Source organism: Urocitellus parryii, chromosome 9 (genome assembly GCF_045843805.1).
Source record: "Urocitellus parryii isolate mUroPar1 chromosome 9, mUroPar1.hap1, whole genome shotgun sequence".
Lineage (NCBI taxonomy): Eukaryota > Metazoa > Chordata > Mammalia > Rodentia > Sciuridae > Urocitellus > Urocitellus parryii.
The window spans coordinates 84,541,552-84,610,181 of record NC_135539.1 but is presented as its reverse complement, the minus strand read 5'-3'; the positions used below and the strand labels follow the sequence as shown (position 1 = coordinate 84,610,181).

Genomic DNA, 68,630 nt, shown 5'->3' with positions numbered 1-68,630 from the left:
GTTTCTTTTTTCTTTTTTTTTTTTTTTTTGGTGTCACATGTGATGATGTCAGGATCATTGTTGTCCCACCTGGGGGTAGAGTGCCACTGAGAGCAAGTGGGCAGAGGCTAGGGAGGTTGCACAGGAGAGGTTCCTGCAGCACAGGGTCATCTAGTCTGAGATCCCGGCAGTGCGGGTATTCCTTATGTCTTAGATGGACTAAGCTCGCTCAAGGTGCCAAGCCAGTGAATAGCAGAGCCAGCCTAGATATGTTGGGTGAGGCGCACGGCTCTGCCTGCCAGGGCCCAGCTCAGCAGAGGCAGAGGTCTGAGCAATTTGGTGGGAGGTCAGGAGACCAGAAGGCTGATAAGGAAGTGTTTATGAGATTTCAGAGGAAAATGCAGACTCTATTGGGAATTGGACTAGAGGCCATTCATGTTACATTCTGGCAAAGAACTTGGCTACATTTTGCCCAAGTCCTGAGACTTTGTGTGATACTAAACTTAAAAGTGATGGGCTAATTAATCTGGTGGAGGAAATTCCAAAGCTGCACAGCATTCAGGCAGTGGCATGGATATCACCATCAGCTCTTAGACACTTGTACTTAGAATCAGGAACACAAAGTGGAGTGGAGGGATTTTATAAACTTGCAGTTTGGTCAGAAAAGTGTATGTAAAACTAGAGTCAATGAAGATATGATTGTTAAGGAGATTATAGCTACCAAAGAAATTCTAAGAACTTTTCACAGATACAATAGGAAATATGAATGAGGGTATCTCAGGAATTTGCAAGACCATACCCGCAGCAAGCTGAAAGATCTAGTGGAGAAAAATTCCTTTGAGAAGAAATCTTTGGGAAACTCTGCTTACACAGTAGGATCTACGAAGTTGTTTCATCATGATTTCCGTGTGCACAGCTCTTGTGCAAGCTGGGTGTAGTGGAGCCATCCAGAGGCAGGGCCAGCAGAAATACCAGGTGTCTATCCATATGTGACCTGTGCAAGTACACATCTATCATCTTTGGGTGTATAGTTGGTATACATCTATCTTTGGGTGTATAGTTGTATTTATCACTGGAGAGAAGCAGAGTAAACTCTCAAGCAAGAAAACAGATCAGGGGGGATGGAGGGAATGTAGGGGGGATTTATCTCCTCAACCTATCCTGTTTGTATATGTGCCCTTTTAATAATATGCAGTTTATTGTAAAAATATGTATACAGAAATAATTGGAACATACAAAGACATTTCCCTAGGTTCTTTCTACAAGGATTCTAAGCATGGAAAGCATTGGAAGATGAAGGCATTAATCAAGAGAATAATAAACAAAAGGATATTAACTTAGAATCAAGCTAAGTAGGAAACACAAGGTTTTCAGTATTGCAGTTGATATTAAGAGGATCAGGATTATGTATAAATGGAAGCTGGAGCTCAGAATCTACCCGTGGTATTGTTAGACCAGGACGCAAGAAAAGACCACTGACTCCAATTAAAATCAAATTAAAGCAAGCTTATTATTTCGACCGGCCGGGCTGCCTTTCCCTCCCAAAACGGCGGGAACAAGACAGCCCCGAGGCTTCTTTGTGGCCCAGTTTTATAGCCCAAAAAGTTACACAAAGGGGGGGTTACAGATAACAACACTCTGAGGAGCATAACACAAGTTTACATTTTTGCTGGCCCCGGCATCAGAATTTATGGAGATCTTAGAGACTCAGAGAGGGTCATTGTCTGGCCAGGGAAGGCCAGAATTTATGAGGCGTCACTAAGGTTTAGGAAAGGGTTGTTATCTGGTCAGGGAAAACCGGACCTGGGTGAGTTCAGGGCACGGGCAGGCATTCCAATCAGCTTTACAACATCAACTAATGGCCAGGCCATACAGACATCCTGATATTTTTACAGAAAACAGAAATGAATCCTTCATAACTTGTGACAAGCTGGCTTCTAATCTAATGAGATAACTAGGCTAGGTATATCAGTATAATACCAAAATATGCCAACATTTTTGACCATGTTTAATTTCAAATATCTGAGAACTAGGCTGAAGTGCGCGCGAGCGTGTGTGTGTGTGTGTGTGTGTGTGTGTGTGTGTGTGTGTGTGTTTAAGGCACTGAAAAATGAAACATAAGCCAAGAAGACTCACTGGCACAGTGCTGGACATTGGCATCAGTGTGGAGCTTAGTCCTGTAGGTACTGCGCTGCTCTGGCACAGTATTTTTTTTTTTAAGATATTCCTACTGTTAGTAGTTTAAAAGTTGTTTGTCCAAGAGAATTGTCAGGGAACGTGCATCCAAGAACTATTTCCTAGGGCCTCCCTTCATTCAGCCCTCAGCTTTGTGGGGTGGGGAGTGAGCTATGCAGATTAGGGAACCTGCAGGCCACCCTGTGGTGGTGGGGTGTCAGGAAACAGTTCTGCTTGCCACCTGGGGGGTGAGCAGAGCAGCTCCTGAAGGTCACAGTGACATCCCGAGATCTGGACGGCCCCACCAAAATAGCCTTGGGCTCTGGAAATTTTTACAGAAAATAAATGTCCCTGGAGGCAAGAGAAAGCAGTCACCAGGAAGCAGTTACAAACCGTAGGTTCCACAGGTGTCCCAAGGAAAGGGAAGTCCAGCCAGGTTCACGGCAGAGTTCAGAGGTAGAGACACCAGGAGACAGTTCATAAAGCAGAGAGGAAAGAAGGAGGTTCCTCTGTGAAAGCGACCTGAACTACACAGATCAGGTGCTGAATTAGCACCTGCTGCAGGCAATAGCTACGGAAAAGTGCAGGATTTATTCCACAGCCCTCTTCTAAGAAGTTCAGAAGAGTTGTTTAATATTTCTCACTAATCCTTACCACTTTCACCATATTCTTAAGGGGGTACATTAATACCCCTCTATTTTCATATATAGATTTTTTAAATGGGAGTTGAAACAAAAGATGGTGGTCTCTACAATGGTCCATGGTGTAGGTGTGACTCTTGTGTCCTAGTCTAGTTTAAGGAGGGAATGTCTCTCCATTCTAAATAAATCAGACTTACAGGAAAACCACATTGTGGCCAAATGAAGGGGGCAGAAGGGCCTGCAGAGCAGGAAGGTTACTGGCAAAGCAGGCCGTGTGGCAGACACTGGTAAAGAACAAAGCAAAAACGAACACAGCACTCATGTTTACCCCATGATCGTAGGAGAATGACTTGCTCTTTTATCATCTTTGTCCTCTGTTTAATATGTCCAACAGGGTGGGAAGAATTAGTCATTATGTTTGAAACCAGTCCAGTAGATTGCAAATAAAATAAAACTAATTGTGATGATACAAATGTACAAAAATGGCAACTGGGAGTGACATGGCAGGCTTCCTATCTGAGCCCAGGGTCACAAGCCCTGCAGTTGACTTCAGAAGGTACATCTTCAAGGTCTTAACAACCTTGGCTCTCTGGACCTACTCAGGACGTTACACTGTTGCCTTCTTCAATGAAGTGGTTCATTGTCCATTTTCCTAGCCCAGGCTGTGTTCTGTAACTTTGGGGACGATTAGGCAGGGCTCTAGTCTTGTCCAGTGATTAAAGTTACAGAAATCTGACAACTCAAGCCAGCTGAAACTCAGAGTACACACACCCTGACATCCAGGCAGAGTTCAAGATTCCAACTACCTGGCAGTAGATGCCAATAAATGTTAATTTATTGCTGAATCATCACCGTTATGTTCATTCATTGAACAGCACATCTAAGTGCATGAAAGCGAAGGCAGAGGCCCAGATTAGTGGACAAAGAGCTAGTTTCCAGGCTCACAAGCCACTCACAAGGCACTTCATGCTTCTTTGTGTTTGTAGTCATCTGATCACAGCACTGAAGCCACGGGGGACCTGCAGAACCCGAGGGTCAGAACACTACGGGGCATCTGTCCTCTTCAGGTTCTCCATTGGGTGTCTTGCCCAGATCCCCGATCTCCTACAAGCCTCTGCTTGACGCTGTCATTCTCCGCAAGGCTGCCCTGTCCAGGCTCTTGGCTCTCTTGGGTATGGCCACTTGTCTTAATCACTCTACCTCCCTGGCCCGTTCCTGACCCATTTTTCTTGTACTCCTTTCCATTTTTATACAGCAGTTGCCAAATTCTAGTGAAGTATGTAATGCAGTTTCTTGTCTATTTTCCATCTTTTTGCCAGCTCCATGAAGACAGGGCACTTTATTTTATCCACCTTTACATCTCAAGTACCCAGAGAGTGCCTGGCAGGGAAAGAATGTGAGTACCATAGTGCGCTGATTCTTCCAGCCTGCTTTCTTCTGTCTCTGTTACAAACCAAGGGGTGCACTGATTACCTGAACGTCATTCACAGTGAATCATAACAAGAACACTGGTGACAACAGGATGTTCTCCCATAATAACTGAGTTTGCTCAAAGGAAATTATGTTTTTAGATATAAGTACCCGGGAATCTGGAAAGTTACCATTCCAACTTCTAATTCTGACAATCCTGTGGAATACTTCACATTTTTGTTGCAAGAATGAAACTGATCTTTGGACTCAGAAGATATGCCTACAGCAAGTAGAAAAGGGGAGAAAGTACGGGTGTGCTCTGGAAGTTTTTATTCTGATGGATTCTGCACAAATAAGAACTTATATTAAAATAATGGCTATCACTTATTGGCACTACACAAGTGTCATGCTTTGACACACTCGCTCGAGAATCCTCAGAACAAGGCACTGACATGCCTGTTCTCTACCACATAACAGTGGAGATAACTCAAGAACGGAGACCAGGTTTCATGCAGCAGTCAGGACAAAGTCAAGATGGGAACCCGGGTCTGCTGGCAGCCACCTGCTGTCAGTCAGCCTTGCAGTCACTTTGATTGCTCATCAGCATCCCACGGGTCATCCTAAGTTACAGCACACAGGGAAAAGGGCACACACTGGCACTCCGCCCTCATCTCCCAAATGCAGTCCAAGGTCGGCAGGCAGCTGGTGTTTACAGGGTCTCAGGCTATACGTCAAAATGTTCTTTGTCTTATAAAGTTAGGTGCAGAACCTGATATGGTCAATCCCAGTGTTACGGTTTAGGTGTGAGGTTTTCCCCCAGAGCTCATGTGTGAGAAAGTGCAAGAAAGCTTAGAGGTGAAACTATTCGGTTGTGAGAGCCCTAACCTAATCAATTCATTAGTCCGCTTTTGAGTTAATTAACTGGGTGGTGATTGTAGGCAGGGAGGGTGTGGCTGGAGGAGGTAGGTCACTGGGGTGTGCCTTTGGGTATATATTTTGTTCTTTGTGAGAACTCTCTCCCCTTCTTGGTGCCTCGTCCTGATTGGCTTTCTTCCACCATACTCCTCTGTCATGATGTTCTATCTCACCTTGTAACAGGGGTTCGCTTGATGCTTCGACCATATCCCTTGTGGCTCTGAAACTTACGTGTTTCCTTCTCCCATGGCGTGATGTACTCATGCAGGATGTCATGCAGGATGTGCAGCACTCTGTAGCAAGGGCAGTTATGCCAACATGTATCACCTCCACCTCTCACCTCATTTCTGCCCACTACATCCCCCTTCAGGTTATGGAGGCTGAAAGTTTAAAACTCTGAGATCTTCTTGGTACAAGTTCAGAAGCAACTTTTCCTCCTCTGGATAGTTGTGGTGGTCCCTCTGAGGTAGATGGGCCACAAAAGTGAGGCTCTTTCCTGCTCTTAGCCATGGAGGGTCCTTGAAGGCAAGAAACTGAAGTCCAAGCAGGTGGGGAAGAGGGAAAGTCAGTCAGATCCTCACCCCAGGTGAAGGTTTGATTCCTTTTCATAGACTCGATTCCCTCAGTGACAGCCTGCTGGAACGTTCCAGCCTTGTCTGGCCACCAGCATTACAGGGCATCGAGGGAGGGGTCCAGTACCCACATTTGAATAAGAACTTCATAGGCAGAGTTCATTCATTTTCCTGGAGTCCTCCCTTCAGCCAAGGAAAACTCCATTTTTTTTTTTTTTTTTAGTCTCAGACTTCTTTACATACTTTAAAAATTATGGAAGATCTCAAAGGGTTTCTGAGTATGTGGATTTCTATGCTAAAAAATTAAAACTGAGAAATGTTTCAAATACTTGTAGTTAGACTTTAAAAATAATAATCAAGCCATTACATGGTAACATTTAATGCATTTTAATTAAAAAATAATTGTTTTCCTAAGCTAAAGCTCATAGGAAAATCGATGGGCACTGTTCCTATTTTCCTGATTGTCTCTCTCATCCCACTTGGTAGATGCATATGCATTTTGTGATGTTTCTGCATTCTTGTTGCAATATGTCATCTAGGTTGGACTTCGGTGCAGAGTTGTGATCTCACCCAGATGGATAGCTGGAAAAGTCAGAGAAGTTCTTAAACTTTTTACTTGGAGGTAAGGGTAGACTTCAGTGCATTTGTGTGGCATACTGTAGAGGAATTCTGGAAACCTTCCATCCCATTTCCTCTAATGTGTATCTTGCATAATCATAAAACAACATCACAGTCAGAAAGTCAGCACTAAGTCCAGTGATTTCATTAAGATCTCACTGTAACCATGTGCATTCATTTGTGTGTGTGTGTGTGTGTGTGTGGTTCTGTGCTGATTTTCACATGCACAGATCCACGTGAACACCACTAGGAAGTATGGAGAGCTCCATCACAGGCACCTGTCATCTGCCCTCTTGGACCCACAGCCACCTCCCTTCTTCTGCCTTAGAAAAGACTGTGGTTGTCAGCCACCCCATGAGGTGTGCACTATTTATTATTCTTGTTTTACAGATGAGAAAACTGAATCGCCAAGCCATAAACCAATAAGTGGCTTAAAGAGAGACTGAAAAAACGGAGAAGGCAAAAAAAAATTCTCATTGTGTAATTAAGTGTTATCTTATAGTCTCTCCTGTCATGGGTAGGGCAGGACCCACACTTAGGAAATTCTGGCTTGCCACAAGACAACTTAAATTTTTGGAGTTTTTAATCACTAGACTCCTCTACTCTTTTAGCTTTATCTCCTGCCACAGTAATCGCGCAGCCTCTAGCATCGTGTTTCCGAAGCCTCCAGCACCGGAACCTGCCGCTGTAAAATACCCGTGGTCCATTCGCCTCTGAGCAGGTGGACTACACTGGCTGGTCGTCGTAAAACACCAACTTCCGGGGCTGACTACGCCCGCTGCAGGGCGCGCTGCGCTGCCACCTGTAATCTGCAGATTTCAACGCTAGCAGTCTGAAGAGTCTGAGCACGCACAGGCCTAAGTTTCGAACCGCGCACCTGTAGTAGGCAACCTGTTCTGGGAAGCCTTGCTATCTCCGGCACACTGGAGGATGTCTTCTCCGCTCGCCCTACCTCTTTAGAGAGGGGTCTCCACCAGCGGAACCCACCCTTAGCTTAAACTTTCCCGACAACTAAGTGGCTCTGGGCTGGCTCCGCCTCTCAGGCCACGTGGGCGCCGCGCACCTCGGCACCCGAGCGCCCTTGGCAGGGGCGCATAAGGGCGGGCGAGGGTCCTTTGCACTAATGCACTTGGAGTGCTCGGAGCCGGCCAGGGTAGGAGGCGGGCTGGGGGAGGGGAGCGTGTGGAACTGGAGAGGAAGCGCGGGCTCGGTCGCCCGGACAGGTATAGGGTGGGGCTCATGGCTTGGGGGAGTGGATCCAGGGAAACTTGGAAAGGAGGGGCAGACCGAGCGCCGAGTGCTGAGCGCCGAGCCAGGTTCCGGAGAGAACCTGGAGCGGAGGGGCGGGCCCAGGTGGAGAGGCAAGCCCTGGAGGGCGGTCTGGAGGGGTGGAGTGATCCAGGGGCGGGGACGGGTCTCCGCCCTGGGAATAGACCTGGAGAGGATTTGTGGCCCTGGGAGGCGGGGCGGCCCGGGGCGACGGAGGAAGCTGGGCGGGGAGCTAGGCTGAGGAGCGCGCGACTGGGCGTCCGCAGGCCCAGAGCCACCTTGGGACGACCGTGCCCGCGTCCATGGGGGCCGCTGCAGCAGCAGAGACTGCCAAGCCTAAACTGGGCTAGGAAGGGCCTTCGGGTAGTGGGCGTGACCTCCGCATTCCTGGGGCCGTGCTCCGCTCCCCATACGCCCATCCTGAGCGCAGACCGCGACGCCGCTGGAAGATGGGCTCCCCAGGCCGCCCGGGAGACTGAGCTAAGCCCACTGTGCCGCGTAGTCGCCGCCCCCTTGCGGCCGCGCATGGCACTTACGGGTGCCCAGGGGGCGACCCTTAAGCCGGAATCCCCGGCCCAGGTCGCCCCCGCCATCGCCGCGACCTCGTCGTCAGCCTCCTCGGGCGGCGCGTGCCCTGCGGGCGCCGGGCTGTGGGCCGCGCTCTACGATTACGAGGCGCGCGGCGAGGACGAGCTGAACCTGCGGCGCGGCCAGCTGGTGGAGGTGCTGTCGCAGGACGCCGCTGTGTCGGGCGACGAGGGCTGGTGGGCCGGCCAGGTGCAGCGGCGCCTGGGGATCTTCCCCGCCAACTACGTGGCGCCGTGCTGCCCGGTCGCCTGCCCCGCGCCGCCCCCCGCGCCGCCGCCGAGACCCGGCTCGCCCGTGCACGTCGACTTCGAGAGGCTGGAACTCAAGGAGCTCATCGGCGCCGGCGGCTTCGGGCAGGTGTACCGCGCCACCTGGCAGGGCCAGGAGGTGGCGGTGAAGGCGGCACGCCGCGACCCGGAGCAGGACGCGACGGCGGCGGCGGAGAGCGTGCGGCGCGAGGCGCGACTCTTCGCCATGCTGCGGCACCCCAACATCATCGAGCTGCGCGGCGTGTGCCTGCGGCAGCCGCACCTCTGCCTGGTGCTCGAGTTCGCGCGCGGCGGGGCGCTCAACCGCGCACTGGCCGCCGCAGCCGCCGCGCCCGACCCGCGCGCGCCGGGTCCGCGTCGAGCGCGGCGTATCCCCCCGCACGTGTTGGTTAACTGGGCTGTGCAGATCGCGCGCGGCATGCTCTACCTGCACGAGGAAGCCTTCGTGCCCATCCTGCACCGGGACCTCAAGTCTAGCAACAGTAAGTGGGCTGGCGGGGCTCCTAGGACCCTCCCCTGGAGCAAAGAAGCGGTGGCCACCGCGGGACCCCCAGGCGAATCTTGTGTTCTTCTGGTCTGGGCCTTTCAGGGCTAAGGCCAGGCAGCTTTGGAGCAGGTGCTCCTGCCCTGACTTGCTGCCCTTGGGCGTCTTTTTAAAGAGGCAGACCAGATTTGCTTGTAGATAAAACCTTTGTCAATATCTATACTGGCAGGAACCCTTGGGGGCAGTAAGAGCGGGCAACAAGAAATGATATGTCCTTTGTATGTTTGTGTAAGCCCCCTTGACCATTCTTTGAGGTAGGAGTGCAAACTGAGGTAGTGTCCTTGGACAGTTAGGTGCCCTGGCAGCCCCCTAGCCTGGTGGCCTTTCACTGGTCCTTTACAAGTGAGTGTTGAGGTTGCCATTTTCCCTGTCCTGTGTGTCAGTTGAACTCGCAGCCTGTGCATGCTGTGCTCTCAGCTCAGTTCCCGTCCCCCATATTCTGTTCCTTAAATATGGCTTCATGTCCTTTGACTTTTTAAAAAAATGTTGTTTTAGTTGTCAATGGACTTTTGTTTATTTATATGTGGTGCTTAGAATCGAACCAAGTGCCTCCCACATGCTCGGCAAGTGCTCTGAGCACAACCCTGGCCCAACCTTTGACTTATCCGAAGGTTTTTTTCATTTACCATCTCTGTGTATAAGAGGTGATTTCACCTACAGGTTCTGTGTATGAGACATGGTTTCATTCTAGATGGGTAGCTTTTTTTCTTCAGATAGGAAGTGCCTGTCTGAGCCAGTATGCACTTGTGGGTTAAAATCAAGTGCATTGTCCTTGCATAGGTACTTGAAATCCTTAAAACACGGCCTGTGCCTTTATCTTTTTTTAAACAGGTTGTATTTTTTCTGGTGTCAATAAAGAACTGACATGTGACCTAAATCCAAATACTGTTAACCTTCACTGTATAGAAGGGTTAATATGGTGGCTGTTTGAAATAACTTCTTTGCTCTTGAAGACCACTTCATATGAATGAAATGAAATGCCTTGGAAGATTAAAGGCTGTAGCCGGAGCTGGCATCTGCCTGCTGCAGTAGCGTCATGTCTTTCAGCCTTATAAAACCTGCTGGGACTGGAGGTGGTTCAAATGGAGCCGGTGTCCTCCAAGAACAGAAAGAAGAGTGACCAGAAGAAATGACAGATCTGTTGTATGTTTGTGTAGATTTTTTTTCTATCAAAATTCTTCAGTACTGAAATTATTTAAAAATTGCTAATGTAGCATTCACATTATAGGAATTGTGAATGCTTTGTTTTGGTTATGTATGTGGTCTGGTTTCATTGTGTGATCCCGTGCTCCCCAAATCTCTCATAACCCTGATTTTAATGGCATCAATGATAGGAGCATAGCCTATCAAAATGTGGCATGGAGGAAGGTCAGTGCCCCAGTGTATTCTCAGTGCTCTGCAGGGCTCGTGAAAGACTTTGGGACTATTTGTCTTAAGACTGTGTTACAGTAATGACACACCATTTTCAGTGTACTTCAGATTCGGAGTCTTGCCAAACTTAAGTTTTTGTAGGTGTCTCACATCTGGGCCCATGGGACACAAATGGGCTAAATTGTAACAAGAAATACTATGGCCCTGGAAGAATAACTGTAGTCTTATTGACACCGGAAAAACTTGAAGAGCACAGGTGGTTGTGCATGTAGTAGACTTTTTGTACTTTGAAAGTGATTACATACTGCTACTTGGTTTTTGAGAGTTCTTACCCTCAGAACACAGTGCCAGACATCCCACAGCATTTTACTTTCTGTCATCGTCAGGTGAGATCTCCTTGGCTTCCAAAGGATCAGTTGGCTAATCACTAGCCCAGCCAAGTATTTGTTGCAGTGTGGCCATTAGTATAGTTATGTGATGGGTGCAAAATGAAATTTTGAATAGAGCCTTAAATGTGCAAGTCACAGTGCCTGGTGCAGCCTTATTTTGCCCGCCTGGTTCTATTTGTTCACTGAGCAAATGAATTCTCGAATGGTGCATGAAGCTGGGACTTCTTGCTCAGACTTTTCCCAGTGTAGCTGATATTCCGCCACAGCATGCTTGTTTGACTTTATTCATTGTTTGCTAATGGTGGTAATAAGTTAATGACCTTGTAAACTAGACCTTAAAAGTCAATATTGAGCTGTATTTTCACTCTGCAGTCTACTCACATAACAGAGCTGGTGGAAGTCTGTGGAAATTATTGTCTAAAACAAATGCTTAAGTTTGTCAGAAGAATTTATTATTCTTGACAGGTTTTCTTTCATCTTTTAATTTTAATGGGTCTTAAGTTTTATATCACATCTTGCAAGAAATACCTGCAATGTGGTGAGTTAAAACTTTTTGATGGTGTAAGCAGCTTTGTCCCTTCCCGGCCCATGGTAGCAGATCGAAAGTTGAGCCAGGTTTGCAGGATGTAAAAAGTGAGTTTTGTAACTCCCAGGGGGCTGCTGCCATCCTGTCTGCCCACCCCAGCGAGGCATGATACCAGGCCACCTTGGGCCGCTGCAGAACTGCCAGTTTTACATGTGCATCAGAGAGGAGAGAAACACTGAGGTTCCATGAAATTTATGTAACCCTGTGCCAGGCTCCTCCAGGCCCCAGGGACAGAGTAGCAAACCAGAGGACAGTGACAACATCCTTGCCATCATAGAGCTTGGCCAAACAGATAAGGGCCTGCATTCATGCATTCACCTGTGGTATCCAGCTGGCGCTGCTGACAGTGGTGGTGGAGCAGAGGGACTGTTTCCGACAGGGATGGGTGGCCAAGGAAGCCGCTCTGAGAAAGGGCCTGGGGGAGTTCAGGAGTCTAGCCCAGACGCAGGCAGAGGAAGAGGGAGCAGGCCTGAGGAGTGGGGAGTCCAGTGAGGCTGGAGGCCAGAGCTGCAGGCGCTCAGCCGCCCTGAGCTTCCTCTTCCAGGGTCCTGGGAGCTTTTTGTACTAAGGAATGGTGCGATCTAACTTCTGTTTTTATTTAGTTTATTTATGTTTTGCAGCGTTGGGGGTCAGACCCAGGGCCATGGGCATACCAGGCCAGTGCTCCACCACCCAGCCACATCCCAGCTCCCTGACTTCTGTTTTGAGAGGCCACCAACAGCTGGGCAGAAGGGACTTCTGGGCTGAGGACAGGCTGTTGCTGCTGCTGCCTGTGGGAGGGGCTTTCTGGGAGTTGGGTGGAGACCAAGGATCAAGGAGATCTCAGGAATTGAGGTGGGCATTGGAGTGGGCTTAGTGTTCACGCTGAGCCAGTGAGTGGCGGCCTTCGGGTGTTCCTTTCCTTTTTAAGCAGTGGTCGCTGTGTTCTGCCTTTGCCATTCTTCAAGGAAAATGACATCCTAGGGAGATTGAGCCTCAGATGTCAGTGGCTCTGAGGTCAATGACCAAACATCTTTTATCCTGCTTTTTTTTTATTAGCCTGTTTTGAATAATTATTACTCATTTACTTTATGGTTTTCAAATACACTACACCTGTAGTATACAACTAGGCATAAAGTTGTATTTTTTATGAAATGCAATCTAAAGCTCTAAGAGAGACTGCCAAAGGAATCTATGTATTTTTAGTTTTTCCTTTAATATGTTGTAATCAAAGGAACTGGTTGATAAAATTATAGCAGATGTAATAATAAATAAGGTATTTCAGGCCTTCTAAGAGTGGCTTGGGGCCACTCTTAATTAAGCTGTTATCAATGAAAAGATACCTATCCCTGCCCTCTTCTGCTCTCTCACCAAGATACACTGCTCCCTGGAGGGCCGATTCCTGTTCCAGGGCGCAAGGGCAGGTAGCACAGACTTCCCAGTGGCCACTGAGGCATGAATGTGCTCTTGAAATAAGATGAGCAGGGGCTGAAGCTCAGTGGTAGAGCGCTCGCCTAGCATTCTTGAGGCACTGAGTTCGAGCCTCAGCACCACATAACTGTAAAATAAAGATATTGTGTCCACTTAAAAAAACCTAAAAAATACATATTTTTTTAAAAAAAAGATTAGCAAAAAGCCAAGGCAGAAACTCTCTTCCTAGGCAGGGTGATGCTTGCCTATTCAATGTAAATAGGCCACTTCTTAACTTTTACACCTGGGGAACGGCTGTTCAGTTTCAGATTAGCAGACTATACATAGTGTTCACTCTGTAGTCAGAGACGGGGAAGAGAGGGGCGGGCCGTCCCCCTGGTCCGAAGTTGCCCGTGTGCCCTGCATCTTCCCACAAGCATGTGGGTGTCCACCTTCACTGGTGGCAGACGTTGGCTTCGGGTCAGCCAGACCTGGAAGCGAATCAGTGTTGCCACCTGCTAGCAGGTGACCTCGGTTTCCCACAGTGTGTATTGATTTCCTGTCATGGAGCCTGGCAGAGCCCTGTAGGGAAAATCTGTTGAATGTTATTAATTCTTCAAAGGCAGCTAGATAAATCCCGGCTTGGAGAGCTTTCCAGGGAACAGTGGTGAGCAGCTAGGTGTGGCCAAAAGGAAAGGTGGAGATGGGGTTTCTGGGGTGGGAACTCGGGTCTCGTGGGGCTGTGCAGGTGTGTGTCCCACGTAGTGGTCGCCAGGGAGCTGTTGAGGTCCTTGAGGAGGAAGGTGGTGTGTGGTCTGCTGGTGAAACCAAGTAGCGGGAAGAAAAGAACAAAGCTGGGGTCCTGGGCTTTATTACTGCGCTGCCAGAGGCTGTCAGAATGGCATCGATAAAAACATAAAAGGACTTACTGAGAGATGCTGGTTTGAGGTCAGTTGCTGATCATCATGCCCCAAGCTCTGGTTTTAAAATTAGTTTGTTTAGTGAGTTTGTTTAGACTACTTTCTTGCCCTGATTTCTCACTCTCTTTAGAGTTGTAAAATATCAATTCAGTTTTCTGTAGGGCTGATGGATGTAACTGTAAAAGTCCTTAACCGTCTCCAGTGTCCCCAGAGCCTCCCCACACAGAAGTGTCCCCCACACAGGACTTGAGCCAGCCGAGGGGTCCAGGGTGAGAGGTGCTGGAAGAACTCTGACGCTTTATTTGCCTGATACTTTAATTTTCCACAAGTGACCCCCAGTGAGTGTGAGCTTAATTTTTTTAAAATTCATCTTCTCTAAATGCTGCTTCCCTTTGGGCACTTCTCGCTAAATAATGGTGGTGACAGGAGCAGCAGCCACCCTTGATGTGGGCCCCCAGCTTCTAGGTACTTCTGTACTTCATGCCATGGCTCCTGGGGCCTCTGAGAAGGGCCTGGCCACCACGCCCACAGGATTAAGTTCACTGTGAAGCTAGTGGGTCAGCTGGTCAGAGGTCCAGGGCTAAGGTCAATCCAGGGCTTCTGCATCTAGCACTTGACTTCTTACCCTTCCATGTTGCCCAGATTGACAGTTTTTGAATATTTGTTTATAGGACCCAAGGGAGCATTTATGTATGTTGTGTATAAATCCTCCCGTCTGCAGCAATTGATATCTGTTGTATTAGACGTTAAAAATATTTAATAATATAAAAACAGGAATAGCCCCATTGATAAATGGGTTCATTGAAATGAATAATCTAAAATGATAATTGAAATATTTAATATAGGTTATTATTAATTATAAATTAAAAATATGTAATGATATAAAAACAGGACTAGACCCTTTGCATGTTGACATCACATTTTCAGTGGGAGAAAAACCCCACATTTTTAGAACAAATTCAGCACAGAGGGCGCCATTGTGTGACATGCAGAGTCTCGCTGAGTGGCAGACCATATGAAGTCTGGGTGTGCAGAGTGCTGAGTGGCTGGCGTGCTGCTGTGCACTCTCTCTTGCCATCCTGGGGGGCTGGGGTCCTTGGCACTGGTTGGCCCTGTTGGCACAGCAAGCACTGTCCTTCTTAGCACCTGCACACCTTCCTAGATCACTAGATCAGTCCCCTCGTGAGCTTTTACAAATAAACTTCTGTGTCTCATTTTTGGATACTCTGATTCAGTTGATGTTACTTGGGAACGAGTCACGTCTTTCTTTTCTAGCATCTTGTTTTGAAAATCCCGAAATATTTGGAACTGAAAGAATTCTAAATGAACTTTTCCATACCACCACTTATTCGACTCCACCCCCAAGACTGCGTAGCTCCCCTCACTGGTGGGACCCCCACGTCCCTCCTCTTGGCTTAGGGTGGAGCAGGACATTGTTTTGAAAAGCTTACATAGGATTCAGGTGTCGGGCCAAGTCTGGGAACTACTACCCCAAGGACTGGGTGTGTGGATTCCTGCATGAAGTTGGTCTGAGGTGTATAAATCCTCCCGTCTGCAGGCTGGATCCCAGTCAAGGCAGCTGTCTAATGGTCATCTCTGACTGGTCACAGGAAGGGCTAGGTGAGACTCGGCCTGGCTTATTCTGGCATGTTCCAGGGAAAGGAACATCTCCAAGCATTTGTCCTCTGAAGTTGGGGGACAGATGAGGCAATTGTGGTGTGTGAGGCATGGGCTCTGACTCCACCCCTCTGGCCCACCCTTCCCCAAGGACCCTGTGAGCTGAGGAAGATCCAGTGGGATCCTCTGGCTGGGCAGACTCCCAGGAAGGGCCTGAGAGGAGGCATTTCTGACTTTGCAGGCCACGTGGTCTCTGGCCGCTCCTCAGCCCTGCTGTTGTAGCCAAAAGAATCACGGCAGTTTCCAATAAAACTTTATTTACAAAGGAGGTTTCGCACCGAGTTTGGCCAACAAGTTGAAATCTGCCAACTCCCGATGTGTGTCCAAGTTGTTAACAGCACAAGATAAAAATCTACGTGTCCACTGGTGACTATGCATTTTTACATTTTGTTTAGAAACACTCTCAATGCCTAGTTCTAGTTTATTTGTGCATGAACTCATTGATACCTAAACGTTTTCTTTGACTCTTTATCACCGAAGAAATCATTATTATTGTTTTTTCTCCAAATTGTAGTGCCATTTACTCATGTTTATTCATGTTGGCTGAGGGAAAGGGTTTTTCTTTTTTTTTTTTTTTTAGTTTGGCTGATGTAGTTGATTCAGCCAGCCCACCCCTGAGGACAGTGCCTGAGCTCTGCCTTGTGTGGATCGTCACCCAGGATGAGTGGCAGAAAGGACTAAATTACTATTGTAGCCATTTTGTTTGCACTACTCATTGGTAACTTCTGCATATTTAAAAAATTTCAAAAAGAGCAAATTAACAAGTATTTAGGGAAGTGTCTCGATTGCACCTAGGATATGTCAACTTTCATTTCTGAAGATTTGGCTTGACACAGTTGTGGGGTTTTTTCAGATTTTCTACAAATACTGCATCAGCCTATGAGTGTAGGGTGTGGCATAAGAGTCCTATCTCAGTCTCCTTCATTATGTGCCCTGTTAGTGAACCAAAGTACTGGCAGCAGGGGCTGATTTCACATCAATGAATCATAAACGTTTTCTCATTAAAGCTGGATATTGTGTCCACGAACACCTGCCCTGTGAGAGGTGGCTTTAGTTTTGGTGTAGGAGCAGTGTGAAGCTCTGTTTTAGCTGACCATGTCTGTGTTTTCTTTACAAGGGTGTTGTATGTATAAGCCAACTCACTCACTCATAGAATAGTTATTGATGAATTAACCACGATGTGCCAGGAACTCTCCTAGTTTCTTGGTGGTCAGTGGCAAACAAAGCAGAACAGACCCCTTCCTTAGTGCAGCTTACATTCCAGCAGGCCAGACATGAAGCAGAATAAAATGGTAATATAGGTATTGTGTTGGCAGAAGCAAGTGCTCAGCGTAAAAGCTAACGTGGCAAAGCAGGATGGGGGGGGGGGGGACTAGAGGTTCTGGACCATGTGAGGTGGTCTCAGGAGGGACACCAGCAAAAGCAGGTTTGCAGCAGGGTCTGGAACAGTGAGGGTGTGGCCTGGTTGGGAAGAGCATCTTTGCTAGAAGCAAGAAATGGCACAGTCGGTGACAGGACCCATTATGATTGCTTTTTTTTTTTAATTAAAAAAATTTTTTTTTTTTTAGTTGTTGATGGAGCTTTATTTTATTTATTTGTATGTGGTGCTGAGAATAGACCCCAGTGCCTCACACATGGTAGGCAAGTGCTCTATCACTGAGCCCCAGCCCCAGCCCCTGTAATTGCTTTTTAAAAACATACATACTGTACTATAATTCTGGACAGAATTTTTCAAGGGGCTGAACAATCCATGCCTTGTGCTGTGTTTGAGGGGCAGCCAGTTGATCTTGTGGAGGTAGCTGGGGGGACATGGTCATGGAAGGCCCAGGAAAGGGAGCCAGTGGGAAGTTACCAAGGAGCGCTGGGCATGTCTGTGGACAGATGCTGCTGACCAGGCTACCTGGTTTGCAGTCCTGAGCCCAGGTGGCCGCCAGTGCACCTCAGCGCTTCCTGCTGGAGACAGGAAGTGGAAGGTGGCCCCACCTGTGTCCTTACCTGAAACCTGGCTGGGGGCCCACTGTGTGCCCCTGGTGAGACGCTATTAGTGGTTTCAGTCACACTGCCCAAGAGATAAGAAATTTCAGGAGTTCTGCTCCATGGCCCTGAAACAGAATCCCAGACAATGGGCCTTTCTTGGAACCCTGGGCCTTGGCGTGGGGGGGCTCTCGTGCCTTGCTTTCTGCCAGCTCAAGGTCCTTGCGCATCTCTCTCCCGTGCAGACCTGTCGGCCTCCAGGTGCACTGGTTTTCATGACTGGTATGGTAGCTGTTGGACGGTACAGGGCAGGTAAATGCACATCTTTCTCACAGTGGCTTCTGGCCTGGCAGAAGCCCAGCAGGGTTCCCTGGAGTCCACGAGAGCGAGTTTGAAAACTTGCCACAAACACTTTGAACCCAGGCTGTGTCTGTGTGGGAGGTCCTACGGCGGGCAGCTGAATCTCGGACTCTGTTGTAGGCCCTTCACACATCACCTGTCCTCTCTCCAGCACGACCCAAGCTGCTGACGTGGGTGCCTGCCGTCCTTGGTACCACTCTGCCTGCCCACAGACCCGTAGGTGAGGAACCAGAGACAGGAAATCAAAACAGGAGGCACCTGGGAGAAATCTCCTGCAGAGAGAGCGAGCTCTTCCAAGGAACTGATGTCAGCTGTCAGCTGGGCTCTGCTGATGGGATGAGGCAGCCAGCTGTGGGGTCAGACTGGGCCTCACTGCCCCCCCCCCCAACCTGTGTGACTGTGTACCGTGTATTCAACCTCTCTGTGCCTCTTTCTTATCTATAACGTGGAGGCAACAGTGTCTACCTGTCGATTGTGTGGCGGGTTATATAATGAAAGACCTTTGGCCTCACCTGGCAGCCAGTGTTCTCTGCAGAGACTGACATTGGAGAAAATGGTCCCTCTTATGATCAGACATGAAGAATATCATGCCTACTGTCTTGCCCCAGTTTTTTTTCGGATAGTTCATTCCAAAACCTCATACGCTTGTTTTCTCATTTTCCTTCGAAGAGCACCTGGTTGCTCTTTTAATTGAGGAACTTATTTTTCAAGGTGAACCTGAGTGAAACCCTCCCTCCCCACGTGCACCGCTTTCTCTGGAGTGTGCCTTGCTGTTCAGTGGATTTGCTCAGTCACTCCGTTTTCACTGACTCACCTTTGGTCATGAAGACCTCTTGGGGCTTTTGTGATTGAGATCATGCCGGTGGCAGGAGAGCATGCAGGGGACACTCAGTATTTGTTGGTGACTCTTCTTAATCTGGTGTTCCCAGGGGGTAGGAGGGCAAGAGCCAGGGAGATGTCAGGGTCTGTGTGTCCTCCTCTTCTGTGGACATTCAGTTCTTACTCTGAATCAGACTCTGCAGAGCAGGTGCAGGAGCTGAAGGCGAATCTCTTCTGCCATCTACCTCCTCTTCTCCCTGATGCCCCCTCTGTTCTGTGCCCTGCCCCCCAGCTGGCTGTCCAGAGCAGGAGTTGGGTGAACACAGGTGTCATGGTGCACCATGCCTCCTGAGTGCTGTGTGGATTGCACGCAGGACGGGAGAGTCGTTTCTCTCCCTTGGGGGGTTGGAGGGCCTCATCAAGGAGACCTTTGGTCTGGCTGAAGAGCCAGCCCGGCTCTAGAGGATGAGGTATGGGGTGCATCTCAGGTCAGTGTGCAAATGTGGAGAACTGTGGCTGCCCAGTTAGGGGTGTGGACACTGGCCTGGGTTACATGGAACCACAAAGGGGATTTTTTTTTTTTTTAGTGCAGGGTTATTGGAATCTGTTTTATACACAGTGAAGTGGCCCCCTGAGTTTTGGCAGATTAATAGAGTCCTGTGACCGTCACCATCAAGGTGCAGAATTTTCTTCACCTCCACGAGCTTCCCGGTTGCCCCCTTGCAGTCAGATCTCCTCCGGAGCCTCCGGCAACACTGACCTGGGTGTGCCTCTCCAGAACATCCTGTGAGGTTAGAGTAGGGGCCTTCGTGTCCGGCTGTAAGTTCACAGAGTGGTTTTGAGATCCATCCTGTTGCGTGTGCTGGTAGTTTGTTCCTGGGGTTTTAAGAGGTAAACAGTGTGGTGATGCCTGGGGGACTTGCTGCTGGTAGTGTGCATACAGAGGAGGAGGGCGTGGCCGCTGGCTCCACGGGAGCCTCCTGGAAACCAAGGGACAAGAGAATCAGCCAGGGGCAGAAGATGGGAGGGCGCCTGGAAGGCGGGACTGAACGCACCCTTCAAGCTGCAGAGCAGGAGAGGCCCCAGACTTGGTGTGAGTTCCCTGCCCGCAAGTTCACCGCAGGAGGCGGGGCTGGGAACACCAGCACCCAGGGCCTCTCTGAAGCTTTTGCTTTTTGCTGTATTTCAAGCTTCAGTAAAGCCATTAATGACATCTTATAAAGAATGTTCAGGAGCTAAAGGATGTAGAGTGAGCATTCTGTAAATTCAGGAGGCTAAAGTCTGATGGTCGTGAGCTACGGTAACATACCGTCCAGTCATGAGAATGTCTGCTTGGGCCATGAGGCGTTTCTGGGAAGAAAACAGTGTATTTTTTTTTCATATCAGGAAAATTGTTACAGATCAGAAGTCTCAGCAAATGTTTCTTGCCCATGGAAACCCTTTCCTTTCCCAAAAAAGAAAAAATATCATCCACTAAGCTGTGTTGCAGCTGTAGATTTTCCTAAAAATGCATAACTTGAGGCACAAGTGACCCAGTCAGGGTTATAATAGACCTGCCTGCATTAAGTTAGGAAAAACGATGAAATACAAATTCATTCTCACCTGTGCCCCAAACTCCAATGAGATCGTGTTTTAAGTGCCGTTGAAAACCCATGACCAGAGAGCTGGGCGATGAGCGTGTCCTCCTTGGCTCTCCTCAGTCTTGCTGCTGGAGAAGATCGAGCAGGACGACGTCTACAACAAGACGCTGAAGATCACGGACTTCGGGCTGGCCCGCGAGTGGCACAGGACTACCAGGATGAGTGCAGCCGGCACCTACGCCTGGATGGCCCCCGAGGTCATCAGGTCCTCTCTGTTCTCCAAGGGCAGTGACGTCTGGAGGTGAGCGGTGGCTGTGCTGAGTCCCGTGGGGCTGGGTGGCCCTGAGCTGAGCAGCCAGGTGCACCTACAGGGGGTTTAGATTTCTAGCCAAGAGCCATAGGACGGGGACTCGGGGGTTCTGTAGTTGAGACCCCATGTACTGGGTGAAGCTTCCCGTGAAGTCAGGAGCTGATTGGAGCTCACAGTCTGAGTGAAGGGCAGGCCAGGGAGTGAAAGGAAATCCCCCCTCAAGCAAACTTGACTCCTGTGATTCACAGACAACTAGCATGGAAGGAGCTGGAGGAAAAGGAAATTTAGACGGTCCCTCCATGTCCTCCATGTTTCCTCGGAAGGTTGAGGGCCTTGGGGTGAGGATGGAGAGTGGACCCAGCTGGGACACCAGGTGCTGCTGCTGTCACTCAGCTGTACCTCCTGAGAGTGAATGGATAAAAAAAAAATGTGGCATTTATACACCATGGAGTATTAACGCAGCATTAAAAAATGACAAAATCATGGAATTTGCAGGGAAATGGATGACACTAGAGCAGATTATGCTTAGTGAAGCTAGCCAATCCCTAAAAAACAAATACCAAATGTCTTCTTTGATATAATGAGAGCAACTATGAACAGAGCAGGGAGGAAGAGCAGGAGGAAAAGATTAACATTAAACAGAGACATGAGGTGGGAGGGAAAGGGAGAGAAAAGGGAAAGTGCATGGAAATGGAGGGAGACCCTCATTGTTATACAAAATTACATATAAGAGGTTGTGAGGGGAATGGGAAAATAAACAAGGAGAGAAATGAATTACAGTAGATGGGGTAGAGAGAGAAGAGGGGAGGGGAGGGGAGGGGGGATAGTAGAGGATAGGAAAGGTAGCAGAATACAACAGTTACTAATAGGGCATTATGTAAAATTGTGGATGTGTAACCGACGTGATTCTGCAATCTGTATTTGGGGTAAAAATGGGAGTTCATAACCCACTTGAATCTAATGTGTGAAATATGGTATGTCAAGAGCTTTGTAATGTTTTGAACAACCAATTAAAAAAAAAAAAAAGGAGGGCAGAGAGAAGCCAGGCCTCTCAACAGCTCCAGTGTCCTCAGAGCTAGCTAGCCTTGGCTGTTGCTCATCAAGCCCTGCATGGCACGTGTTAAAATCACAGGTTTTTCTCTATGGTCTTTGAGCAGCCTTGCTGACAGGCACTTCCCATATCGTGCAATTCGCCCCCGAACCGCACACTTCAGTGGGTTTTGGTGTATCAGTAGAGCCCATCAGCATGGTCAATGTGGAACATTTTTGTTACCCCATAAAGAAGACCCATATCCCCGCACCCTTCAGTCTTGGGGCCCCTTCTCTCCTGGCCCCGGGTAGTAGTCTGCATGCCAGGTCTGTGGACTCGCCTGTTCTGGACATTTCGTCCAAATGGAACCTTCCAGTATTTGTCCCTTGGTGCTGGCTTCTTCTACTACATCACAAGCTTCGTTCTCTTCAGGGCCAAGTGATAGTCCCTTCTGCAGATGGGCCCCATTTTGCTCACCCATTCAGCTGGCAGTGAGTGTTTGCTCTGCGTCCACTCCTGCTTACTGTGAATAATGCTGCTGTAAACACCCACATGCAGGTTTCCCTGAGGACACGGGTTTGGTTCTTGGGCACATACCCAGGAGTGCCGTGGTTGGGCCACATGGCAATTCCATGCTTAATTGTTGAAAAGCCACCCCTGCCTTCCAAAGGGGCTGTTCCTTTCTGAGCTGACCAGGTTCCTTGCCAACTGGGTCGTTAGCTGATTTTCTGACTCTTGAGTGTCCCAGGTGTGAAGTGTGTTTCATTGTGGTTCAAATTCAAATTTTTATTTATTTATTTTTTAACACAAAAGAAAACTAATGGCAGTAGAGGTAATGTCACTTGCTAGTGTCCATTTCCATGAAGTGATAGGTCTCTGTTTAAACCCAGATGTGTCTGACTTCCAAATTTCTGATCAGCAAAAATTGTTTTTTCCTTTAATCTTAAAATGCACTGGAAATTACTCAGACTCACACGTGAAATCAGTGGCAGAAACCCCTGTCAGTAAAAGTTCCATAAAATTGCTTTATGTTTACAACATTTAAAATATGATTTAGTTATTTTACTTACAATTTGTAAGAAGCTTATTGTTGGGTGGGGAATTCTGTGGTGTCTTAGCACCAGTTTAAAAAATTCAAAGGCTTCAACGTCCCTGCTTACTGAGTTAGACTGTCCCCTGGTAGAGGCTGAGCATAGGTTTTTATAGGGAAATAAAGGTTTTCATTGATGTCATCACAGTGGTTTTCTAGCCATGTGAAAATGGCATGTGACGGGAGTGAAATTGGCCACCCTTGTAAGAAATCATACTTCAGGACTCTAAGAACTATTAAACTACGTCATCCATCAGGTTCGCAATCAAAATGATAGTTCTGAAGGCAGGAGCCATGTCATCCTGTGCCTCTGTCACAGGCCTGTGGTCAGCAGGAGGCGTGAGCTCCACATGCTCCCAGCTGCCCTGTCTGCCTAGAAGGAAGCAGGAAGCAGGCTGGGGGCTTGCGACAGCCAGGAAGCAGGGCTCTCCCCAATTGGCTCGCTTGGTAGACAGCGGGAGAGCCTCGCCAGGCTAATGGTTCTGAAACACGGCCAAAAACAAGGTGAGTGGCAGGCAGGAACCGAGGGAAGTAAGAAAGCAGATGATCGAGACCCTGGGACCCTCGGGCTGCTGGGTGCAGAGCCGCATGCCTGCCCCTCTCCGAAACGCACAGCATTGCCCGTGGGGGAGTGTGACTCAGTCACATGCAAGTTTGGTCTCCCACACGGGAAGTTTCTCCTGGATCCTGCCTACCCTGGCCACCACGTCTCCTTTTGTCATGTTTCCATGAGAAGAGCCTTCAGAAAGCAGGTCCTGCCTGTGCAGTGGGCGGATCACGATGTGGGTCCACCGGGCCTCTTCCCCTCCCCCCTTGCCAGTGTTCCACTGCAGGGTCACTCCCTGTGCATGAAGCTGGGCACTCACCTGACGTCCACAGCAGTTCCTGCTGCCCAGTGGTACAGAAGCCAGGTGCAAGAAGTGAAGTTCCTCGGGGTGCTGCTCTGGGTGGTGAGGCCAATGAGAAGCAGGCTCCAGTCCTGGGACCAGACCTGTGACTCCAGGCACCAACATCAGGTCACATGCCCTGGGGCTCTCAGGGGAGGGCTGTCATGGGCTCTCCTGCCCAGCAGAGGACAGGAACACAGGCCCGTCCCTTCAGCATCAGCCCTGGGTACAGCTGTGTCCTCCCAGCTGGGCTTCCACGGGGTGAGCCCTCTTCTCTGTCATGACCTGTCCTGTAGGGTCATTCTTTCCCTGAAACTTCTGAGAAGAAAAATCATCTTGTTTTATGCTTTGGTTGTGTCATTTGCTAATGAGATTTCCTTAAAAATATAGTCGTAGTTGGACACAATACCTTTATTTTATTTATCTCTTTATTTTTCTGTGGTGCTGAGGATCCAGCTCAGTGCCTCACACATGCCAGGCAAGTGCTCCACCACTGAGTCACAACCCCAGCCCCTGCTAATGAGATTTTTAAAAAAAAAATTTTTTTATGTTGATGACTTTGAGTTCTGAGAATTTTTTGATCCTCTGCTCTGAGGTGATTTTTCTTAACCAATATATGAGTTAAATTTACTTATTCTTGAAATCATGTCATTACTAATGAATCAAGGTGGAAATAATTGACAAGAAACTAACCAGATGATCTTTGAAAAGTATTGGTTTCAGAGTGAAAGCTAAGAGGTCTGGCATGTCACCATCCATGGTGCTGCGTCATGTACGTGACACGTTTGTCTTTTCTCTTTTGTACCGAACAGCTCTGAGGGCTGGAGCAGGGTTTGCTGTTATTTAAGGCTGAGCTGACTGAAGACGGTCTCTCTGGGCTGTGAGTGCAGACAGGGCTACTGGGCAGCTCACCCACGGCCTGCCTCCTGCCTAGGCATGCCCCGGGTCTCAGTGCCAGAGCAGCCCTGCCCAGGGTGGAGGAGCACCAGCGCACCCCAGGGCCTTTGCCTGGCACGTGCTGTGTTCTCCCTTCTTTCCCGTGTGTGTCGGTTCCCAGCCTAGAGTGCAGGCAGCCCTAGTGGACAGGGTCTGTGTGGTCTGCAGGTGTTTGAGCTGTCCTCCCCCTGGGCAGTGGCCACTGAGCCAGCTGGGTGAGCCACCCTGGTGGGGACTTCAGGAAGGCCACATGTGTGTCAAAGCCGTCATGAAGAAGGGGCGCCTGGGCTCTTTGACACCCTGCTGACTTTTCTTTCCAGCTATGGCGTGCTGCTGTGGGAGCTGCTCACTGGAGAGGTGCCCTACCGTGGCATCGACGGTCTTGCTGTGGCCTACGGAGTGGCCGTCAACAAGCTCACTCTGCCCATCCCGTCCACCTGTCCCGAGCCGTTTGCCAAGCTCATGAAAGGTATTTATCTGTCCAACCATTGCTTTCATGTGTCAGGGGCAAGGATAGATGCTCTTGAGGACATCCACATGGGTGACCATAAAAGCAGTGTCTAGGTGCTTAGAGGATAAGCCTGTCTTGGATAGGAACCGTCCATGACCCGCATAGCTGAACACCAGGCGTTTTTAACAGAGCCTCCTTTCTGCACAGAGCTCAGCCGAGTGGAATGAACGTTTCCCTGTATAGCGCAGAACTCCAGCGGCCCTGAGCTGGGCCACATCTGCCATCTGTCACACCTAATGATCAGAAGTGTTTTACAGGCTTACCTGGCCTGGTTGTACCTGACTCTGTCTCTCTGATCCTGATCTCTCGAAACTTGTTAACTCTTGGTGAGCTGCGCTAGCCCCATGGTCAGGCTGTTTCCTAGAATTGCTGTTGTGAGGATGGCACTCTGGAGACTGTGTTCCTTGGACGGGTTTTATGGATGTGCATTTCTGCACCAGGAAGTCTGTGACCCTGGCAGCTGAAGCCTCTGCAACACCATTCACGGCAAGGCACAGGACACGCAGGTCCAGGTGCTGGCCGTGATGTGGTGCTGGCCGCAGAAGCCTTCCTGGCAGGGACCTGGGTTGATACAGTGTGGACAGACTTGTCACTGGGTCCTTAAACCTTCAGGGCAGATGTTAAAGACATGGGTTTCTGGTTCAGTGACAGATGTTAAGCTGAAAACCTGGTTGGTGTAAAAACACATCTTAAAACCTCACTGTGGATGTCCCCTGAAGCAAGCCCAGGGAGAATCACATGGCTCCTGTTTATCTTAGAGTGCTGGGAGCAAGACCCTCACATCCGCCCGTCCTTCGCCTTGATTCTCCAGCAGCTGACCGCTCTAGAAGAGGCCGTGCTGACCGAAATGCCCCAGGATTCTTTTCACTCCATGCAGGATGACTGGAAACTGGAAATTCAGCACATGTTTGATGAGCTGAGAACCAAGGAAAAGGTGAGACGGACTTTTTAATTAAAACATACTTACATTCATAAAAATTATGGAAAATAAGAGCCAAAGTCACTAGTAGCGTTATTCTACAGTATTTTCAGTATTTATGGATTCTTGCTTTCTTTTGGTTAAAAATAAAAGCAAAAATGTCCTTAAAATGGATAATTGGGGGAAAAAGTCCTTTTGTTTGGAAAATTTTTAAATGTTAAAAAAAAATGGAATAGCATAATAAACCTTTTGTGTGCATTAACCACAGTTTAGTAATTGCCATAATTTCATCATTTGATAAATCTCTCCCCACTATTATTATTATTGTCATTATTGTTACTACTCCTACTACTCCTACTACTGTTATTTGGCATTACTGGGGACTGAACCCAGGGTGCTATACCATTAAACTGCATCTCCAGCACTTTTTATTTTTTGAGACAGGGTCTCACTAAGTTGCCCAGGCTGGTCTTGAAACTTGTGATCCTCCTGCCTCAGCTTCCTGAGTAGCTGAAATTACAGGCCTGCACCACCATACCTGATTCCCTTTGTGTTTTTTAAACTGGAATATTTAAATCAGATCATGTTATTTTACCCATAAGCCCTTTGGTGAATCTTTATCTTTCTTGCCAAAACATCCACAGTAACCCTCCCATCGCATATACTTGCTCGGTATTCAGAGGTCACACTTGGCTTGTACTGAGAGGTCACAAAGATGCCTTCTTGCAGTTGGCTCATGCACCTCAGACTCACACGTGGTCTGCATGGTTTCGTGGTCAGGGTTTCCAAAGCCTCTTTGATGCTGGTTCTTCCTGCTTCACCTCTCTGATTTCCGAGGCCATTGCTTTGCTGGGGAAACGGGACCGTGCATAAGTTTGGACTCCTAAGGTGTTGCCATAGAGCTGTGCTTGGCTTAGGCTTTCACGAGGTGTGGGGTGGATAGGCCCATATGCTAAGCACACTGAGGCTGCAGCTCTGTGACACGAGAGGGGACCCCGGGTCAAGAGCACAGTGGGAAAGCAGACTGGGAGATGAGTCATGTGGTTTCCTGGATGAAGACAGATGCTATTGAGGGCCACGTAGGGACCCCATATTCAGGCACGCCTCTCTGGTGCAGTGGTGGTATTTATTACTTAAAGACATTTTGTAGTGCCTGAGCATTTTGACTGTCAGGGTTTCTTCTTGACTGGAGTGCATGACTTGCAGTACTGTTGAGCCCTCTGGGTGTTTGTGCACACAGATTCCTAACGTGTCACATTGAAGTAAGACATGGTAAGTTTCTGTGACCTCTATGAGGTTATACCCTTGTAGGAATCCCATACCTCATCAGACTCTCAGGTGGACAAGGGGGAGGTTCGTTCAGGAGAGAACTGAGGTCTGGTCTCTGGGCTCTTGGGATGTTAGCCTGCCATGAAGGCTGTCAGCTCCCCTCTGGGGAGCTCAGGAGATGGCATGGGATCACCCAGGGGTCTCATGCCAGCATTGGTGGCCATCTTTAGTGGTGAAGACCAGGGCTCTGAGCCAGATGGCCTGGCCAAATGGGCTTGAACTCAGTGTCACTCTCTGCTCCTGGGCACTGGAGTGTCCTAGCAAGGTCATTGTCCCTAGGGTTGGGGGAGGTCGGGCGAGCTTTCCTTGCAGTACCCCACTCCACTTAGGAAGAGCTGGGTACTTGTTCACCTCAGGAGAGGACAGGCTGGCCTTAGCTGACCTGGGCAGTGTCCTGGCAGAAGGTGGGCACTGCTGCAGAGGGATGTGGAGGCCACAGGCTGGCTGGCCCTTCTCCTCGCAGTTCTTGGCAGGACTACTCTCAGTGAGGAGGTCACCATTACATTTAGGGTGAACTTCAGTGCTTTTAGTTGACTTAAAATGATATTTTTCTCTTTTATGTATCTCTGAATTATTTTCAGGAATACTAAAATTTGATGGTTCATCACAAAAATAAAAATGATTTTATGCAGTGGTAGAGGATTTTGAGGCAAAAATACTTAAAATCACAGAATTAAAATTGGGAAGTGATCTCAGTAGTCACAGCTATTCCGACCTTTTTCCTTTGGTCATTGATGAAGCCTCTCTGGGGCTGCAGATGCAGGTGTGTTGAGTGATTCTCCTGTCGGTGGGTTAGGAATAAGAACTTGCTTCCAGAGCACTTTCTGCATCTTGAGGTTGAGAGTGGAGTCTTTCTTATTCTTCTGATTGCATTTTCAGCTGTTTTGGTGCTGTTTTTTTCCTTCACTTTGATTCTTACCCATTGCTCTTTGGAATCCAGCATTGATGGTATCTTGTGAGCCTTTGATTCATTATAAGAGAATCATCCCACCTTATGAATTTGTTTTGCTGAAAGCTTGCCGATGGCATCTTTCTGACGCAGTGAAGAGCACAGGGTCCAAGCTGGGTCTCCTCCGCTCACAAGGAGGCTTGGGCTCCTGGGCTGGGAGGCATGGGCTGGAATGGACGGCCATACACTGGGCCGCCACAGTCTCATTGCTCAGCTACATTCAGCCTCACAGATGTGAGTCCTGAGTTCCCCGGCCTCTCTCTAAGTGCCTGCATGGGTTCTGTTGGACAGGAGGTTGTCGTTAATGATTGAGCTGCGCGTCTGGGAACCCGGATCTGCCGTTTCAAGGATGGCCTGCGGCCAACAACTGCCCCTTCTGGCACTCCTTCCAGCGGGAGGACTTGCTTGGTGTGCTTCATTACAAAATAGCCAGAGGGTTTAATGCCCAGACCTCCTTTTTTCTTTTACTTTAGAATTTTAAAATTCACACAGAAGGAAGATGACTTTGACTACTTTCTCTTTGATCATATATAAATATTTACCATGTTTTAGGCAAGTGTTTTTTTTTTTTTTTCATTTTTTTCGGGCGAGGTTGTTACAAGGGGATGCATATTTTAGATTGGACTTGGAATTAAAAGTGGTTTCTTATTTAATTCATGTAGTAGTGACACAAAAGTTCGAGTGAATGCGCTGCCCATATCTCGTCCTTATGCCTCTCATTTGACAATAGTGAGCTGGATCGGGGTCAACACCACTGAAATGTAATATCTTTTTTAAAAGGTCATGTTGGGAGTTAGAAGCTGTGAGCTGAATGGAAATTATCCTCTGTCCCCAAATACACTGTAGTAAAAGCTCCAGTTTGGACAAACTAGTTGGAGAAAGTTACCAGTGAAAAAATGAATCACAGAACTTTAAAAAATATATTACATTTTTTTTCCTTTTCAAATAATAAATAGCAGCCTGCACCTGCACACTGTAATGAGGAAATGCTGAGCTGCTGTATAAGCAGGACCCAGCTGGTGCTTATCATAGGCCCACCGTAAGGCCGGCTATCTGGGGTAAACCATTCCCTCTGCAGTTTTGTTTGTGCACTTTATTTTTAAAAATTTAAAGTAAAGGATGCTTCAGAGTTGAGTTTCAGTTCTCTTTGGTGGAATTGCCATAAATTCAGAATTGGTTTGATCTGAATGAACACATTTGTTCTTGGAGCTCCTGGTCACTTAATTTTTTTGTGTGCTGAGGCTAGAACCCAGGGCCTCATCCTGCTAGGTAAGGGCTCCATCTCTGAGCTGCACCCCGGCTCTTCCAGTCTCTTCTGTATCTTGTCCTGTTAGTTTGTGTGTGTTGGGGGGGTGGATGGCGGAGGGGGTGGTTCTGTGTTTATTTTGCTTTGTGATAATTGTTCTGACAGACCTGGGTCCATCTGTAAAGTCCAAGGGGCTGGCAGAGTTGAACTGGCCTCCTAGTCCCTGGCTGGCCCTGGGGACCAGCACCCTGGAGGTGGGCCACATGCAGTGGGACATGTTCCCCACCTTCAGGACTTGCAAAGCCCAGCCTGGAGCTCTGCCTGAGCAGCCGTCTGCAGATCTGACCAAGGGTGGACTGAGGCTGCGCTAAGATTGAGTTCGTCTGAGCAGAGTATGGAAAAGCTTGCAGATACCCTATTTTCCGTGTAAGTGCTAGATTTAATAGCAATATGTCTACAATAGAAAGGAGTTCACCCCTCAAAGGAATAGTTATGTCCTTGGCAAAGAAGAGAACACAACAGAAACAGGAATGGAGATATGGTTTAAATGTAATAGCATTCTCAGATTCCATGTTGAATAATTTTTTTCCAAGAGGAATAAAATATTTTTAACTCATGGATGTCCGATTTCTCAGAAATTCAATAAATTCTAAAACCAAAACCAAGAAGAAGTTGACATTAGTCAGGAAGCATTGCTGAGGAACTTCTGTTGGGTAACTTATAGGAGCTGTCTGGGGCGGGGGAAGCTCCATGGGGGGTGCCTGTGCTGAGGGTCTCGGTTTGGCGTGTCCCACTGTCCCTTCCAGCACTGTCCCTTCTGGCAGGCTCTTCCTGCCTCCTCCCACACCAGCTTGCTTCCTTTCTTCTCTCCATCTCATGTTTTATTCTCAAGCAGCAGTTAAATGCCCGCAGGAAGGGCCTCCCTAAAGAAATCTGGACTGCAGGATTTGGAACTAGGGTAATTATCCTTCCACTAATGGCTTCACCGCTGGGCTTCCTTCTGCAATGGGCCGCTTGGGCCTGTGCTCGTTGCTGTGCTAACATACGTCAATATGCCGGGTGGCTGCAGGCTGCAGGGAACCGTGCAGCTCAGGCATGAGAGCTCGCGATGCCATCTCTGGATCACAGAGCTGAGAGGGCACAAGGAGCGCAGAGGCCTGGGTTTCCTCCAGGTCCGTGGTGGGCTGGCCGGCTCCGCACTCTGGGTGCCCTTACTCCTGGGAGCTCCGGAGGATATGGAGCTTCGCCCAGCGCACCTGGGAATCCAGAGGCTAAGGTTTGCAGAGGGTGTTAGAGTCCTGAAGGGCCTCCTCCCTGCAGGGAGTGACTCCCTGGGTGTGACCCTTGCAGGAGCTGCGATCCCGGGAGGAGGAGCTGGTGCGGGCTGCTCTGCAGCAGAAGTCTCAGGAAGCCCTGCTCCGGCGCCGGGAGCAGCAGCTGGCAGCGCGTGAGATCGACGTGCTGGAGCGAGAGCTGAACCTCTTGATCTTCCAGCTGAACCAGGAGAAGCCGCAGGTGAAGAGGAGGAAGGGCAAGTTCAGGAGGAGCCGCTTGAAGCTCAAAGATGGACATCGCATCAGTCTCCCCTCAGGTAGGACGTGTTCTCACATTTCTGGAGGATCTCTGTGCCTCAAACTGTTAACTGGCTTTGTCGCCTCAGAACTGGGAAAGCTTGGGCAGGAAGGTTTTAAAACAGTGAATGCGTAGATATGCACAGTTGGTTGCTCATCCTGTCCTCATTCAGTGACCCTGTGACCTTCAGGTGCAAAGCAGGCGTAGAGGAGTGTGTGGCAGTTCATTCAGGCCTCAGCCTACCTCCCATGACATGGTGGGTCGATCTAGTCCTTTTGAAACCAAAGCAGAGCCTGTGTCCTGCTGGTGGCACTGATGGCACCAGGTGGCACTGTAAAGTGCAGAACAATAGGACGTTGACATTTCATCTTTAAGGTTAAGGATACCTTGAGGATCTGTGGTCACATCTGGTGCCCAAGTTCACAGGGACACGTACGCCGTCATCAGTACCTTCAACATAGCGAGTCGAGTTCTTCAGTTATATTCCAACCTTCATCCAAGCGCATAAAAATAAACCAGTAAATCTAGGGAAGCCTTCAAAAGCATTTTTTTTTAAACATTGTGATAATAAGATACAAGGATTGCTAAACCTTTGATGTAGAATTATATTATCTATCCAGGTACGTATGTGTTTGTGTTAAGGTGTGCTTTGTGGATGCTTGTGTCTTCCTAAGGTGTTTGTTAATGGCATGGAAATTTTATTTAAATAACTATGATGAGAGTTGTATTTTACACAACATGTGTATAAATTGTCTTATAAACTATTTACAGACACTGGAAGACTTACAGGATAAAGTGACTTTAAGATTTTTGGAGATGCTGTTGGTTGATCAGAAATTGCTAATGTGTGGTGGTGATAAGTGTCTGTTATCTGTTATTGATGATTCGGTTTGATGAGGTGAGACTAGGCTGGGGCCTTACACACTTCCCTCTCTGGTGGGGAAAACCAGTTGTGTTTTCAGGCTCTCTTCTGATGTTTGCCTCTGCTGGAGTGTGCCTGGAGCCCACTGACAGGACAGTCTCATATATAAGTATCAGCAGTAAGTTAATTATAGACTCTTGTGTCTACAGTGAGGTTTCTGCTTTCCTGCGTAGCAGATGGAAAGATTGAGAGGCACTAGACGGTAGCTTTCTTTTCCAGCTGCCCTCTGCACCCCTTTTCTGCCTGCACCCCTTTCCTGCCTGTGTGGGAACCGAGCCGTGGTCATTGATATGCATGGTTTCTGTTGGGAACTCTGGGGGAGCAAGTAGGAAGAATTGGATGGAAAGGCAAAAATCTTGGAAGAAAAGTTAAACCATCCTAGTGGTTCTCTGCTCTTCACGGGCAGGGAGAGTAAGTGAAATTCCTCAGGATCCCTAAGTCAGACTTACATTCCTGCTTTTCCTCTCAATGCTCCTTGGCTGATACCTGGAACTTATTAGTTCTACAGACTAACTATATCTGAATATTTTTTGTTTTTATTCCTAGCTTGTATTATTTGATGTTTCTCTTCTAGTTACATATTTGTTTACTTTGTGACACTTAGTGAAAGGTTTCAGTTAAAATATAACCAAATAATCCACTGCTGTGCTACTTACTATCTGTCCATCAGACAGGAATGGGATCAGCCTCTGGGATTTGGCATGGCAGTTACCTCCTGTGCCCACAAGGGGGCATTGCACCTTGCAGTCCTGGTACTAGGGTGGAAACCCTTCCTCCTGGGTGCAGTACCATGTGCAATACCCACAGCAGGGCAGGCGTTCTTAGTGTAGAAGAACAGCAGTTATTCATACCTTATATTCATTTATTCATTCTTTACATTCAAGGGAGTTATGTGTACCTGACCTTATCATCTAGTAGGCAGTTTTTTGGGGTACCCTGTCCAGGAAGACAGAGCTGGGAGGTGTGGCTTTCCATCTAGGGCGTTCATTCCCTTACCACCACGAGCCCCTTTGCAGGCACTCTATGTGGAACCAGCTCAGAGAACTTCGCAGAAGCTCCTACAAATCAGCACTCAATATGTGTGCCTGTGGTTCTTTCAGACACCTGTTACTCAAGGTGAATAGTTAGGTTCACTTGTGATTTTATCTTTGAGAATCACTGATGATGATGTTTAATCTTATGACTATTTATAGCCATGATGACTTACTGTTAGAAAACTAATATTGTTTTATCCCTGCTAGGATCTCTTGGTGCCTGGCTGTGAAATAAGGAAGCCTAGCAATTTAAAAAGTGACATAGCACAATCTGTGCCATTTAATTGTGAAACTTTGTGTTTTGTGAGTATACTGAATGTTTTTCTCGGAACTTGTAGAAGGAAGAGGTAGGGTCACAAGATGTTTTGTGTTGTGATCACTCAAAATCACTCTCTCTACTGGGTTTATTTTGAACTTAGGTTGTGCTTTTAGGATGTGTAAAAAGCAAAGCGGAGAGGTTGTGAAGATTCCCAGGTTTGGTATTTCTCTAAAGCAGTGTGTTCTAACTTCAATTGCTTCAGAAGGACTAAGTCCTGCAGGAACCACTGCACCCATGTGTACGAGAAGGTGCGTGTGCACGGGGAGCGGTCTGGCTCCTGGGGATTCTGGAGGGCCACACGCCTTCATGTGAAAGTGGTTGATCCCCTGGAGGCTGTTGGCTGAGTGCACAGTGGACCCACCTGCAGAGCCTTTCTCAGCACCCTGGCCACGGTTCTGGCTGGGAGCAGATATCCAGAAGGAGAGCCTCATGGCAGCCGGGCACTAACAACAGGTGGAATTCCTGAGCACCGAACTGGGACAGACTTGCCCTTTCCCTGCTTCAGAAAGTCAAGGGCACCCGCGAGGCCCGGATTCTGTAGGGGAGGCCGCACTCTGAACTCGGAACATTGGGCTTGGCCTCCCGCCCGTAGCTGATCATGGTTGGCACCCTCACCGCAGCATAGTCTCATCCTTGCGTGTCCCGCTGTCCCCTTTGGTGGCCTATTGCCTCCTGTGGGAGATGTGCCTCCCGGTGGGGTAGCACGTGTGTTCAGGTCCTGCTGGAGCATGTGCATCCGGCGTCTTCTAGACTGTTCCTTCGCTGTGTGGCAGGGTGGGGTAGTTGAGGAGAATCTGAACCTACAGTACAGCATTTTAAAATGGGCACCAGGGGCTGTGACTATGGCTCGGAGGTAGAGGGCTTGCCTGGCATGCTTGAGGCCCTGGGTTCCAGCCTCAGCATCACAGAAGAGGCTGGAGGCCCACATTCCAGGTGCAGGGGTTTCTGAATCAGCTACATTTTAATCTGTAACTTTTGAATCATGAGAAGCTTTTGAAGAATTTTAAGCAGGGGACTGCCACGGTCAGTCATGCATTTTAAAAAGTGCACCTAGCCGCTGTGAGCTGGACTCGGCCCAAGAGGGTGGGAAGAGGAGAGAAGGCACTGTGCAGCCCAGGTGCAGCCTGAATGCACACAAAGTGGTCGTGGGGAGGGACTTCGAGCAGGTCACGAGCACCAGCACTGGCTGCCTTTGAGGCTGGTGGTGGGCACTCTTCACTTCTTCAGGCTCCATTTTCCATCACAGTCCTGTGAATTAGGAATAATGTTTTTTTTCCAACAATTTTTATAAGTGAATGTAGTGAGACTTAAAGAAGTTACTTTCTAAGAATTCACCTGGCTAGTAAAGGGTAGAACTGGGACACCAAGTTTGCTAACCCCAGAACTTGGATGTAAATTCTCTTCTGCAAGAATATGCAACAGAATTTATAATGTAATAATACGTAATAAATATAACGGAATTTTGTGCTTCCTGGATGTGTAGGGTCAGGGAGAAGACAGTGCCAGAACAATCTGAGATTTTGAGTGTGAGTGATTATATGGATGCCTTACCTTCCAAATTCTAACCCCACTTCATCTCAAATAACAGGTGGTCCACTAAAGTTCTTTAAGGATCGTTTCAAAAAAGGTGAATTATTCTCCTCTCGCAAATATGAAATGAGCATGTCTCAAAGATTTTACTCAATTCATTAATTAGTAAAACAACAACAACAAAACAAACAGATAAGGCTGGTTCAGTGGAATTCGAGCAGTGAGGTCTTCATGGGCAGTGCAAGGTAGGGTGTCAGGAGTGGATGGAGTGGAGCCCAGACCTTGCCAGAGCCCAGCGTGGCAGCAGGCCAGAACCTAGGGGGTGTCTTTCATGCTCTTGGGAACCAGACAAAACCTACACATTAACGCCCACCCCTGCCCAGCCGTAAAAACGGCCCTGAGAGCGGGAGATCAGATAAGCAAAGGTCCGTCTCAGCACCTCACAGACTCTGCAGAGTTCCTTTCCCTGTGCCCCCAGATTTGCTGGTTCCCCCTCTGGCCTCCCTGCCCTCTGGCCATGTTGCTCTGTCACAGAGTCCTGCAGTTGAGGCTTTTCTCTGCCCCGTCCAGCCAGGCGAGGACAGCCTGGAGAGTGTTTGTAGAGTGTGCCTCTGTCTCACTCACCACAGGGTCCTGTGAAGTGCTGGGTGCCCTTCAGGGGTGAGGGGACAGGCTCTGGGCAAGTCCTCCCTGCTCTTGGTGCATGATTTGCCAGTGATGGGCCTGGCCTCCTGCTTCACCTTTGTGTTTAACCTTCTTCAACTGCACACAGGTGACACTTGCCAGTGGATCGAGAGCTGTGTAATGACCCAGGAGCATTTCCCTGCATGTCATTGTACCTGACACAGAACCTGTCAGTCATTCTCTGGAACCCAAGTTGAGGACAGATAAACCAAAGTGAGAGACAGACTCTGAAATAGCCTTGCTGTGCTTGCTCACGGCAGTGTGTGCTTTTATTGCTATGCACAGAGGTCGTGTGGATGAAAATAACGTAACATTGTGAAATCTTGGTTCTTTGATTTGTACCCAACAGATTTCCAGCACAAGATAACCGTGCAGGCCTCGCCCAGCCTGGACAAGCGCAGGAGTCCAGAGAGCAGGAGCCGCAGCCCGCCCAGCAGCCCCGCCATGCTACCCCGGCTCCGGGCCATCCAGCGTGAGCGCCCCTCCCGTCGCTCCTCTCTTCACCCCCTCCTTTGCTTGCCTTGGATTCAGACCAAGCAGACGTGTTTTTATAGCAGGCCGCGGGCTGCTGACGGGAACAGGTGCAGCAACTATCTGGAAAACACGCTTTGGCCTCAGGCTCCTAAGGCCGGTTTCCTTCTGCTCACGATCACAGGTGACCTGTGAAGTCTGTGCAGTATGACGTGGGCAGGCTCAAGTGGAAGGTGAAGCCCTTGCTCTTGAGACATTTTGTTAATGACCACGTGCAAAATTAGTACCGGCTTGTTAGGCCGTACCTTGCTGAGTTTTTGGCTATTTCATAGTTGTAAAGGGACATCATGCCTTTGTTCTATTTGTTTATTTTATTATGATTATTTTTTTGTGCAGTGCCTCACACGTGCTAGGCAAGCATTCTGCCACTGATCCACCGTGTCAGCCTCGTTCACTTGTTTTTTAAGGGAAAAAAAAACCATTTTACTTTTGAAATTTAACTTTAGTTTTACTTTAGGTTTGACCAATCGAATGCTTCAAAGTACTGCCCGGGTTGTGGTTTTAGAGAGAGCGTCCCCTGGAGGAGCTCGGGCCTACACGAACTTCTTTGTGTGCTGCGAGCTTCGTTTAGACCCTGGGTCACAGTTGGTAGAGTGGGACGAATAAGATCATTGATTTATTTTTTTCCCCGAAGGCAAGTCCTCACAGACCCCACAAATAGGCTTCTCGAGGACACAGTGGGTGATGAGTGTGTCAGTGGACTAAGGCCATTACCACGCTTCTCATCCACCCACAGCCTCTCTCCTTTGTCCACTAAGCTCCGTCCTCTTGTCTTATCCTCCTTATTTGGGGAGAAAAAAGTCCATAAGAAAATTTCTAGCTCTGAACTCCCATTTTTTTTCCTTTTTGTTAATGAATCCTTTTTCCTTTTTGTTAATAAAATCCCTGGTGAGCGGCAGGGATTTTAATTTTTTTTGTAAGCTCCTGGACCATCTCCTCATAATGCACCATTGTTTTCCTGTAAATGGTTTGTTCTTCTGAGAAGGCTTTTTTTTTTTTTTTTTTGATAAGGATCTTTTTTAAAGCTGTGTTTTGTATCTTGCTTGGGCCTGGGCAGTCAGGGCTTAACTGGAGGAAGGAGAAGGTCGTTGGCCCTCCTCCTCTGCCCTCTCCCCTCTGCCCTCTCCCCTCTGCCCTCTCTCCTCTGCCCTCTCTTCGTCCTCCACCCTTGGGAGCGCCCACTCTCGGACATGGGGAAGTGGCACTGGGCAGCCTGACGGCACCCAAAATTTGTCCTGGATGAAGGAGATACTTTAGGGATTTCAAACGACTTCCTTCCTGTACGGTGGGTACGAGGCCAGCTCAGAGCAGGCAACCCCCAGTGCTCAGTCTAAGCTACGAGCCATTCTGATCCAGCATTCTTAGTGAGATTGGCTCTAGTGGGGGCCGTGGGCCATGGTCCTCCCAGCTCAGCATGGCCATCTTCGTCCTGCCCCGGCTGCTGCACAGCCGCTCTTGTTGTCCCCACCCCAGCCCTGCTCCCTAGAGGTCCTGTGTTCTCACGGTGCTTGGCATGGAGGGTAGTAGGGTGTGGGTGGACTTTGGCACAGATTCTAGCCTTGGCCCTGCCCCTGAGACGTGGGTCGAGTTCCCTTAACTCTTCAGCCCCGTGATGCTGTTCTGTAAGCTGAGGGTGACGGTGGCCTGGGAGTACCTGATGCATAAAGGCTCCGTGTGTGCTGAGCGTTGCCCTCCCATCTTGCTTCCTGCTGCCCTGTCACCACCACCGGGGCTCTTCCTGGCTTGCCCTCCCTTCTTCTGCCTTTCCCAGCCTTGGCCTGTGTTCACTGTGGAAATGCGGCCTCTGGTAGGTGCTTGGGGTACAGATAGACACACTCGGCCGAGGGGCCTGGGCTGCCTCTGCCTGCAGAGGGTCATCGATGTCCTCTGGCTCCGTTTCCCTTGACATGTGGGTGGACTTGAGTGAGAAACATTCGTTGTGCAAGAGCCGTTATGAACTTACTTTGCCAGCAGGAGTCTGAAGCAGAAGGAAGGGTGTTACAGTGGGAGGTAGCAGGGGTCAGTTCACCACTCGAGCAAGAGAGAGCTCCGACCAGATGCGACTTAAGAGACACCCAGGGAAAGGCCTCAGCACAAGCTCGACTTGGGCACAAAGGCAGTTTTCTGGCATGGTACAGAGAATGGTCGCTGGCAAGCTGCACCAGTGATTGTGCAGAATCACTGTCACTCACTGTCACCCCCGCTGGCTCACCTAGTGACCGGCATTGCCGTGTGAGACCATGTTAGGGCCCACTTCACTTTGAGAATGAGAAACGCTAAATTCCCTCATTCTGGAGATCTCAGCTTTCAGGTGCAGACTCAGGTCGAAGGCTCAAAGCCAGGGCAGAACGCACCTGCTCCCTGTCAGACAGTCAGAGCTTCCTGTCTGTGGTATCTGCTGCCCTGTCCACCCTTGGCCTGTGTCCCGGTGACAGTGTCAGGAGGGATGGTAAACTTCAAGCCTGAGTCTTTCCAAGGAGTGGCTGCAAGCTGGAGATGCCAGGAGCGCCCTTGACTCCCCGCCCCGCTCACCAACCTGCAGGACAAACAGAAACCGGGCAGCTCTGCTGACTGAGGCAGAAATACCACACCCAAACCTCCAACAGCAGAGACCTGGGGGCCCATCCGATGGCAGTAGCAGCCCATGTCCCCTGGCACCTGCTGTATTTAAGCAATATTTCAGCGGCTCCTTGCTGAGTTAACCCACTTAATGCTTAGCCCAGTCCCTGGGTGGGTGTCGGTGCGATCCCCAGCCAAGGTGCAGGCAGGACCTGACCTAAGTAGGGAGTGACGTAGCAAGCCTCTATTCAGACCGCAGAGTTCCATAAAGGCTTATTTTGTGGGGACTGAGAATTGGACCCAGGGGCCCTTAGCCTCTGAGTCACATCTCTAGCCCTTTTTGTATGTTTCATTTAGAGACAGGATCTTGCTAAGTTGCCTAGGGCCTCACTAAGTTGCTGAGGCTGGTGTTGAACTCAATAGTCCTCCTGCCTCAGCCTCCCCAGCCCTAGCCACTGGGATTACAGGTGTGGCCACCACGCCCAGCTCAGAAAATGTTTAGACAGCGGAAAAAACAGGAGTGCATCAAGAGAGGAAGGAGAGGGGGATGGGAGGAGGAGGAGGATGACAAGAAACCAAGGACGGTCGGGCTCTCTGCATGTGTCTGTGCCCATGTTTTAAAATTTGGAAAAGAATGGGAACATGGAAGCCACAAGGCATCTCACCCAATGCCTCTGGTTTTTAAACAAGAAGGAAGTGACCTGCCCTGTTCTGTGGCAGCCTCCCCCCAGAGGCGAGCCCCAGCAGGAGCTTGCTATATTCACCCCCCTGCTGCGTGTGCATGTATGTGTGTGTGTGTGTGTTTGGTCTGATGCTGTGTATGAGCGTGGGGTCGTGGCGACCATCCCGCTCTCCACGGCCCAGGACTTCCTACAGGTGTCCTTCCTGCTCGGCTGTTGGACGTACCTGGTGTTTCAGGGCTGCTTTTCTCCCTGGGGCTGATCATTTCCCCAGTGGTTTCCAAATCCCCCCGAAGGCAGGGGGCCCAGGAGGAAGCAGATCAGCAAAGTAGGGGCACCAGCCTGCTCAGACCCTGCGAGGCGGGAGTGAAGACAGGACAAGGACCCTGAGTATTTCCAGACTGTACAGGGCACCTGTAGCCAACTCGATCGCTCCTGAAAAATCAGGTTAAGCTACAATTTTAAAGCATGTGTTTTGTGTTTCAAGCTTAAAATTTAGATTTTTTTTTTTTTAATATTGGGGTATTAAGTTTATTTTAAGTTAAATGTTCAGTCTGGCTCCTGCTTCAGAAGTTAAAATGCACACCTCGCTGTCTCAGAACATCAGATGGATGAATCCAATCTCTGCTGTTAATTTTCATCAAATTTTCCGTTAATTCTGCCCACTTCCCTTGCTGTTTTTCTGATTAGAAAAGTGAATTTTCCTTGGACCGGATGAGATGTATCTGCTCTTTTTTGTTTTCGTATTTTGAGTCGGATGGTCTGGTGGCTGACAGGTGGTGCATGTGGAAAAGAATGGGAACATTAGCTGTCGCTAATGATGATACTCTTTGTTTAGTGACTTCAGACGAGAGCAATAAAACGTGGGGCAGGAACGCAGCCTTTCAGCAAGGAGAATTTGAAGATGTTGGAAGGAATTTCAAGAGAAAGGGTTGCACGTGGGGACCAAACTCAGTTCAAATGCAAGAAAGAACCGATGTCAGAGAGAGGTAGGTGTGTGGAGCCTGCAGGGTTTGGGGTGCACTCTGAGGGCTGTGCGGTGGGGCCAGCCCAGGCTGTTGGCTGGACTCGGCTTCCAGAAAGCAGCCAGCATGAGAGCCACTAGCTTCAAGTGAAGACTCAGTTCAGTGGCTAAAAGTCCCTGACCTGTTTCTGTCTTGTTTTAAGGTGTGTGTACTTAGTTAGCTTTTGTTCAAAGCTCAAGGGTGAAACGCACTTCCCCTGTACCTTTGAAGCTTTGGCTGAAGCTAGGTACCCAAACCTGGTGTGTCCTATGGTCCTGTTACGTGACACGCAGTCTGTCTCTTGCAGGATCAGGCCTCTCTCGGATGGAAACAGCCCTTGGTCGTTTCACTTAATAAAAAGTCAGAAATCCACGCCGTTGGCTTCGTTATTTGCGGACCAGCCAGGTAATGGTATTGCCGGGAGTGGTTAGCTTGGGTTTTGACTCCATGGGGAGGCTTTTCCCACCCAGTCCTTATGAAGAAGTCAGTAGGTTCAGATGGAATTTGGGGGATTTATAATTCTTGATCTTTATGGGAAAATTCACTGCCACACTTGACTACGTAGACCCAATTAATTTAGGATAGGAGGTGGCAAAATGAACATGTTGTTCTGACAGTTCTGTTGAGAGGAAGGGCTGACGTGAAACTGAAGAGAGATGGGAATCATTGGAAAACCTCAAGGGCGCCAGTTAGCCAGTGGGCCCCGCACTTGACAGCGTCAGGAGGCTCAAGGTTCCGAGTGTGATGGAGACATGAACAGTGTTTCTCCGGTGTCTTCCGGGGGGTCTGTGGGCTCATTTCCCATGTCCATTCCTCCTCCTGGAGGGTTCTGCATCCAGGTGGGGCGAGGGAAGCTGTGCTGGAGGCAGGGCCTCCAGTGGAGGAGAAGAGGACACCTGCATCCCGGGTCGTCCTGCTTATAAAGCACACTGCAGGTGCCGGAGGAGGAGGTGCTGGAGAAGCTAGAGGCTGTGTCATGGACGCTTCAGGAGCCCAATGGCAGGGTTTCCATTGCGTCAGCCGCTGGTGAACACATGTGGGGGAGCAGTTCTAGCCTCCTCTGCAGCTAGTGTAAGTTCTGGGGACCTCTAGGCTCCCCGGCCTTCGGGGGTGTCATCCCCTACTGCCCACTCTTTGACTCGGCCTGTCTCAGCACAGACTACTGGTTCCACCCCCAGGACTCTGCTTCACTGGTCTGGGATGGGCCAGGAATTTGCCTGTCCTCAATTCCCAGGGGCTGCTGGGGTCCAGGGGACACGTTGAGAACCACTGGCCTCTATGTGACGCTCTTCTTTATTATTATTATTTTTATTTGTTATTTATAGATACACCTGACAATAGGGTGTATTTTGACATATTGTGCACACATAGAATAGGTGTACGTTGTTCCAAGTATGGTTCCATTATTGTGGTTGTGTGTGTTGTGGAGTTCCACTGGTCATGTTTTCAAACATAAGGAGACCAAAGATGTGCGATCCATGTTCTCTTTTCTGTTCCCATCCCCTCTCCCTTCCCTTCATTCCCTTTGTCTAGTCCAATGAACTTCTCATCTTCCCCTCGTTGTGAGAAGGCATCCACATATCAGAGAATAGTCTCCCTGTGGTTTGGGGGCCTAGCTTATTTTACTAAGCATGATAGTCTCCAGTACCATCCAATTACGGGCCAATGCCATAATTTCATTCTTGATGGCTGATTAATAGTCCAGTGTGTATGAATGTCACATTTTCTTTATCCATTCATCTGTTGTAGGGCACCTAGGTTGGTCCCATGGCTTGGCTCTTATGAGCTGAGCTGCTGTAAACATTGAAACATCTGCATGTGCAATGGTCTTGCCCACAAGATGTACTGTAGAGGCGGGACTTCATGCTTATACGGGGCATGACACAGAGTGGGCGGTAGGTGATGACACCCCCGAAGGCCAGGAAGCCTGGAGGTCCCCAGAACTTACACTTGCTGCAGAGGAGGCTAGAACTGCTACCACACATGTGCTCACATGTGACTAGCATTCTGCGTGTGCACATGTGTGCATTTTGTAGCTCCGAGACTTTCTTTCCAGGATGGTGTCTGTCAGGAAGCTGAGGAGAGAGGCTTTCTGGAGGGTAGGGGAACAGCAGGGGCTTTCCTTCTGTCCCATCTCTGGGGAGCTGAACTGCAGGACTTGGAGTCTGTCTTCAGAGTGCTAGATGGGTCCCCGCCCTCCGGAAGGACTCCGTGTGCATTGGGTTAGGATGTTTACCGGGAGGTTCGAGCTGTGCTTTACATCACAGTTTCACTGATCTCTGCTGCAACGGTGCCACATTGTCAGTGTTTGTGCTTTTGTTTAGGGTCCTGTGAGGAGCCAGCCCCTTCCCCTGGCGGGTCCGAACGCAGAAGACCAAAGCCAGTGAAGGTGCCCGGACAGGCCTGCGTTGACCTGCCTCTTTGGAAAGATGGTCAGAAAGAGAAGCTGGCGGAGGCTGAGGGCCAAGAGGAGGGGCCCCCGGCCAGCCCTACCACGGGCTCCTCTCGGGTGACACCTGTGGCCAGTCTGCCTGGACCACCCCAGAGAAGGAAAACAGACACGGCCTTGTACAGGTGCACAGCGCTGCTGGCCTCGGTGGCTTTGGGGCTGGATGTCAGGGACCTTGGTAGAGCGCAGGCTGCTGAAGAACTGCTGCCCAGGGAGGAGAAGAAGAAGCGAGAGGGGCCCCTGCAGTGGGCCACCAGGTCCCGCGCAAGTGTCAGCCCACCCCCCAGGCTGCCGAGCCCCTCCGACCCACCAACAGGCACTCCAGGCCCTCCCTCCACGCCCTCTCCGGCCACCAGGTGCTGGCTGCAGACAGACAGCTGTAAGCCACCCGAGGGCAGCACACGTGTGCCAGGGGACCCCGAGGTGCCTACTCCGGATTTCTCTCCATCGACTCCGGGCTGCAGCTGTGTGCCTAGCCCCATGCCAAGGGCTGAGGCTGGTCACACTGTGCTGCATGGCCCTTCTCCTTCCCTCCGGGAGCAGACATGTGGGGACATGCCTTGTTCCCCAGAAGACAGAGCACAGCGCAGCGGACGACCTGCATCTGGGGAGAGAGCTTCTCAGACCCCAAGTAGGTTGCCTTAGATGGGGACCAAGCGTAAAGCTCCACGGAGAGGTGGCACTGTCTTCTCTGCTCTCTCCCTGGAGATTGCATTTAGTAATTGACTGCTGTTTACGTGGACCTCTACCTTTGTCCTTCTCTTACATTTAATTTACTCTAACTAGTTTGGGTTCTGGGGAGGTGTCCTTAAATTCAGTGACCGAGGACAGAGCGTGGGCAGGGAAGGCGAGCCTCTGGCGTTATTGAAGATGGCAGCCGGGGACGCAGTGGGGCCAGAATTGGTGGCAGTTGCCGCGTCCTGCGTCGGGGCTGCCCTGCTCCGTTCCTGCTGGGGGGAGGGTGGCGGGCACCTCTGTGTGCCAGGCTGCATGACGAGGCGCAGGCCATGGGCACACCCAGGAGGCCACGTGCCCACCGTGGCTGGGTTGGCCCTGAAGAGCTGCCTCCTGCTGCACACGCTGACTTCGCCCAGTGCTCCCACACGGCTGCCACCACCCAGGAGTCCTTGTCCTTCCTCCTTCCCGGCCCAGGACACTAGTCACGTGGGATGGGGGCCCACCTTGGTGGCCTTGTTGTGACTTCATCACCTCTGTAGAAACCCTGTCCACCTGGTCCTGAGGTCCTCAGAGTTGGGTCTGCAGTGTGTGGATTTTAGGGGACGTTCTGCTGTGCAGCAGGGCACCCAGTGACACACAGTGCGCCACAGGCCACCGTGAGGCCCGTGCCCAGGTGTGGACGCTGCCGAAGGAAAGTCGATTTCCATAGGTTTTCCTGGTGCAGAGGTGTCCCCTGACATCACAGTAGCACTTGCAGATGACAAAGCCTCTGACCCAAGTGGCTTCACCTTGAGGGGACTCTGTGGACATGACATCAGCACAGAGGCAAGGGGTCAAAACTTGTGGGAAAGCAGTGGTGCCTGGGACCCTGTAGCCACCCGGAATTCCAGCCCTGGGTCCCCTGCTGCACTGTGCCTGCCCCCTATCCTGTCCGCCTGTGAAACTTGACCAGTGCTCACATGATCAGATGGTGCAGGTTTGAGCAGAGGGGCCATCCCCTCTGAGACCCCTGGGGGTGGTCACTCTCCAGTCCTTTGAGGACACTGGTTACTTGGGAAGAGCAGGTAACTTGGAGGCATAGGACTGAGGCTCAAGGTTCAGTTACGTGTCTGTATGTGGCAGCCGTGATCCTGGGAAAACCGTGGCCCACGTCCTCGTTTGGAAGCCTTCAAGATCCCGTAGTATCAGTTAGTGCAGAAACTGGACTCAAGCTTGCTGTGTGATGGTGGGCAAGTCACCTGACCATCCTGGGTCTGCTTTCTTTCAGTCAAATGTTCATCAGCATCAGGTGAATTGATCTGTGAGTCAGTGAGTGTTGGTCTTTTATGGTTGCACAAGTCAGAATCCCAGCACAGTGATCCTATGAGAAGTCATCCTTGGTCTTGCTGGACGCCAGTCACCTGGTGCTTCAGTACCAACAAGAGAAGTTGTGGGGGGCAGTGGCTGGGGTTGTGGCTCAGCGGTAGAGCGCTTGCCTTGCACGTGCGCGACCCTGGGTTTGATCCTCAGCACCATAGAGATAAGTAAGTGAAATAAAGGTATTGTGTCAAACTACAACTAAAAACTAAATATTAAAAAAAAAAAAGTGGGACCTGACCACCTTCGTATTCTTGTCAGTTTTTCCAAATCCCAACCTAAAACTGAAGTTTAACGATGTCACCCATTGTTTCTGAATGTCCCACATTTTTTAGTCTCCTGCGTTTTGAAATCCACCCTGTTCAGAAATTCGGTGGCAGCGGCCGCTGGCCAGAACGCCTCAGGGTTCCTTTGCTCCCTGACACACGGGATTTCCATGTGTTGGTGCTCTTCCTAATCTTGGGGTACTTTATCCCCAAAAGGAATTGCATCCTGACGTGTGGAGGGTCTGCGTGGAGGGTCTGTGTGCTGCTGTCTGCTCTTGGTTGTGCTGAAGCTCCTGGCGAGGGGTCTTACTTGGGAAGAGCAGGTAACTTGGAGGCACAGGACTGAGGCTCAAGGTTCAGTTGCGTGTCTGCGTGTGGCAGCTGTGATTTCTTTGAGTGTGGCTGTCTCTGTCTTTCTAATCGCCTGTGTCTTGGCTCTCCTCATTGGCAGGTGCTCCCGGGGCCTCTGAACTGCCACCTCCGGCCTCCCCTGGCCCTGCTTGCGACTCACCAAGCAAGGTCCCTCCTGAGCAGCACCCAGCTGTCATGGTCATGCCTCTGCCGCCCCCTGCTTCCTCAAGAAGCCCATCCGATGTGCCACAGGCTGTCCCACAGAGGTCAGGGTTCCTTCCTGTGTGGGTGGCTGATGGTGGCCACACAGGACCAGGCCCCACCTGCCTTCTTGGTGCCCAGGACAGAACTAGGTTCCAGGCACCATCCTTGCTGGACACTGATAGGGAAGGGCCGACCAGGGAGGGCGTGGTGCCCTTGTGCGGTATGCAGAGCGTGGCTCGCCCGCCGGCCGTCTGCGCCCTGGAGAGGAAGTTTCTGACCTAGTGCCACTGCTGTTCTGGCGTTTGCCCCAAGACCCTGTCTACACCTTTGTGTTGTGTCCAGCTGCTATCCTCGAAGCTGTGGCCTGGATACTCTGTGACAGAATCACAGCTGGAACGTGCTGGTGCTCGAGTGAGGCTGGCCTGTGGACGGTCCTCTGCGGCGGCCTCTGCCCTCTTCGGCAGCTGTGGATGGGTATCCAGGAGCAGCGACCTTTTCATTCTCCAGTGGAGTGTTGAAAATGCCAGTCACACATGCCCACTGTGCTCACAGATGTTACCTGTCATAAACATTCACGTCACAGGGCTCCAGGTTTCTGTTAGCCCAGGGTCATCCCAGCCCATGTACCCTAACCCCTGCCAACACAGGAGGGATGGTGGTGCTGGAATGTGAGCCCTGTGACCTCACTCCACCTGTGCTTACATGTATGATCTTACAGTCATAAAATTGACCACCGGGTTACGGGCACAGGAGTGGCTCAGCAGGAGCTCATGGATTTGCCTAAGCTTCTCATCTCTTCTGTCCCAGGATTGTCATATAGAAGACAGTAGATATTAAAGTCTTTTCATAGAATGAAAAACTAAACTGTAGACATTGCTTGGTATTTCATTTTAAATTGTGCTTCAGTCAAGGGACAACCTTGCAGGGGCTAATCGGCCCCAGGGTAGGGCCAGTGGAGGAAGCTGGGAGCTCCATTCAAAGCCACTCTGCAGGAAAATTTGAAGCCATTATTTCTTCAAATATTTTTCCCAGCTACGTTTTCTCTCTCACATTTTGGAGTGCATACTAGGCCCAGCATTTCTCGGGAACTGTCTTGCTGTTCATTCATTCTTTTCCCATAATCTGTATTGATCTTTCTTCAAATACCCTGACTTTCTTTCCCCTGGAGACAGGTCTCACTACATTGCCCAGGCTGGCTTTGAATTCCTGGGCACACAAGCCGTCCATCCAGCTCTCTGATGCTTCTTTAGTTCAAATTTACTGTCCAGCCCTGTGGTCAGATATTCATTTTGACTAGTCTGTTTTCTACTCTGTGACTTTATTTTCCATAATGTTTACCTCTCTGTTGATGTTCTTTATTTGATGAGGTGGCAACATCTGCCTCCCTTTGCCTCTTTAAAAACATTTTCCTTTCGTTCACAGAACACTTTTACAATAGCAGTCTCAAAGGCTTTGTGAAGCCTGAAAGTTGGGTCCTTTCTCAGGCCATTTCTGTTTCTCTGGTGCATGGGTCATGTTTCCCTGTTTCTTTGTGTTTCGTGCTTTTTGTTGGAATCTGGATATTTAAGGTGCTGGTTGCGGCAGCTGTGCACACCTCACCACCCCCCCTCCAGGTCTCATTTTGCTGTATCTGCTTGTTTGTTGAGCTATCTACTAGTCTGCCAAGGTGGAGCCTGCTTCCTCCAAGGTGTGAGGCCTTTGTGTCAGTAAGCTCTGACTTGGCCAGGCACACTAGGTCTGGGATGACATGGTGCAATGTGGCTCTTCTTTCCTGGTCTTGCTATGTTGCCCAGGTTGGCCTTGAGCTCTGTGCTCAAGTGATTCTCCTGCCTCAGGCTGGCTAGTAGCTGAGACCACAGGTGCATGCCATCACACCTGGCTCTCTGCTTCTAGTTCACATTTACCCTCAAGCCCCTCCAGTCAAGTTCATCTGTTAATCAGTGTGCTCCCTTGGCCTCATACCCCTAGTCAGCCTCTAATAGTGCTGGGTAATTGCCCTGTTATTTTCATTATGTCCTGGGGCACAAGGTACACATAGCCTGTTCCAGTTCATTTCAAGCAGATGTAGTTTGGGGGCCAGGCTTTCAGGCTTCTTCGGACCTAGGAGGACCCTGCTGAGCTGTCCCTGCTGATACTGCCTGATAAGCCCACAGGTCTGGTCTAAGTCGTAGCTTCAGTGTAGAGGAGCCCTGGTCTTGAGAGTGCTCATAGGCTGGACCGTCACATGTGGTTTCAGATAAGATCAGTTCCTTCAGTCCGAGCTTTGGAGCTCTCTGTTCCCCAATGGGCCTTTTTTTTTTTTTTTTTTGAGTCATACACTGGGTGCTTGACCAGCAGCGACTCTGTTCAGGCTTCTTCCAGAGTGGCTCCCCTACTCTGCAGGTGGCTCCTGGGGAAGCATGGACCTGGTATTGCACTGGTAGGCCTCCTGCCGCTGAGTGGGAGGGAGGGAGCCTTTGACCACTGGTCACACTCACCAGGAGTTTTGTTTTCTGCTTGTGCCCCCACTGAAGTGCCACCTCCTGTGACCAGGTGCTGAGATGAGGGGGAGTTCTGACTTTTGTCCTGGAGTAGAGTTCCCGCCAAACAGAGCTGAGTGGGGAACAGGGAAGGGAGCAGGCCACAGCCCCAATGTGAGGCTCTCATTCTCTCAGCAAGATAGTCAGTTTTTTTGGGAAAAAAAAAAAAAAGATTTCTTTGGGGCTGAGGCTGTAGCTGATGGGCAGAGCACTTGCCTAGAACAAGTGAGGCACTGGGTTCGATCCTCAGCACCACATAGAAATCAAACAAATAAAATAAAAGGATGCAGTCCATCTACAACTACAAAAAAATATATATTTAAAAAAAAAAGAATTCTTCATTTGCTGAATGCCCCAAGGACAGTTTCTAGGGGTCAGCATGTCCCCCAGAGAGCTTTTACTTGCTTCTCAGGGAAGATGGCGCCCCGCACACAGCCATTTCATGCATTGCTCCTGTCTTGCCAGGCTTGCATTAGCTTCTTTTTGAAACTTTGTCTTCTGTTGGCTCAGGAAGCACCACACACCTGATCCACGTTTTAAAAATTTTTATTCCAGGGCTGTCGATGCGTTTCCCTGTCCAGCCCGTGTTTCTCCATGTGTTTCTCCTACTGCTGACTCTTTGCCTCCTTGTGGGTGGCAAGGGACAACTCAGCCTGGACACTGCTGAGATGAAACTCCTCCCCTTGTCCTTAGTAAGAGCTACTGGCTCCTAGCGGCCAGAGGCTGGATGAGCCGTTGTTGGGGGCAACATCGAGAGCCCTGGGTATCCTAAGGGCCGTTCCATAACCACCTGTGGAATGATTAAGTGAATTATTCTTATTTCACAAATGAAGAGACTCCATCTCAGAGAGATCAGATAAAGTGCTGGATTTGAATCCAGCCTGCTTCTAACCCTCTAATCTGTTTTAATCCTTTTTCTTTTTGATTTTTTTCTTAGTTATATTTGAACACAAAACCTTTATTTTGTTTATTTATTTTTATGTGGTGCTGAGGATCGAACCCAGAGCTAGGCCAGCACTCTTCTGCTGAGCCACAACCCCATCCCTGTTTAAATCATTTTAAAGCACAGGGAAAAAAGTTTGGTAGATATAAGTTGGTTTTCAGTAAATGCTATTGCTAATGTGCTCATTAAAGAACAGTTAAGAAAATAGTGTAGACTACAACTGGGATGTGGAGGACTTTGAGTACCAGCCTAAGCTTTGGCACTGTATTTTGTATTAAAAAGGAGCAAATACAGGTTTTCATTTGGAGTGCCTATTAGGTTCTCCAGCAAACAGAACAAAATGAGATATGTGTCTATAGAGGAGGTACCTAGGAAACTGGCTCAGGCGACTGTGAAAGTGCCAGGTGTGAGGTTGGCAGGGCGGGCAGTTGGGCTGTAGATCCAGGGAGGAGCGGATATCACAGCTCCAGTCCAAAGGCCTTGTGGTCAGGTGCAGTGGTACACACCTGTAATCCCAGCAGCTCAGGAGGCTGAGGCAGGAGGATCATGAGTTCAAAGCCAGCCTCCACAACTTACCAAGGCCCTGTCTCAATGAAATAGAAAAGGGCTGGGGATATAGCTCAGTGGTTGGGGATATAGCTCAGTGATTAAGTGCCCCTGGGTTCAATCCCTGGTACAAGGGGGGAAAAAAGGGTCATATGGAGACCTTGAAGTCCAAGGTCAAGGTTTCAGCAGGGTTGGTTCCTCTCGAGGCCTCTTTTCAGCTTGCAAATTCTCCCTGTGTCCCTGCCTGACCCCTCTGTGTGTCTGTGTCCAAATGTCCTCACCTTCCAGGACATCAGCATGCCAAATGAGTTTGCCTTGGCCTTTCTTTAGCTTGCTCACCTCTGTAAAGATTCCTCTCTAGCCACAGTCACATCCTGAGGTGCTTGGGGTCACCCCTCTGCATCTGCTTTGGGGACACAAGAGGGCTGTGCTCAACTTGGCAGGGATTGTCGAGCAGATCAGAGAGGGAGGAGGATGGTCCCTGAGGACAGGATGCCGCCAGCTGTCACAGCAGGAAGGTAGAGAAGGGGCATCTACAAGAGGACACCACAGAGGGAAAGAGCAGGGCTCTCCTTTGGGAGACCTGGGAGACCGTGGCCACACCAGGAAGTGAAATGCAGAGGCGACAGGTGCGAGGGAGAGCCAGGACCTGGCTTTGGAAGGCTCTTTGGTGTTCTGAGGGATGTCAGATTCCAGAGACACCCACAGGATCTCTAAGAAAAAGTAAGAAGAGCCGGAGGGCGGGTGTGCAAAGGGGAGGGACAAGTGGCCCAGGGGAAGACCCAGAGAGCCGAAGGCAGGGACAATCACACGGCACTCCCAACCCCAGGTAAGCACCTCTGAGTGGCCATTCTCAAAGCCATGGGCTCTCCTTGCCTCTAACCAGATGTGGGAAGGGAATCCAACGTTCATGCATTTTACTAACAGCTGTGGCCATGCTGAGTGGCACTTGCCTCCAGAACCCAGGCGGGCGACATCAACCCAGAACTGTGACCCAGGCCACGACACGGTATCTCCCCCCGTACTTTCCTACAGTGTGAGAAGAGCACAGGGCACGCACCATGTTTGAAGCCACTTATTCCTAAAACCAGAGAGTAGGAATGACGTGTTTGATGCTGGCCCCCTGGCCATGCTGACTGGTCTGCAGGGCCCGGCAGCCATCTGGCCTCTTGCTGCTCCTGCAGATGGCCAGGAGACCCCCGCCATGGTGCCCTTCTCCTCCTGGTTTGGGCCCAGCCCAGCAGGATTGGCTTGAGCAGGGAGAGCCCTGTGGCACGGCTATAGGTAGAGCCAAAGCCCAGGCTCTTGATAAGGATCCTCAGGCACAACCCTCTCACCTCAGAGGTAGAGGAATCGTGGACACTTCTGATGTGTCTTTCCAAATGTTTCCGCTCTGTGCATCAGGCAGGGTTTCCACAGGAAACCCACATGGACCTTCCCTGCCTGAGTCTGTATGGAAATGTATTACTTATTTGAAAAAGAGATTCTAGGATAGCTCAAAATGTGACCTGGTGACCCTTGGCTGTGTCAGAACCTAGGGACAGTTAAAGGGATCTGTCCTGTTGCTTAACAGGTGTTAAACTTTTGGTAGGCCACGCCCTCTTCTCTAAACAGGCATTCATAAGTGCGATGGTTCCAGCCCTGGAGGTGGGAATAACCCACTCTCATCCTCCACCCGCTCTGCACTCTGCCTGCTCCAGAACGGGAGGCCTGGGGACCGTTTCCGCTGGGCTTCCACATACTGGCCACCAGATGGCGCCATGTGCACGTCTTTTCACACACAGAGGCCTCAGATTTTAAAATCAGGCAAATTTCACACCTTGGAAGAAAAGGTAAAAACGGTAGATGTGATTTGGAAAGAGGAGGGGAGACAGAAAATGTTTTTTCTATAACGGTCACACAGCAACAAGGAGATCTTAATACATAGGTCTGTTCCAAACAGACAAGGAAAACAACACCCAGCACACTCAACAGTGCACTTAGACGCAACCCATGAACTTACACCTACAACACACACATGCTTATGTACAAAACATACATGTTAACACACATCACACCCTGAACAGAAAACAGCACACACCATACCAGGCCTGGAAAGTGAGGGTGCAGCCTACAGGGATGACATTGAAGGGTCCTCACCAGTGACATGCCTGGGTCTCCAGTCATCAGCTCTGACTTACAGGAAGTACAGAGAGGAATTCAAGCAGCATTTGAGATTTGCCAAGATAACAGAAGAGTGACAGAATTGGAGAGTACACTAATATTCAACATGGTTTATATTAATCAATCTCCACTAAACCACTGGGGCAGGCCACATCCTCTATGGTGGTGGAGGAAGGGGGAGGACTAACCGACTCCTTATCTCCGCCCCTCCCCCACCTTCCTTCCTTCCCTCCTAAAATCACTTAGTGGCTGTCTGTTGGGACCAGGGCCTGCCTGACCCACGCTGAACCGCTCAGCTTCATCCCCAGTCCTTTTTAATTGATTTTGACACTGGGTCACATTAAGTAACTCAGAGTGGCCTCCAAATGGGGCTCCTACTTGACTCAGCCTCCAGAGTAGCTGGCAGGACAGGTGTGCACCACCTTACCTGGCTGCATATATGTGCTCCTATGTGTGTGTGTGGGGGGGGGTGTGTTACTCTGTGCATATGTGTATGTGTTTGTCACACTGTGGGTGTGTAGGTGTGTGGGTGTTGTTCTGAGTGTGTGTGTGTGAACGGTGCTGGGGAACACCCCAGGGCCTTGTGTGCGCCACACAAGCTCTGTTCTGAAGGGACATATCCCCTCCATGATGTCAGAACCTCGTGACCTGACCACCTGCTCCAGGTCCCACCTCTCCGTACTGTGGTACTGGGGTCCAGCTTTCGATTGGGGCATGGGAGGAGCGCACACTCTCAAACTACCAGAGATTGGGGCCGAGGGTCTTGGTCACCAGCAAAGGGGCCCCATTCTCTGGGTTGATCTGAAGGACTGGACAGGGACTCACCACTGGATGGAGACAGAGAGAGCTCTGGCAAAGGCAAATTCATGAAAACTGTAAAAACTAGCCCTGCTGGGGCTGACGTGGTGGCTCAGTGGTAGGGCACCTGCCTCTCATGTGCCAGGCGCTGGGTTCCATTCTCAGCACCAAATATAAATAAATAAAACAGAGGTCCATTGACAACTCAAAAAAAAAAAAAAAAAACAAGAAAGAAACTGGTGCTGCTTTGGTGTCCCCACGTTTAAGGAAGAGAATGCAGGCAGCCCATCCCTCCAATTGTTAGTGGGCGTTATTGAACAGAGGCACACACATGGGCCACTGTGTCACCAGGAACCACGGGGGTGGGGGGATGGGGTGGAGCTGCCTAGCAGCTGTGATCACTTTCACTTGAGTTTCACTTGGTGGGTCTCCGTTCATGCCAACGTCCATGTAACCTGACAAAGGCTGCTCGGCTCCTTAGTGTAATCGCCCTGTGATTCCCTCCGTGTCATGTGGGATTTCATGTTTGTAAAACCAAAGCACGGCACTACCTTTCTTCTTTTAAGGTCGGGAGCGGTGTGGGCCGTAAGTGTGTTGATTTTATTTTGGGATGCCTGTCCCTGGGGTGGACTGGAAATCAAACCCTTAAGGTAGTAGAGTTCTATGATCACACTCCCTTCAAATCAAAAGTAATTGAGAGGTGCAGGGGTTATATAAGTCACCTTTTAGTTGTGGCATTTGTTCATGACCCTCCCTACTCTGCACTTTGAAGGGGAAGTTTGAGCAGAATAACATTATTGGTGTTCTCTGTGTGAGCATTCCAAGAGAAGTGGCTCTCAAACATGGAAAACCACAGGGAAAACGGCAAAATCGCATCCCCAGGAAGACTCCCACTCGCATTAGGGCCTGCACTTCCCAGCTTGCTCTTCTTGCCTCAGCAGGTAGGTAGAGGGACAGAAGAGAGGCTTCTGATGGCAGTCCATCCCCAAAACCTCCCCGCCCAGCAGGGTGTCCATGTGGCCCATGGTCTTCCTCTGTCTGTCCTCACACTTCTCACATTGCACTCCGCATGCTAGGGATCTTCTCTCAGCTCCTGCAGGTGTTCTGTGTCCAGATTTAGATCCAATGCCAGAGTGTCACGTGCCCTGTGCTTACTCAGTGGGTGTCCTTAAGTGAGCTTTAGAAACCCCAAAGGCCTCATTTTCTTAATCTACAAAAACAACAACAACAACAAAAAACAGTCCATGGCCTACATAGTAGAAGAGGATGGGTCAGCAAATGCACGCAAAGCTGCATGTAGCTCCTGACTTGTAGTGGACCCTGGTGAGATGTGTGATAACCATCGCTGCCCGTTTTTCTGCTGACGTCAGATCTTGCCATCAGGCGGGCTGCTGTGCACGGGGAGTCCTTGGTCACGGATGCATTGGTTCTCAAAACCTATTTGAAACATCTCTCTGTAAGGCTCAGAAGGGAACCACACCTGACTTTCTGGGCACCGACTTCTTGGAGCGTGTGACTTCAAGAAGTGCCCACTGTACCTCTTCGGTATCACTGTAGCACACCTGAATGTGTGTTAAATGCCACTCAGGCCAGGCGGGGGCACAGCGTGGGGTGGACTGGCCACAAGTGGTCAAGGTCTACCCCCTGGCTCTGTTCTTGAGTGTTTCCTCTGCTCACCTTTGCCCAAGTCCTCCCTGGTCTTTCCTGTCCCTTACTTTGTCTGCCAAAACGTTGTTCCAGTCTTGCTGTGAATCCTCTGTACTGTTCAAGTATAGGGACTCAAGCAGCTCAAATCAATTGCCTGGATAAAACAATAATAGTGGAAAGTTCTCTGGTGGTGACTAACCATGAACAACTGAAGTCGGGTTCTCTCCCAGCGGAGAGCCTTTTAAACTCCTATAGCACGTAGGCGAAGGCTGTGCACAAAAGTGATTATTTTCTTTGAATTTCAAAACCCAATTCATCATCTGAAAATTGCAAGGAACATTGTGTGACTCATGAAACTTCTTTGCCAGTAAGTTCATGTAGGAGGCAGTGTCCTAGCACTTCCTAAAAACTCCACCTGCTGGAGCTGATTGGCTGCCGGCACGGTGCACACCTGGGCATCTCCTCAGAGCAAAGCCATCAGCCAGGGGATCCAGCTGTGTCTTTGACTGCTCTGCGGAACCTGGGGAGGCTCGCGCCATCATATTCAAGGCCACGTTATTTCATTATGTTTTATACATCGTCTCCAGGGCTTTTAGTGTGTTTAGCAGGAGGAATAGGTCACAGGTCAGCGATTGCATGGTCTTAGCATCTGTCAGGGGGTAGGCCTTCTCCCCTCTTCTCCCTTCTTCTCCCTTCTTCTCCCCTCTTCAAGGGAAGTCAGATTTGGTTTGAGTTTCAATGATGAGCTTTTGAAACTGGGTAAACTTGAATAGGAGTCTTTTCATTTCTTCTATGGTGATCTTTTTTGTATTGCAGGACACTGAGCATTGGTCCAGAAGTAAATTCTTGTCACTCATGATTCTTAACTGGAACTGCAGCTCCCAAAACGTGCCCAGTGTCCCCCACCTGGTACTTGAATACTCGTGCATCATGCTCCCCTCAAGGGGGGGAAGTCCTAGTGACTGGCTTCTGATAAACAGGTCATGGGTGGTTGGATTTTACCTCTGGGATTAGGTGACAGATGACTGTCTCATCTTGCTCCCTCTCTTGCCTCAACTGGAAGCCAGCTGCTGGGCTCTGAGCTGCCCTGTGGTCAGCAGACAGGATGGGGAACTGAGGAAGACTTCCAGGCAACAGCCTGTGAGGGATTGAGCCCAGAGGAGCTGTGTGGAGTGAGCATGGAACACACCTACCCCCAGAGGGCAAGCTGTGCCAGCTCCAGCACCCCAGTCACCCTGCGGCCACCTGGTCATCACAGCGTCCATCTGTGAAGGATAGTGCCATGCTCGTAGGATGTTCAAATGGCCTGGGGCCCTCTTGATGGTTTGCGATGGAGGGCAGGGGTTGGGAAGCCCTGGGATAGAATCGTGGCAGGCCACAGGCCAGACCGTGAATCCAGAGTCCATGTGCATGGAAGCATGTCTCTACTCTTCTAGGGAGTTCCATGCACCTCTCTTTCCATGAACACCACGCTGTTATTGCTGTGGTTCGTAGGTCTGGTACTGTAAGAGTTGCAACAGCTCTTTGTCAGTATTTTTTCATAATTCTTGGCTCTTGACATGTCCACATAGACACTAGTTTACACACACACACACACACACACACACACACACATACACACACACTCACACACAGTGGGGTCTTGGAGAACTGGGATTGCCTTGACTCTGCATTAGTGTGGGAACAGCCGCCATCGTTACCACACTGGGTCTCCTGACCCCTAAACGGAGGGATCACCTGTATTCATTCACATTTTCCTTAATGTCTACCAATAATGTTTTATAGTTTTCACTGTTGAGATTATTATATCCTTAGTATTTGATGGTTGTTGGTGCTATTGTTGCTTCTCTATGTTGAATAAATGTACAGTGACTTATTAAAATAGTTCACGAGCTCTCTTCTTTATCTGTAGGTTTTTGGGTGTCCCACGAGCTCTAGGTGGCAGCCCATTTACTTCCTGGCATTTCTGCTGCGTGTTTCCATTGCCTTGTTCAGCTGGTGAAGACTCCAGCACAAAGCCGGACGTACAGGTGGCCAGTCCTGCTGCTGACCCGGGGCGAAGCTTCCAGAGCTTTCTCTTCACACACGGCCTTCCCTGGACATTTTTGTTGCTGCCTTTTATTAGCTTGGGAAATTGCTTTTGTTACTTTGTTAAGAGTTTGATTCACAAACAGGTATTATAGTTTAAGAAAAGTTTTTTCTTCATCTATTAAGATAATTGCATGATTTTCTTCCTTTTTCATGTGAACATGAGGATGCATCGATGCATTTTTAAATATGATTCAAAGTTCGAAATCCTGGAATAGACCTTCTTGGTCATAATGCATTATTCTCTATATTCATCACTGGATCTTACTAGCTTCTAATTTGTTTAGAATTCGTGCAACAATGCCAATAAGGGCATTTGGCATGAATTTTCTTTTCAAGTTCTTGTTCAGTTTTTGAAATTCCAACTTTTCTTGTTTTCTCCACAAGAGTCTTGATGTGCCATTGTCAGAGGCAGGAAGCCGGGGGCTCTGACATCTCCCATCTTCCAATGAATCAAGTGTGACTTGGCCGCTGGGAGACACAGACACCCCCACTCATCTGCAGGTGGGTCCCTTCATCCTGCAGGTCCTTGTTTAAAGGTGGGTTTGTGGCATAACTTTCCATCTTCCATCTCGGAAAATAGCTCCATTATTGAGATGTCATTTTTATTCTGATAACTTTATTTTAATTTACTTTTTACCACTGTGCTTCTAAACTGCCTGGTTCCCAGACATTTATCAAAAGTGCCTGCCACAGTAAAAGGCCAGGGGCCTGGCTTTGTCCTCCTCTTGATTTTATAATACTGAAAACACTCCCTACTGAGAGGCTTAGCATTCCGTGACACCCACTAGGGACGTCACTAGAGCAGAGTCCCAGAAAGCCAAAGGGGAAGGAAACCCAGGGAGGAGCAGACTCTGCAGGGAAGCCACGGCTGAGGAGCTGGAAGGCAGGTGGCACAGGCCAAGCAGGCTGCCGTCTGGCTCCTGGCAGATGCTTCAGAGGTGCTGTGGCTTTGTACCCAGGCCCACTGACAGAATTCCACTATTAATATTTTGGAGCAAGAATTTTCTCATGCAGCATGGCGTATCAAAACCCAAATTTTAGCTGAGAATCAAGATATTATGGTACTGTTGTTCCAACCCCCATTTTCTCTTCCTTTAATTATGCAGTGAGAGCATGCTTCCTCCACCAGGAGCAGGAGACTGCCAGAGTCCAAAGGACACCAGCATGGATTCCAGCAACCTATGCTCACCTGTGTCCCTGTGGGCCAGGTGCGATGACAATGGCCTCTTTGTCAGTGCAGACTATGGTCTCTCCAGGTCACCTGCACAATCTTTCTCAAGTGGCTTAATATTTCCTGAAAGCCGCTATCCACCGCTCAGGTGACATCGGTTCAGTGCCAAGACTACGCAGGTGGGAATCACTCCCTGTGGTTTGAAAAGAAAATGGATGGAGCAGATGGCTGTGGCCCAACCTGGGTGTCCAGCCAAAGGAATTCACGCTTTAATTAACTCTCTCAGCAGAAGAAATTCTGAAGCTCCCGCTGCACCCCTCAGCAGGCGCTCGTTGCCTATGGGGCGGGTGAGGCAGGAGGTGTGCTCGGTGCAGAGCAGAGGCTCTCAGGCTCTCAGCACCACACCTGCCTCTGAAACCAGAAAATACCGTCTTCGCTGTTTTGATTCACATTCAAACAATCGAAATTCATAAAACTGAAAAAAAGTGGGTAGCTCTTTGCCTTACAAAAACACTAATCCTCAAGTTGTTTTACATAGTGAAGTCCACTATTTTCACCCTTTGACAGGAGGATGCATGGCCACTGAGCTTCCTGTTAGCTGGGGTTCAGAGGAGCTGCTGATGGGAGCAGAGGGGGTGAGTGGACCTGGAGACAGCAGCTCCGAAGTCAGTGGTGACGTAGAGAAGAATCGGAGCTGGCTGAAGCACAAGGCGATCCTTGTCTCTCTGGGTTGAATCAGACTGGTGGCTGAGGTTCCCTGGCCTGTGTGGGGCTCCTTCAGTATGGCGGCAGCTGGCCTTTGAGCTGAGCCTTCTGCCCCCTCTGGCTCCCCTACTAATACCACCGGTCCTCCCTTCCCCCACCCCCTGCCGCAGGCTCCCCTCTGACACTGTCTTCCTTGTCCTCCTGAGGACTCCCTCACATCCCTCAAGATCCAGGTGAAGGACCTGCTTCTCAGCAAAGCTTTGCTCTGTTCGATCTTTGCCTAGGAATTTCTCTGCCTGTGAGGTAACTACTTGCATTGTGGTGAATATTTCATGTATATTTTGATTATTATCACGCCCATTTCAAAAGTTGGGAAGTCAAAACTTTGAAAAATTTAAATGTTGCCCAAGATAAAGGTTCCAGTGGCAGGGCTGGGATCCCGCCTTTCCCCTGCAGGAACCACCCCCAGAAGGACTCTGCTCTGCCTCCTGCTGGCTGATCCCAGAAATGCCTTCTCTGCCTTGGAGCTTGCCCTCCCCTGGCAGAAGTTCCTCACATTTGAGGTCCTTTCCCACCTGCTCCTGAGAGAGGCCATCTGCCTTCGAACCTTCTCCCTCCCCAGACTCATGTGGATCATAAAGACCAGCCCAGATTCCAGAGCCTTCTATGCCAGCCCTTCCGCATCTCCTGGGTCTCTCATTGTTAAATGATCTGCCTTTAAGTTCATGTTACAGTTTGTAAAAATGTGGAATTTATGAAGTTCAAGGTGAGTTGACCCCATAGCTGTCTTCTTCTCCCAACTTCCACTTCCAAACAACATTTTTTAAATTTAGAAGTCATGTTTCTCCTTTTTTAGAAAGTTTGAGGGAAAAAAAAAGTACACTTTAAGGATTTGCTTTAGGTGACCTCCCAAGGTGTTGTATGTTGGGGTGGTGGCACGTGTTTTTCTGCCTGGAAACCCTGCTTTGCTTTTCAAAGCTGACAAGAAGAAAAGGTACACAGAGCAAGTCCCCGCACTATGTCAGGCACACACATGCGATATGTCCTCATTTTAAAGGTGAATGGGGGAGAGGACCACCTTCAGTACAGGTATTTGCTTATTTAAGAAATGTTTCTCAAGGCCTTCCACATACTGGCATTGTTTCAGATGCTAAAGCACCTAAAAATTACGAGACAAACTTTTGAAATTATCAATTTATTCTGCAAATGTTCACTGAATACCCACCACATGCTAAACTCCACACCACGTGCTGGAGGTCCAGGGGAATAAACCCTTGCCCGCACTGGGCGGACTCCTTAGCAGAGGGGGCATTTTTGGCAGAAGAGGAGGGGCGCTCGGCCTTTCCACTCACCCAGGGTTACCCACACCAACTTTGGCCATAGGGAGGGGACACAGGCATCCGTAGCCCCCCACCCACCTCCCTTCTGGTAACCGGCCAAGCCTGGTCCTGGCTCTGAGAGCTCACAGCAGAGGCTGAGCCCTCTGAGAGCCTGTGGGTATCACTGTGGCATCTTGGCTGCTGTCTTGAGTTCGAGGCTTCCCCTGAGTAGCTTGGAACATGGGGGTGGGGGGACCCTCCTGTCTCCCAGGGGCCTGCAGGACACTTGCTCTAAGGGACTTTGCATGGAAAGCCAGAGGCCGGAGCTGGGTTCTTTTCCTCCTGCGTTCTTAACCCTGCCAGTCTTTAGGCCTCTTACCCTCTGGGTCCCTGAGGTCTGTGCCCCCCTGTGCAAGGCCCTCTCCTGCCTCCCCAGGATGGTTCCTTGTGGGGCCCTGCTCCTTCCCTTCCCCTAACTCCCCGTTGCCCTTTAGTGCTCAGGGTAGCCAGGGCTGGACAGCGCCATCCCCATGTCCCCATTGATGACAGGCCCAGGAACCCTGGGATGTGCGTGAACCAGTTTTGGAGTAGGTGACTGAGTGGACCTCAGTGGCAACCTCCCTGGGGTGGCGAGTTCTCTTACACTCCGACCCAGCTCCTGGTCCTGCCACAGACTCAGCCCAGGCTGAGGCACCTGCTGTGACTGCACTTGCCTCCTCCCCTCCCTGCAGGTCTCCTTGTCAAGACACCAAGCCTGCCTGCCTTCCCCCAGCCTTTCCAATGTCTTCTTTGGAGGCAGCTAGTGCGGCTGGGGACAGAACCAGGGCTTGCTCAGCAAGCTCTACCACTGAGCCACACTCCAGCCCCATTCAGAGATCTTTACATTAGGGTAAAATATCCACTAAAAGAGTAAATGAATAAACTTTCAGAATTTTCAATTCTAATAACCCTTTTGTTTTAAGCATTTTGTGAGTTTGGGATATCATATTGTGGGTCTTCCTAATGTGTTAAGTCCTAACTAATATTTCAGAGATAGATGCAGTTCTTCCAGTAGATTACCCTTTCCATGGATAGCACGCAGAAACCAGAAGGTTAACAAAGCCATGCTCATTTGAATATGCACCACCTGCATACACGGGGAGCTCAGGCTGCATCCACACCATGTGCAAGGCCCCAGCTCTGCCTTGGTGGAGCCTGGTACAGCTCTCCCTGGGGTGTCCTCTCTTGGGGCTGGGAGAGGAGGTGGGTGGGGCAGGCCCCCCCATGTCTCCAGAACACTCCTGTTCTCACAAAAGCCTGCACCTCCTTTAGAACCCCTAGGGGCAGAAGCCCCGGCATGGAGGCTGCTGTGACCCTGGCAGCTGCCATTTAAACCCCTGCCACTTGTCTCCCCTGCTGGCCTGAGCCTGGAGTTGGAGAAGAGGAGCATGCTCCTCCCTTCAGTCAGAGCTGAAGAATGGAGGGCACTGACTCTCCAGGAGGAGGAGCAGTGGGTGGGGAGAGCTGGCCCAGGGTCAGGGGCCTCTGCCTGGGGACAGCGGCTCAGGGCTTCCCTGCACTGCCCAGGCCCAGTCAGCACTGTGTGAGTGTGTTCACCCCATGTGTGTTCACCCCATGTGTGTTCACCACCCATGTGTGTGTGTTCACCCTGCACTGTAAGTGTGTGTTCACCCTACACTGTGTGTGTTCACCCTGCACTGTGAGTATGTGTTCACCCTGCACTGTGTGTGTGTTTACCCTGCACTGTGTGTGTGTGTTCATCCTGCACTGTGTGTGTGTTCACCCTTCCCTGTGTGTAGGTTCACCCTGAACTGTGTGTGTTTACCCTGCAGTGTGTGTTTACCCTGCAGTGTGTGTAGGTTCACCCTGCAGTGTGTGTAGGTTCACCCTGCACTGTGAGTGTGTGTTCACCCTGCACTGTGTGTGTTCACCCTGCACTGTGTGTATGTTCACCCTACACTGTGTGTGTTCACCGTGGCACGGTGAGTGTGTGTTCACCCTGCACTGTGAGTGTGAGTGAGTGTGGCTGTGGTGCTCTGGCTCCTCCAGGTGCAGCTCCACGGTGGCCAGTGCTGGCGCTCCCTACTCCTGTCCCTGTCAGACGCGGCTCAGCGGAGTCTGCAGTACCAGAGCACACCCTGGGGTGCCCAAGTGGGGCTGCCTGGTGGGGCTGGCTCCGTTTCCTCATCTTGCACCCTGTTCCCGGGTGGGGGCCATCTTTCCTTCAGAGCCCGCCCTCCAGGCAGGAGAATTCTGAGTAAAAGAAGGTCATCCCTGGCTTGTTAGCAGCCCTTGAGCGGTTGCCAAGGGAGACATTTGTCAGCAACAGTGACATAAATCCGACATCCACAGAGTGATTTACAGTGTGTAAGCAGATCCACTCTTAACGCCCTCACTCGGTCATTTAGAACGACCTGCTTTGGATCATTTCAATGATGAGGAATTGGAGGCCTGGAGATTTCAGGGCTTTGGCCACATCTCACAGCCCTTGAGTGGCCCATGGGACTCTCCCAGTCCCACACTAGGGCTGGTGCCTTCCTTCTGGCCTGGGCAGCTGCCTCCAGAGCTTCTGCTGGAGAACACCACCTGCAGGGGGATCCTCACAACCCTCCTGCCTCCACCGCCAGCCAGGGCCAGCGCAGGCAGCCTGCTGCCCTAGGCTGCAGGGGCCTCCCAGAGCATCACTTGCCCCGACCCACAGGTCAGAGCCCAGCAGCACTATCTGCAGAGCCTGCCTTTTCTCCCAACATTGGTGATAATGAGACGTGGCAAATTGCTTCTTCTAAGCACTGTTCATCACGAGGCACAGATGAGTTTAATGACAGGGGACGGGAGTGCAGACCCTAGAGAATGAGGCACACTTAATCAAAAGTCTGCACTTTCATTTATAAATGGCTTCTCTTTGTTGTAATTTCCTACTGAGCGCAGTCTTAGTAGCTGTAATCTTGGAATTAAATGATCAGATCCTGCGATGTCCATTAACCTTGTCAGTTGGGGGTAATTATTTCACTGGAGGCGAAAAATATGACATTTTTCAACGTGAAAAAGTGCCTAGCAATATCTGTGGACAATTTCATCTGATCTCACAGGATTTGCTTGTGAAGGTTCCAGAAAGGCAAATAGAATCGTGATTAACATCTGAAAGCTGCTGGCTGAGTTGTCAGAAGGTCTGAAAGCTGAGTATTTAATAACAGGCTTATGGAAAAACGGATTCAGATAAAAGCTTGGTCTCCCTTTGTGTTTAGACTCCTCAGATCCCAACTGCAGGGAGATTTCAACACAGTGTCAGGCAGGGGCTAGGACCCCAACTCCAAGGGGCAAAGAACAGAGGGTTTCTCACAACTAAAACACTCAGGGTCACTCCAGGGGAACTGGGCTGCACAAAATAACCACAAGAGACAGAGATACCTTTTCTTTGAGTCCTGTGGCGGCTCCTCTGACCTTAAGGGGGGAGAGAGAGAGAGAGAGAGAGAGAGAGAGAGGGAGGGAGGAGGGCAGGTGCTGAATCCTTTTATTGGGGAGAAGCCATTCAAATGAGGCAAGGGGTCAGGTTTTGGGGATTGAGTCTAGCTTCATGATGTCTGCTGTCAGCAGGTTGACTGACAGCTAGGAAGGCCTCACCCAGGGGCAGAGCAAGAGAAAGGGACACACAAAGGGAGCTTCCTTGGAACATTCTATCCCAAACAGGGCAAAGGGTTAGGATTACAAAGGAATAGGTGAGTGTAGTTCCTGAAGACACATCCTCAGCTTCCTGGGCTGGAACAATGCCCAAGTCACCAGGAAATGTAGTGATTGTGAAGTGGCACCCCCTTTCTCCACTGAAAAGTCTTAACTGGGCCTCTCCAGAAATCTTCACTCAGACTGATTTTAGGTCAGCAAAAAAGTCTCTGCAAAAGAGTCCAATGTAGATAAACTTCCTATTTTCATGTCACCCTGTTTACTTGGCCACTGGCCGAGAAGATACCAGCACTCCAGGTGCTGGGCACCCACTTACTAGTTTTTCACAAACGTATCCAGTATAGTACTTTGAAGAAATGTGCAAACAAGGCCTCTGGCCTTGAGCTGGGCTTCACAGAGATGTCTACATTTTTAAGATAAGTTACAAATGGGCTCCATGGTAACAGCTAGCAGGGGGAGGAAAGAAAGGGGAGAAGAAGCTCTCCCCTTCTCAGGTGTTGTCCTTGAAGAGTTAACTTGCCCAGAACAGTGAAAGAAAAAGCTGCTTTTCTGTGAACTTCTACAGACTGTGAACTTCTGAGCCCCTCCCCTTACATGCTGGGTATAAAACTCAGACTCCCTGAACTCGGGGTTCAGGGGATTAATTGATCACAGCAAAAGCTGTGTCCTCTGAACCTGGCTGCAGCCAAATAAAACTGTTTCCTGCTATCTTTGGTGCCTTGCCTCCTTTGTTCCTACCACAATTGGTCAGAGCCTCTTGCTTCAGGACGGAAAGCCTGGATCCTTCAGAGGGGCTCCCCACAGTCCTCCATGGAGGAGGTGTTCCTGGGCCTCTGGGAAGCAGGGCACAAACCAAAAACAAAAACAAAAACAGCAGGAGAGCAAGAGGAAAACCAAAGTTTCCAAACCAGGAAGGAGGTGGCCTAGAGGGCTCAGCATCCATCCTCAGCCTGTGCCTGGGAGCCGCTCTGCAGATGAGGGTGCCCCACAGGCCCTGGGCTGAGTGAGCAGGACCACGCTGACCAGCCCATGCCAACCAGGCCACGTCGACTCACCACTTGGAGCCAAAGCCACATAGCCCTGTGAGCAGATAGGCCTCCGAGTCCTGAGCTGGGGTGGGTGCCTGAGAGTGTTGAGGCTTCCACACTTGGAACAGCCCCTCATAGTGACGGTGTTCACAGTCACCATGCTGTGCAGCTCCTTAAACTGAACATGTGCACAGTTGTTCCAAACCTATGGGGAAAAATAGCCCTGTCCCACTCCTGACCCTGCGCTGCTTCTGTGTGACTTCTACAGAACTGGGTGGTGGGTACGATCTTGTAAGTTGAACTGCCACAAAATAGCTTCCCAACAGTGCCCTGTCCTGCCATTAGCAGGGCCATCAGGTGCCTGCTCACCGGAAGTGCTCTGTGAACGCTGCTGCCTCCTGGGCCTGGCTCCTGTTTCCCGTCAGTGGTGGGTCTCTGGTTGTTCCTCTAAACCAATACAGAGTGACCAGTTGGTGGGCACATAGCCTATTTCAAAATAATAATAGTTGATTAAAAGAGAAGGTACTAATCAGCTACTGAGGCTTGGAAAAGACTATGCATGAAAAGATAAAAGCTTATACTTGGGGATATGGACCAACGCCAGAGCCTGGTGCCATTCCTGCAGGGCATCATGAGAAAAATGACAACTAGTTGTTCATGGAAATTGGCACAGTAATTTAAAAACCCAAATGAAGTAAGTACAGAACAACTGAGATGATTTTAGAGAAAAACAAACAAGAGTCTACATGCCTGAGGGGGTGTGTGCAGGCCAGGATGAAGTGGGAGACCCTAGTGCACCACCTGTGAACATGTCACACATCAAGAGTGTCCTACTGCAGGTCTGGTCAGAGGGACACAGGGCAAAGAAATCCAAGTGTGGGGATTTAGAATTAGGAAAATGTTCTGGTCCTGTAAAGAAGTTTCACACCTTGAACCATTTCCAAAGCCAGATTCCAGTGATATAAAATATTTTTATTTAATAAAAAATAAAAAGGAAATAGTTTTAAGAAAAAAAAAAGAAGATATGCCAAAAATCTTGGTGTGGACAAGATATGAACACATAGACCATGAATGGGTTTCTGAGCATGTGATGTACTTTAGGAGTGTTTGATACTACAAAAAGAAAAAACTTAATGGCAAAAGATGTAATAGGAGCTAAATGAGAAGGATGAGAAGAGAATTCTCAATGTCCATAATTAAATATTCGTGCTGGGTGGACAATATGTTGAGTGACTAAAAATCAGAGGAAAATGTAAATAGCACAAAAGATAAATGACCAAAGAACAGAGCGGAGAATTCACAGAAGAGAAATTACAAATGGCTACAAAGCAAATGAAAATATATTCAACATAGAGAAATACAAATGAAAACAATGAGCTGCTATTTTAAAGCCATTAGTTTGACAAATATCAACAAATTGTATACTGTGTTATGTTGGCTAATGTAATGGCCATTTTATAGTCTGTTCTAAGGTGTAAATAACTACATTAGAGGAACACAATGTCACAAAATTGTACACACAGAGAATTCTGTTTAGCTTTATTAATCAGGAAAAAATTGGAAATATTTCACATGATCATATATGAGAATTCTCAAATTAACAATGGGACATAGATGCTATGTAGCAGGTTAAAAAAAAAAAGAAAAGAAAGTTTATATTGATTGGCATTGAACAACTTCCAAAGGAAATCATCTAGAAAAAAATATAATTATATTCAGGAAAAACAGAAGCCAACTCTATGTGTCTCTACAAAAATACACATTTTTCTGTGTGAGAGGGCAGGGATCTGTCGGGAAGTGTACCCAGAAGGCAGGGAGCAGAGTTGGCTCTGGGGATGGGCCCGGGACGGTGGGTGGCTTGTTGGGAGGAGCACCATCTTTGTGTTGTTTAGCTTGCATGCTTACAAAAACGCCTTCTTGCTGAGGTGCTGGAGGTTGAGTATCCCAGAGATGGAGGCAGCAGAGAAGGAGGTGCAGGAAAGAGGGTGAATTAGTAGAGTGGGGTCTGGCAGGCATCCAGGGGCCTGGGAGACTGGTGAAGAGGGGCAACTTCCTCTGAGGAAAGGAAGGAGAGAGTCAGGAGAGAGTGGATTGACAGGAGTACAGGGAGAAGAGTCCATGAGGAAAATCCAAGGGAGATCTTCCACCCAGAAACTGCACAAGGAGGGATGGTAGTTTTTGAGTGTTTATGTGGAGATTCACCATTAAGACTGGCTCTTTAGGGATGAGTGGACATGTGCAAGTGTGGAGCTCCGCCTCCTGACGTGACTGACAGGCGATCCTCATCAGTAGTTGCAGACACTGAGCACTGAGGACACGAGGGTGGAGATGTTGCTGAAGTCATGTCTGATTATACAAGCAATGAATATATGGTCGCCCGAGAGCACTTAAGCCCAGGAAGCTGAGGTGGGGACTTAGAAATCATCTAAAACTTCAACCCTTGAAAAGATCTGTATTCTTCCAGTATTTTTACGCATACATGATTTTATGCTAAGGTGGGATGACATTATACTTAGAAATTTCTATCCTAACCTACCCAGGTTATTAACTAACTTTGGAAATGTCATTTTAATTTCCAAGTAATTATGCATCATATGGAAATAATTTACTTAGCAAGTGGTATAATCTTCATGACAGAAATAATACCTACTTAAATTCAGTGAGATCCATGTTTTAATATTCCACAGGAAACAGGAATCCAGTACCTAAGTAGAGAATAAATCAGCTAGTTAGTCAACAAACATTAGCCCAACATTATACACAGTGTCTTGGTGATTTTCCTCCCATCCTTGGCTATACTAAAAGATAGTCTCAGTCCATTGCCTGACCATGGCCTTAACAGTGACCCATCGACTGACGTCAACAAAGCATTTGAAAAGTAAAACTGCAAAATGTGTCCTGTCCCCTTCCTCCAGAGAGCCTGTCTCTCTCAAGTTGTGCCATTTTTACAGTTGTTATTTAATGTTATTCTGAGTAATACAAGGTGAGTATCAGCACGAGCTTTTCCATTCCCCTTTACCTGTGGGTTTTCCATTCCTGAGCTTTTCCATTCCCGTTTTCCCGTGGGATTTCCATTCCTGAGCTTTTCCATTCCCGTTTACCGTGGGTGCTGTTTAACTGCAGGGTAGGAGCCGCTCACTCTGGCAGAGTCTCCAGACCCTGGTGTTCACAGGGCACAGCTTCTTCTGAGGGTGGGAGCGCGGGAGGCTAGGCAAGCTCGGCCTTTGGCTTCTGTCTCAGCATTCTGCACCAACATCATGGCCAGCTGATGAGCAAACATGGCTAGAAAGGAACAAGACCCTCCCTTTCCCACCATGTCGTGTTCAGCCCCAGCAGTCAGCCAACACAAGGACATCGTTATACAGCAGGAAAGCCTGTGCGAGGCCGTCTGGGTCAGGTGTGCCTCCTCTCCATGTCCACTGCAGCTTCTGACTTGTGGACAGCCAGCCTGTGGGAGCCCTTCTTACTGAGGTGTGGACAGGTGTGCTTACCTTGTCCTACTCCTGTCTCCTGACTGCTGTGTGTCCCCATCACCTGAATTCCATGCCAGGAACACAAGTTGCTTGCTGTATGGCGGGGGTTGCGGGTGGACTAGGACACCCCCTGCTCTATGATCTCATCCACGTCACACAAACACCCACTGAGAAGCAAAATCAGTGAGTTTCCAGGTGCAGCCTGAGAACAGGGCTTAAACCAAGCCTGGGCCCTTGTGAGCATGCACGGGGCAGCCTCACAGCCGCAGGCCTGTGAAGCTGCCCCGAGGTTCAGGCGAGGATGCTGGCAGGGCTGTCTTGCTTACGTCTGTGCTGGGACTAGAAGCAGATTCACTGTGAAGGTACTAAGTGTCACAGACTTTACCTGCCCAGGAGCTCACCTGTTGGGAGCTGATGGGAGCCATCGAATGTTTGACGGGAAGGAAAGGATAGGTTGCTACTGAGAAGTGTTGGTAACAGAAAGAGACCTGGATTCTATCCTCTAGTCATTGTTATGAATTCTTTCTGCATTCTGAAGAAGTCACTGTGTATCTCATTTTGTAACTGTGATATTAGCATCAGGCCCAAGGACACCTAGATCTGTCACCATGATGGGTACAGCTAATGTGTTCTCACCTTACTAATCAAGGTACCCAAACCACATTGAACCAGAGCTTCATGAACATCACACCTTCCACCTTTGCCCTTGGAAGAGGAGTCCCCGCTGTCCACCACTGCACTCCCACTGGGAGCCACGTTTGCTTGTGAAGCAGGAGGGCAGGTTTCCCTAGGGCTGTGCTGTGCTGCTGGACCCCTGTCTTGGGTGCCCCACCTTTCATGGGCTCGGGTGAGGAGGCTAATAATAATAATAATAATAATACACATAACAGGTACTATGTCAAAGAAGTTTTCTTATGACTAATGGCTTTCGTTTCAACATGAGTAGCATTATTACAGAAATAAAATATTTCCAGACTGTGGCCAAGAAGCTTCTGTTGGCATCTGGAATTTCCACGTTCTAGTACCACAGGCCAAAGAAGACACACAGCAGCCTCAAATCAGCTTCAAATCAGAAACATCAGCACAACCCCAGCCCTGACGAAGGATGGTGCCCTGGCGTGTCCTCGCGTCCCCAGCACACAGCAGCTGGCACAGATG

General features: G+C 49.5%; 1 protein-coding gene across 1 annotated transcript; it reads left to right on the top strand.

Annotated features, from left to right (window-relative positions):
- The first annotated feature begins 8,104 nt into the window (after window positions 1-8,104).
- Window positions 8,105-45,673, top strand: Map3k21 (mitogen-activated protein kinase kinase kinase 21). Its single transcript, XM_026412247.2, has 10 exons — window positions 8,105-8,918; window positions 20,166-20,346; window positions 24,619-24,767; window positions 25,568-25,743; window positions 30,603-30,843; window positions 35,663-35,785; window positions 39,922-40,072; window positions 40,395-40,492; window positions 42,412-43,167; window positions 45,288-45,673. The coding sequence occupies exons 1-10, from the start codon at window positions 8,105-8,107 to the stop codon at window positions 45,671-45,673; spliced, it is 3,075 nt and encodes a 1,024-aa protein (XP_026268032.2).
- The last annotated feature ends 22,957 nt before the right edge of the window (window positions 45,674-68,630 follow it).

Coding starts and splice junctions, on each gene's coding strand:
- Map3k21 (XM_026412247.2), top strand. CDS start 8,105: ATGGCACTTACGGGTGCCCAGGGGGCGACCCTTAAGCCGGAATCCCCG. Junction 25,744..30,602: donor AGCTGAGAACCAAGGAAAAG/GTGAGACGGACT, acceptor TGACCCTTGCAG/GAGCTGCGATCCCGGGAGGA. Junction 40,073..40,394: donor AGAACCGATGTCAGAGAGAG/GTAGGTGTGTGG, acceptor TGTCTCTTGCAG/GATCAGGCCTCTCTCGGATG.